We start from the raw sequence: 57,648 nt of genomic DNA, 5'->3' as shown, positions 1-57,648 counted from the left end.
AAATAAAGAAAGGATCATTGTTTATTGTTAACAGATGATATGTGCTGATGAAGTCTGAGAGTCTTTGGCGCTTGGACTCTAGGGGATCTGTAACTGAGGGCCGTCTGCCCCGATTACAACACCATGAATCCCCGTGGAGTCCAGACCTGGTGGTGATGATGATGATGAAAATGATGATGAGTTGATGAAGCTGATTGATCTGACAAAGACTAGTTGGGGTGCAGGGTGCGTAACAGCAACAAGAATTAACTGAAGTAGGGAGACAGTCATGTCTAAAGAGACAGCAGCAAGATGATTGGCGAACGACGTCATTGTTTCGTGGTGCTTATTGGTCAGAGGAGACCAGCTGATTTACAGCTGCTGTCTTGATTGACGCCCCGAGCGATGACAGCCAGTAAACACGGAGTGCGCATGCGTGATACGTGATAGCAAATGTATTATAAATAAATGGCTTGCAAGAGTTTGGTCTTCCGACTGAACGCTAGAGCTTCATTTGTGATGATTTTTATGTTTTATTTTATTCTGAAACACTGACACTGTCCGACTCAAGAAAAACGACAGAACAATATATTAATATATGTCCTAATATTGAATATTGCAGCATGAAGCACATTATTCTGAAGACCAAACCACCTCATGTGACGAAGAGTTGTGCAACAGCCTCTCCTGTCTCAAACAGGTTTTAAACACAACACATTTAAAACAGCTTTTCTACACGACAAAGTGTCTTCAATGTGAAGTTGCTAGTTGCAGTTGCCCTGTCTGTCTCCAACCAAAATATAGTATTTGAACTTTAAATTGTGATATAAATCACATGGCTTCAAAGATTTGATCAATAGCATGGGTTTAGTGCAACTACTAAATTCATTAATAATTATTTGTGACACCATCGCCGTGTACGCGTGTGCGCGCGCGCTCGTGTGTGTCTGTGTGTGCGCGCGCTCGTGTGTGTGCGTGTTAGTGCTCGTTAGCTAAGGCTAGCTTCGTTTGGAGAAGTTTTGACTTTTCATTGCTCGTACTTCACCCGTCCATGTGTGTAACTGTGTGGTTGGACCTGCTCGACCTTGAGCCTCCACTTGACCTCAAAGATGAACAGACAAAACCAACCAGCTCGCTAAACTCCAAACAGCTCAGGACCTAAACACATGCTGCTTCCTGATGTTAACTTCGACGAAACTGTTATTTTTTTTTACTAGAAATCAATTATCTGATGATATAGTTTCTCTTGATGGCATTGCTCTGACATCTCGCATCACCGTGAAGAATCCCAGAGTTATCTTTGATCTTTGTCCTTTAACTGTTACATAAAACAAGGACAGCCTTTTTTCCCCTATGTAACATTAAAAAAGCAGGCACATCTTGTGTCAAAGAGATGCTTTCTGATACTGATGCAAACTCCAGGGAGCGGCATCAGAGGATCGCCCATGATACAGGAACAAAAGAGCAACTGTCCAATAGCTTTGGGTTCATCTTATCAACACCGACAGCTAATGCTGTCATCCAAAAGAAATGAGAGAAGTTAAATGTCCTTGACAGTCTTGTGTTCTCAAGAAGATGCATGGGAAGGAACTGCAAGCCTAGTCAATGTCAGCTGCATGTGTTTGATGTCTGAGGAATGCGAATGATTGGCTAAACGACAGGGTTCTGGATTATGCATTATATTTCACTTTATGAAATGTGTTAGTCATCATATCTGGTGATGATTTGGTCAAACCCTCATCAAACATCTCCAGATCTACTTGAACTAGACCCCTGAAGCTCTCTTTGAGTCGAGGCTATACGTTTAAGTCAAAATAAATGGGACGACTCACATTCATTCTTCAGATTAGGAGTAAAAATAAAGGGTTTTTAACTTTTATCTTCCACCGAAAATTAATGAATTACATTTCCAATAAATATAGCAGCTATCCCTTTTTTTAATGTTACATCTCAAATTGATTTGCTGCAAGCTTTCACAGCTACAGTCTGGCCGGTTTGAGCCTGCATGTAGTTCCTCCTCAGAGGTAAAAGGTCAAATTAATCTACTTATAAAGGTCAAGTCAAGACTCTGTAGTAAGAATGAAAACTGGCACTGACTCAATGAATGGAAGACCCGGTAAAAATGTTCCCAGAATGTTTTTTATTAATAACTGCATCCATGTAACTGGAACAATAGGATCCATAAATATCCTCTCGAGATCCCCTTTTCAAAACTCATGGCAATTTATGTTGTATATTGCATATACATCAGATTATATAATCTCATTCTTGTCTCTGCGTCTCAGTACTTTTGACTGATTTTACAAACCGTTGCAAAGTTTTAACTGATAGTTTTTCATGAATTATATTTCAGACACTGGCCACAATCATAAGAATAGTACTGCACTGAGATTTTGTGACAGCCATAAGAGGAGAGGGAGTGGGAGGGGGGGCTGCCGTGGTGCATAGAAATACAATGTTCCATTCATTTTACTCACAAACACAGGTCTATACAATAAACTCAACTCTCTCACACTCTCAGTCTCTGCAGGGTGGAGTTGTGTTCAGAGCCCCGTCAGCCCTGGAAGGCATGGAGCTCCTCTTCACTGAAGCCCTGCTGCTTCAACAACCTGAGAGACGAAGAAAAAGAGAGAAGAGGACAAGACGAGACACGGATGAGTGCAAAGGAAGCGATCTAGAACGAGACCAAGATGCGAGTATCATCAGTGCACTCTGAGAGTGGAAGCCTCCTCCTTTCTGTTTCAGAGAAAAGCATGACATTTGCTCTGCATATAGATCATGTCCAGAGTTTTAAAAAAGCCTTTTGGAGGTATAACCGAAACTTAACAGGAATTTAGACTGCAACACTTAGCCATTCCCAGCCTCTGGACTGCTTGTTTTTAAATCACAGCCAGAGCTCCACCTACTTGGAACAGGAAGTTACTGCTGCTACACGTTGTCTTGCTACCTTGAGAAGGTGAACCAGATTCACCTCAAATGTGGCCCTTGGTCTGAATGATACAGGTTAAACAAATGATGCTCACCCTATTGTCAGCTCTGTAAAGGCAGTGGGGCCGCACACACACACGTAGCATTTGGACCCGTCGGGCCTGTTGAGGAAATCCTGCAGCATGGACTTGTCCACTCTTCCCTTCCTGCCGGTCCAGCTTTCACAGGGATCGGACAGCACGTACTCCACCTGAAACCTGAGAGACACACACACATGTGCAAAAGACCCTGGTGTAAGCAGAAGCATTTGTAAAGCTGCCTTTCACTGCCTTAATACAGATGTGGAGGTGTCCACTGCAACTCAACGTGCCCCTCAGTTCGTCAAGTCACTTACAAAGAAAAGCTTTTTTTAGTCAGTAGAGGGAATGTATTGACACACAACTCAAAGTAGAAACAATGATAAGGTATAAAGACATATTACAGATACCAGGTAATTATCAATATGCTTAAATGATGCACTGGTAACAACCGCCCCTCCTTTGTCTCCACCCTCACAGACCTCATGACACACTCCATCTACACCCTCATTGATCAGATGAGGAGTAAGTAACACACACACACACACCTCTCACTACGAGCAGCCAGTTCATCCAGGTCCTGGCGCCACAGGATGTCCTCTTCCCGTCGGTTCAGGAAGAGCAGCTTGGTTTCCCTGAGGACACACAACCACGTTGGGGGTCAGAGGGCTTGGAGGCATAAAAAAGCACACAGAACCCATTGTTGCTATTTTTGTGTTATTACCGCTATTATAAAACATCTCTATATTTCACAGCAGACATTTCTCACCTCACGTTCACTTTAAAATGTTAAAACCTCTCATTTAGACCCAGAGTAGTAATACTAAAACGGAATATTAGGCTCCTGCTATAGTGACAGGACGTCAAAAGTCGTGCGTCACGTTTAATTTAATTTAAGTTAAGTTAAGAGTTTTGCTGGATATTCTTCATTATTAAAATGTTAATGAAAACATGGGAGACTCAGATTATTGCTGTGGTTGTATGAAGGTTTTCTGAACCTCTTTTGGCCCATTTCTCTCTCTCTCTCTGCCTTTTGTGTACATGCCCAAGGTGTTGTATTCAGACCGCATGTTTAATTTCCATCAGATAAACATTAAGGAAAGGGGCTGACGTGTGACACATAGTGAAAGAGAATAAAAACAAACTATCAGTTCAGAAACAAAGAACTGCTGGTCTGAGTCTCGCCCCCACCTGATGGTTTCCATGTCCTGCAGGGCCAGCTGGATGAGGCGCGCCATGGGCGTGAACCCTGTGCCTGCTGCTAACAGGTAGAGGTGTGTGACATCACGAAGGGGGCGGAGACTGAAGGTACCCTCTGGACCACTGACGGATACACAGCCCCCTGGAGAGTTAACGACAGACAAGTGAACAAAATCATGGAAGTCGTCAGTTGGTTGACTCACTCTGGATGAGACACAGGATGAGATGTCCGGACCAGACAACTTGAACTTTAAATACAAATAAATCTTCCTGCAGCTGCTTTTATCTGGTGAATTAGTGGAGTCATTAGCCTCATCATATTGCACAGTCAATATTTCTTAAGACGCTTTATTTTATTTGTGTGCCACACATCATTACATCCTCCATTTCATTTCCTCAAGTTCATTTCATAACCTCTCTTTGCGTTAATAAAACAACACGTCTATAGTTTAGGTCATAATGAACAATAGGCCGCTTATCTGAGAGGTTAGTTTAACTGAAGCCTCAAGAAATATGATAGGCCACATGACTTCACTTAGGCTTTCTCTGCAACACCATGATATTGTTCTATTTCTGAGTTATGAAATGTGAGGCCTCACTGACAGAGCTCTCTTTCAGGGTTTGCGTCCGCTATACGAGACGAGAAAGAGTTTTTACGACAAATCAAAAACGTGAGCTGTAGTGTGTGTGGGCGGGATGCAGTAATAAGCATCTCCTGGAGGGCTTTCATAGTGCTGCTCACATGGAGCGTGAAGCCTGGCTCCACCACGCCCACACAGCTGAGAAACGACAGCGTGAGGCGTTGTGACCGTCGGTTCCTGAAAGCTATAAACAGATATAGAGACACAGCTTCCCTTCATCCAAAAGGTGGAGCTATCCGACAAACACAAGCCAAGAAGCACACTAGCAGCTCCCACAATGCTTCTGGAGTCCTGTCTCACACACTGACTGCATAGTGCTGCCTTACAGACCGGTAACCCCACGCTTCCACGCATACATCTGACCCTTAGTTTCTCCCACATGACTCTTCTTCCTTCAGATGGCGACTTACCGGCGTGCAGGCTGTTGAGATGAGGGGTGAGCACTCCGTCGGGGTAAACCTTGATCATGAGGTAGAGGTCTGACTCCTGGGAGGAGGGGTGGGAGGCAGCTGCCAGGTCCTGATCTACTGGAGTGTACGGTCTCACCACCTCCGTGTCTGTGTAGGGACACAAACGGTGATGAAGTGAAACCTCTTATCTTGGTCTCTTTTAGTTGTCAGTCTGGTACGGGATTCAGTTTTCCATCGACTAAAACATCTTGAAGTAAAGGAGACTTTCTCCAAAATAAAAGCATTCAAACGTATCGAGCTGCCCTCTCAGACACATGACTGGACTTCATTAAACTCTTGTGGAAGCACAATCCAACCTTTAGACCAGGATCGTACACAGTATCATAAATCCCCATGTTTGTGTTGTGTTTATCAAGACGTGATTAAATAGGTTGTGTACATAAACTGATTAAACCCTTTGATTTGAGTAACAGATTTCCTGAAAGGCTAGGACCATGGTTGTCATGGCACATGTGCTTAATAAAGGAGAACAGTGACATATTCTGTGGTAAGCAGCCAGTCTGTGGAGTTAGAGCCTTGGGTTTGAAGGTAGATCTATACCACAGAGACAAGATCATCAGATAACACCATGTGGACCTTAAAGCAGACCTACTGTACTAAAAGGTTCTGAGTGATGAGGAATCATGCTCACCGAGGCTGTATACACTAATTCCCCCTTTCTACCGACTCAGTTTTCCTCACTGAGGCTCTGTGTGTGTACTTGTAGAAATGTAGAAATATCATTAAAAGAGACAACAGCCACTGTATCCAACACAGTCCTTAGTTCCTTACCTTGCATGAGGGCTTTGAGGTAGACATGTTTTCCAACAGGCACATGCATGACAGTCCCACGGGGAAGTTGCAATCTGAACATATGGGTGTCGTGGTTCACCTCAGTCTTAGACACCAACACACAATCCCGATAGTGGAGCGCTGTGAGAAGGAGACTCAAGTTTAACATGTTCATCCCTTTGTCTTGGCTCCCTAACAAGTCCAGTGATGAGAGATTAAACAAACGATGCCGAGGCACTAGGAGCTCTGGTTGAAATGAGTAGACAATATATCGCGCTTTTTCAACGCGTAATCTTAAAAAACAACAAACCCACGCTGTAATCTGTTTGTAATTTCTGTCCCACAGTGAACGTGTCCTGTGTTGTCACTTCAGAGCAGCCTTCGCCATTGTCAGCTGAAGGAACTGTATTACGTTGAGTGTGTGTTTAGGATTATATTCATTAAATACTATCATTGTTTTTTGCTTATGTGGCTGAATTCAGTGTATTTTCCTTTGGTGATGACCTACATTAGTCTGCTACACAAGACTGCTGCCGCAACATTGAGGAAAGTCACTGATCAGCTTGAAGTGACTACCTGGTCCTTCACTAACATTCAAAGGCTCAAAACAAGTGCAAAGGTTTAAAGGATCTCACCTCTGTCTTTTTTGCGTAGAAATGTATTGTGAAATTCTAGAGGCTGACCCAGACTGCTCCATTTTCCTTTAGCCTGTTTGCGCAAGCTGATCTGGATCTTTCCCACGAGGAAGGCAGGGTGGACTGTTGAAGACGTGACGGTTTAAGAAGAAGAAGAACATGACAGTTATGCAGATTATGCAGATATTATCTTTATCCTCTTTTTCATCAAATCAAGATGTTGGCTCACCAGCAACGTTTTCTTCAACGTCGTCAGCCAGACCTGAAAAAGCATGAAAATGACACTGATGTCACAACCCAAAACGTTATGTAGATCTAAATACTGTGTACAGCTACTGTGCCCATGTCTAATCATACGATTGCACACAAATCCCGGCTCATGGTCATTTCTATTATTTGGTCTGCGGTCATTTGTGCACGGTAAATCCAACCAAACTAAAACGGAAAACACTCAAGGACTTCAGGATCTGTTATTGTCATTGCAATTAAATTGTAGCCCGCTTGTAGCGCGTGGCAAACAAAACAAAAACACAAGTAGTATTTTGACTCGAGTTCAGACTAGCACAACACACTTGTGGCCTGAAGACAACCCCACAAACTGTGACACAGTGCAGAACATAACTTCTATAAATGCTCAGCACTGTGGGGGATCATTTTCAAGATTGTTTGTTTTCTGTTTTTTTACAGACACTGACAACTTCCCCGAACAAGCACACTGATCCATTAAGGAAATGAGCTTGTAGCTGAAAACAAACATACCTGTTCCATCACAGCGTGTTTGTCTCAACCATGTTTAGTTTTCTGTTGCGATGAAAGACGTGTTCGTTAAGATCTGTCTAAAACGACGTAGAGAGAACAAGTGAGTGTTGCGGCACATCTTTAGAGGTGGAACCACGACAACAAGAGTGTGTTGATGAAGAGGAGACACCACAAGACTGTGATATGATCTTTTCTTAGGGGTCGTGTGATATTATTCTGTTTGCGTCTGATGTTTTTTCTATACACTTGCAGTATTGTAATGTCAACACAAAGTATACCTTATTAATCCCACATTCATTGTGAATATGTAACTAGAAGGATATTCAAAGGATACTGTGTAGGAAGCACTCTGTAGGGATGGTCGTTAAGATTGTTTTAACATTTGCTTTTTAATGTATGATTTGTTTAAATGATAAAGAACTGATGAAGGCAGAGCTCATCAATACTCCATCTTTAATAAATGAGCCCCTGTGTCGGGTCATACCAGGTTTAATTATCCACCCTTATCACTGCATTGTATTTCTTGTTTAAACAGGAAGTTACAAAGGGCTTTTGCAGGAGATAGAAAAGAAAAAAAAAGAGAGAAAGGACAGTAAACTTCTTGTCTCACTTCACAGCGCGTTCACATGCAGAAGGCCGTACTCTACTCACGTAAATGTATCATGTAGGACATCTTCCCCAGCAGCACCTCCAGGCGGAGAACACCCGCCTCCAGGTCAACAATGGTGCAGCCGGAGCTGGGGATCTGAGAGAGAGAACACGTCATCTCCCACCACTACTCCAGGAACCTCTTTGGACGGCTCACCCATCAAACTTGTATTTTAGTGAAACTTTATGCTTCACATTTTTATAAAAAAGCAGCTTCATCCTTCAAACGTTTATTCAAATAGACCAGTTGCAGGCTGTAAAGCTTTTATCAACAGTCACCAAGTGATGTTTAATAAATTAAGAGGTCCCACCATCGCTCACATGGGTTTTGGACAAAGGTGAAGATCTCGAGGGGTCATTAAGCCTCTAAGCCGGATGGCTTTGTGATTAATCCTGCACTTAGAAGGTGCAGCAGGGGACGCACATGAACACATTCTGGGTCCTTTTGTTGTGCCTGACCTCATGGAGAAAACACTCGAAACACTGATCCTCTTTGAAGCAGGCCTCTCCATTCAACCAGCCTATCGAGTAGTGGGTTCATCGGGGAAATACAGATCACCCGGAGGCTCGTTTATAAAAACTGTGTCGAATTCACGTCAGAGGGTTGGACGAAACATGGAGAAATATTCTGCTGATTCTGAACTTTTTCTCTTTGAAAATCCCAGTCATCTAACTTAAGATGTCGGGCAAACTTCTTGCAACAGTTATAGTTGCCTATTAAAAGGTTAATCGGTAAAATGCCTCTAATTAATGGATACTACATAACTCATCAGAGAAATGGGATATGAAAAGAAAATTGAAGGAGCTAGTTTACTAAAACTGTTTTGTCCAGATGTTGTGTTGCGCTTGGCAGTCGGGATCGGCTCAGATTACTTTATTATCAAAGTATTGTTCATTAATTACAGATCCATTAAAATATGATTCTCGGGCTTAAAGTAACAAAATATTTAGAATATTTTGGAGGCAGTATTTAGATTTATTTGACACAATCTAACCGTTTATCTGGCCTCCCCCTTCAGAGTTCCAGTGGCTGTGTGTCTCCATGGGTCGGCACATCCACATACTGAGGAAGTGGCGCACGCTTTATGTGTTGAAGCAGCGTTTATAAATGAGAACATCTTTGGAGACAGGGATCATTACATTTTGTAAGTAGAAGCAACAGTGTTCAAACTACAGTCCCTGTAAAGGAGTAGCTCGCACAACGCGACCGCACAATTTATTATTTGGTGTCCAAGCTTCACTAAAATCACTAAAGTCACTTTTTCTTTAAAGTAAAACAGCACATTGTAACGTCTGTAAATGTACAATGACCAAAGCATTTTGGTAAATATGTGTCGTTGCATGTCTTGTGCTCGTATAAGCTTCAGTAGGGAGCACCGGGGCTCTGAGTGGAAGAGTTAGTATGGAGGCCGGCTTTACGGTCATTTATCTTGTAGTTATATTTAATAAACTTGTTTTCAGTGTTCTTCTTTCCTTTGGCCTTGAGCCAGAACGTGAAACGCTCTATGCCTCATCAACCAGCCACCGTCCGCTCACTGCATGCAAAGAGAGCTCAGTAACTCATCGGCTGTGTGGATGCTCGATGAGCGGTTACCTTTCTTTTAGCATAAACGACCAGATGAACAGTTGCATCCGTTTGGAACCAGTCGTACCTGCACAAACAACAGACGGCAGATAATAATAATACGAATATTATTGTTCGGATACGTTTGTTAAACTTCAACAAGTCTTCATTGTTTGAGGTTTGTTTGAATGTTCCACGTTGTGTCGTACCGTGGCCGGGAGTCTTTTTCTGTTGGAGCAGCCATGGACATGGGGGGGGCGAGGCTGGTCTGTGGTGAAGATGGGATCTTACCTAAGGAGGAAAACAGAAATTAATGACAGCAACTACTGAAGCGCAGTGTGTGTCTGTGTGTGTCTTATATTAGCAACACTTTTAGAGAAATAATCTGTGAGATAGTGTCAAAGCCCTCTGAGGATAATTTCTAATTTTGGGCTCAACAAATAAATGTAATTGATTTGAAAATTATATAATTTAATACGTATGGGCATTTATTTTTCTAAGTCAAACAAGTGGCTTACAATAATCTACTTTTAGCCTCTGATACAAATAGAATATTAGTAAACAGTGTGTGTCAGGCTGCAGATCAACAGCAGTGTGTCAACACACTGATGCAGAGTTACTGTGTGTGTGTGTGTGTGTGTGTGTGTGTTTACCTTTAATTACTGTTGTGGCCATCCTCCCTACCAGGCACTCTTTTAACATGGACTCATAGTTCACCCAGCGATGGACCTGTGCACAAACACACACGTTACCACAGCAACCCATGAAAACCCATCAAGTCACCCACATTGAGGAGCTGACAGAACCACAACAAACCTTGCAGCGCTCACAAGACAGCCCACATTATATTATATTATATTATAAGCCAGTCCTCCCAAGCTCCTGGGGCTTGTTTTAACTGCTGGTGATCTTTATTTAAAGCTACTCATATTCACATCATTTAGTTTAGCCTCAATGACTTACAAAGAGCAAGCAGGGGACCAATATTTATCAGCTTGGAATAATATATTTTATCAGCAATATCAGCACCAGCTTGATACTAAAATGGGTGATGTATGAAAAAAGGATTCTAAAACAGATCAACATGAAAAAAGAACTGAAAGCAGACTTCACTTGACACGATATTTGATATACTTGCTAGCTAGTGAATTAGAAAACGACAGTCTCTTCACCTGTACACTTTGAATGTGGCCATTCATATAGACTTTTTACCTTGGATACATTTCAGACATACAAAATAATGGGATCAAAAAAAGATCACATCCTGTTGTTTTTCAAGTATAAAAAAATGATTTGATGTGTGACATTATTACCTAGGAATGCAGCGCTACACCTGTATGTTTAAAAAGTACTCCATCAGCTTCCATACCTGGTCAAACAGGTCCGTGCCATCCATCCCAGCTGCTTTCATCAGCTCCTCTTCCCCACCAGGGTGGTAGTCCATGTAGGGCGTCACATTGTAAACCATACCTGAGAACATAGAGAGAGAGAGAAAGAAAATAAGAAATTGATGTCTTGTCTTAACATTTATTGTTAAATCATTTTTGGTTTGCCAATCAAAATACTATTTAAAGAAAAGAAGAAGAAAAGAAAGAAAAGAACCCAGAACTACCACATGTGAGAACTAAGGGCAGAGATAAACAGACTTCACAGCAGTTGGAGAGTTGCAGGCAGGTTCAGAAATGGTGACATTCCCTTCCTGAACCTGAAGATCCAGGGTTTGAGGCCTTTAGAGGAAAAACCAGGACTGGGTCATGCATTCTGTTTTGCTAGTCTTGGATCTCTCGTAATGTTACATTGTTAAAAAACAAAAAAAACAGTCTGTGTTTAAATTAACATGAGGAGAGCTGGTAGGGATGGTAAGGTTCTTTTCAGCTTCACTGTGGTGCATTCAGGCTCTGTTCAGTATAAATGAGAATTGGGGTGGAGGTAAATTATAACATCATCACGATGTGTTAACATGTGATCACATAAAAAGTAGCTTTTGGTGATAAACTTGAATACAAAGTAGTTTGAAGGAGATGTGTTTACAGCAACATAAATAGATATTAGAGAGGGAATAATGACATGTTTACACCAGCTCTAGCAGCAGCTTATAATACAACTATTAATGATAGTAAACATAATACATTGTTTTGTTACAATTCTAATGATGAGAAAATTGAATTTGTGCATAAATGATCGTAACTGACCATTTTTACATCACTTGATAAACCAACTGCTTCGAATATACAGTCATGCAATAAATCAACACTTTATTTGTATGCATGTGTTATTGAAAACAAAAACACCAGTGCAATACTTATACTCGTAAGTAAAGCAAACTGGATGTTTAATGGACAGTATTTCAATGATGTGGAATTGTTAATATGAAGATGTTGGTCATTTTGCCCAGAGAATAGTTTTGTTGCTGCTGTTTACATTCCTCCTGATGCAAGTTAAAAAGAAAACAGCAAGAATGTACGACTGATTTGGTTTTGTTTGTCACATCTTCACTTGTGTAACAAATGGGCAACAACTGCATTGTGTAACCCTGTGTTGCATAATGACAATAAGTTATCCTTTCATCCAAGATTCAACGGTTTAAATACAATTATCAGAACCACAGAAACATTCAGGCTGCTATAAAATGTGGCTTAAAGGCGTGCTGCAGATGAAAGACCTTCTGCTATGTATTGAACGACCCGAATACGTTCTCCTGCGACCCACCTGTGGGTTCCGACCCTGTCTTTGAGAACGACTGATCTAGTGAGTATGTGGAAATACGAGTAAGTGAGCATTCCTGACTCGTTTTACTGTAATAGCGTCATCACATTATAGCATATTGAATAGTTAAACCAGCCATTTTGAGGAGATATACGTGAGATAAAACACAACTTTATTTCATGCACGTTCTATTGAAAACATAAACCCACAAATGAGACCAAATAGATCCATTAACAGCCTCTGGGTTGTTTCACATCAGTTAAACACACAGAATGTACCCGAGCCTTTGATATTAGATTTAATAAAGACCAAAAAAATGATAGACAAAATCTCTTGTGACCCGATCAATGGGAATGACTGATTCAGTGGACATAAGTGTCACAACTCCTGACTCTACATGATACTATTATCAAATGTAGGGTCAAGTATCATCAAGCTGACATGAAGTACTACCCAGCCTGCGGAAGTTTACTTATTCATCCACTTCATCCTGTCCCGCGTCAGACCATCACGGGTTTACCTCGTATGCAGGTCCAGCAGTCCTCTCTGGTGTTGTGTTTCTGCAGCTCTTCCTTGGTGACATCTATCAGGCGCCCCCTGAGCCCCGTCAGGTCTTTTCCGCTTTTGGAAAACCGAATCCAGTCCATCAGACTGTGACCCGGCTTCAAGGCCACCTGAGAATATAGAGAATATGAACATGACCCTTTCACTCAACACAGGGGACCCCGTTCACAAGACAACTTCTAACCGTCAGGTTTCTGAGGCAGAAACCGCTTCATGATTGAGTTTGAGGGTGTCTGTTAACGTTACCTTGTTCCTCCCGGACTGGCCGGACGAAGCGACCCGCTGCTGGGAGCGCGGCGCGGGGAACGACTGGGTCGGGATGTTCAACATGTTGGGGACGCTCCGGAGGAAGCTCCAGCTCCGAAGAAAACCTATTCGACCAACGGCACTTTAGCACAATGGCACATGAACGGACGGGTTTGGAACGCAGTCACACTGGCGGCTAGACGTCAACGCCACAAGTACAAGTTCCCCCCCTGTTGTGACACATTTCTGCTGAAACTGTGTTGAGTAATGCAGCTTAGCTAAAAGGCTGAGCTGAGCTAGGCTAAGAAGACATTACGCTCGTGAGTGCCTCGCGAGCTAAATACAGCTAACTATACATCGTCACATTACAATTTAATTAAAGTAAATATGTGTCCTGTTAATCAAGTAATTATCAAGCAAGTGCATGAGTTGACAGCTATCTATTGACAATTCCTTCCGCCATGAAAAGACTACACTGGTTAAATGTCGCACAATTCGACGACACTGTCAACAAACGGTGTCATCGAGCCGCGACGGCCCTCGGCTGCCCTCTGCTGTTCGCATCAAACGTTACAGACGGTGTCCGTGTACGTTTTGTTCGTTGGTTTTATCGTTCATTCGAAAATACGGAAATACCAATAACCCACCTGAAAGCAAACTATTGAACACCGTGGCGAAAGAGGAGCCCCTTTGTCCTCTGCCTGTTTTACTGTCACTGTCACTGTCGTCATCCTCCTCTGAGTCTCTGCAGTTCTCATAAGACATGGTGAACGCACGGTGTGGCACGCGGACATGGTATCTCTGTGTGTGTACAGTGTAATAGGCGCGCTTCGGACTTTCATCGGAGCAGCTAAAGGGTTTGCGTTTAAAAGCCTAATCTGCTTAGAGGATTCCATGACGAGGGTTCTTCGACTTCAAAATAAAGGCCCATGTGCTCGTTAAGATGTAGCAGACTGAGCAGAGACGTTACACTGTGGTTCTCAAATGGGGGTACGTGTATTAAAGTTTAAAAACTGTTTTTTTTTACTAAATATTTAATCAAATATAAGTGTAAGTTCATACGGATAATTGTATATATTCTGTTAAGTCGGAGAGTGATGTGACTGTGAATTACATCTTTTTTTCAAAAATGATTTTGCATTTTAGCGGGTACTCTGCTAAAAAAAAAAAAAAGGCTGAGAACTACTGAGTTCTTTACAGAAAAGAAACTCAGAGCATGGCTCAAACTGTATGGAAATAACAGAGAGAGAGAGTTGAGTTTATTTTCTTTTTTTTTTCAAAGTTTATTTGGATTAGAGATTAATGGTGAGAGCATGCATGTAGTTAACAAATGTAAGAAAGTGAAACAGAAAACGAAAAAAAAACAAACTCAAACATAAGGAGTACTGAGGTCATGGGACTCATCACACTCAGAAAGTTTTGAACAGAAACCAAGAACAAGGTCTCTAAATTTGAACTTGTGCTCGAGTCTCAACCGAGCACATCTGTTGACATCAAAGTTGCGTTTGAGCCTGAACTCCATTGACATTGGGGTGGAAACATCATCAAGACTTTCTTGGCCACTTTGGGACCAAAAATCTAACAACGTTGTTTCGGTCCTCAATCATTCCTAGCTGTAACCTCTCGCACTGTATATTACTAAGTCTCCTATATTCGGATAGTTTTGGACTATTTGTAGAGCGCGGGTCGCAGGTCACAGTTTGAATCCCTCAGATGGTGAATATATTTTGCTGCATCTTAAAGAAAACAATGACTGGCCACATAGCAAAATCTCCCCAGCTTTCTAAATATGCTTAATCATTTGTCAGACATCTACACTGCTAACATTTTATTAGCGTTTTGTTTTGATTAAATATATTTGCAACATTTCTTTTCAGATTACCACATATTACAGACAGTAATAAACATTTCCGGGGCCGTATTGTCGGGTCCTATGGTGGATGGAGAGGCAAGAGAGGACCAGGACAGAACAGGGTAGACTGTCAGACCCAAAATTAGACTTTTGCCAAAGACACTAATGGTGCTCAAAATCACTTTAAAATACAGTTCATTGAAAAAAAAAAAAACAGCTGCCCAACTGTGCTAATATCAAAGTACGAGCTAGTTTTTTAAAGTATGGTCACCTGCTCTTTCAATACACAGCTACTGTATCAACAGGCCACTTGTACAGAGAGCCCTGCATGGACTGTTCCAGCATTGTTTTTTCAATAATCTCATTTAGATGAGAAAGCATTTTCTTCAAGTAATATTTATAATCGTGTCTAATAGTGACTTTTTAATAGTGTATACACTGACTTCAGTTGCATGAAGGGTATTTTCTACTTGGGCATGTTTGCTTCTTCTGAAAGTCTTGCATCGTCCACAAATTGCACTTTAATTGAAAGTATTTCCTTGTGCAGGCTCCAGGCAGTCACTTTATTGCTGCAGACATTACTGAGAGGCTATTAAGTGCATGTAAACAATTTTCCTTTTCTTTAAACTATATACATTTAGCATCTAAACAAACAATCAAGATCTGCGTTAACATATTGATGAAAGTATGTGCTTTTCTTACCAGTATACCCATTTTGTTTTGACAGAGAAAGATTAATAGTTCTATTTCAACACACCACGCTCTTCATAAAAGCGTCTTAATGTGAACTGTTTCTTTAGCAAAACTGAGATAATTACAGCTCAAAATAGACTTTACAATTTAGTTATTATATAATAACATTTTTGTAATTGTTTAACTGCTTTGATATTTTTTAGAACCACACATTTAGTGTCATTTGACTCAAGCACTTCTGTAAGAATACTAAAAAAAAACTAAAATGTTAACCTGACAAATTGAATTAACACTGTTAATGACTGCAGTCGGGCAGCAGGGGGCACTGTCGCCATAGAGTAGACTTTAATCGCATTGTGTGCGGAAACAAGTTGTCTTCATTAATGTAACTAACACATCAGTCGGAGAGGCGTTTACTTTGGAAGAGCCTGTGACAGCATACATGTATTTGATATACTTCAAATAGAAGCAAGCAACTCAACTGAACTGAACATAAGAGATTTTCTAGCAGCAGGCATCTGTCAACTGCAACATCTGCCTCACTTTGGCCTCACATTCTTCCTATGATGCCTCAACAATAAATACAAACTTCTCCTGTTGCCCCTTAAAAAGCCACTCCTTAAAATGTTGTGTCAGAAGCTAAGAAAACAGCAGCATGACTTCATGAGTTTATTTAAATGTGTGTTAATGTGTGTTAAAAAGTTCATCCGGAATTATATCACCTACCGAAAAACTATATTGTTTTACTGATGAAATTGGCCGACATGGTATCTTCTAACTTTCTCTGTTTTTATTTACAGAATTCTACAGATATTGATCATTGTCTCTCTAAAAAAAAAAAAGCACTGCTCCAATCCCCCAGAGGCCACCAGGACCAGTAAGGTTTACGTGTGGCCGGACCACAGCAGGCAGAGCAACGTGCTCTTCTATGCAGTTTCCTGCAGGGGGCAGCAAAGATCAACAACACAGATTCAATGGTTTTGTTGCTTTTAATTGATGTTTTGTTGTCTCCCACAGCATGGCATCATGAGATGAGACCGCTCTGAGTGATGTTCCTGTTAGACATCACTCAGATAGAGGACTATGTCCTATTCAATCCACTCATTTGAGATAAATCCTCTGCCAGTGATGTGACTCGTGCATCTAAAAGTTTGTTTATTCCTGTTGTGCTGTATTCTACTAACATCCTCCTCCTGTCTCTTCTTCTATTCTACCTCTTTTTTTCTCTTTATTTTGTCATTCTACCCACCTCTTCCTCTCTTTGTGCAGATCCAGCACAGGGGCAGATAATTATTATTTCAAAAAACATTTGCCAGATCATTACCAGCTAATCCTGTGTTTGGTCTGATGAGTCACGCGCCTCATTTGCCACGGTGCTGAGCCGCTTGGGGCCCTTTCACAAATACTGGCCAAGGACCACCGGCCCGCCCTGTGGGGCCACCAGACTGCGAGTGAGGGGGTGGGGGTGGGGTGTTCCTTTGGGACAGGAAGGGATCACAACACCCAGAGTGGAAACTACAGTGATAAAAGTGTAGATCTACACAAGATGTTTTAAGCATTTGGATGTGTGTTTGCCTGAACGGACTGCATCCGGTAATTGTCATCATTATTTTGTAATAATGTAACAAAATAGTAACTTCTTGATGTTTTTTTCGTATATGATATATATAAAAAAAGCAGAAAGGACATTTTACATACAATCAGGCTAATATAACCTATAAGTCGCTTTTGGATGAAATGCTTTGGACAGAATAGTCACTATCCATTCCTATCAAAGCTATTAAAATAATCACATTATGAATAGAAAAACATCAATAAAATGAATTACTCCTTATTTACTTACTCATGATATTTTTGTCATACACAGATCAATAATGACTGGGTAAACATGTATGTAGATGTTGTCTAATATCAAGTTTCTGTTGAGGTGAGCCGATACGATGTGTGCTCATGCTTTATGATAGAGCACACTCGAGCCCGTCAGAGTGTACAATCATAACTATGCCACTGTTGGAAAACCGCTTATGGGTCATTCAGCAACTAAAGAGCAAGTTGTTTACCGGACACCTTCATAAAGTTTATGACCTCAAACTGTACAGATAAGCTTTGAGAATCAAAATCTGCATTCACAGGTTTATTAGCAACTTGTAGACAGCAGAAAACAAGCTGCAGAGGACATCATGTTGTCTGAACTTGACATGGCAAACTTCTAATAGCAAACTGATTCTTGTTTGCATATCCTGTAGATACAGAGCAGCGTTACAATTTATATGTTTTTCTTTTGTATCCACCTAAATCCAATAAATAATTAGAGTGTTAATTGGGTCTAACAATCAAGATGTGGTTTCAGGCACATATGAAAACTGTATCCATGTTTTCTTCTCATCTGCTCGCCCCAGATTCAGTGAAACTTCAATGTTTTGTGTGACATGGTTCCCTATAGAATGAGCAGTATGTATGGCCATCTGCGCTCAGCTTAAATTACAGCAACAAGTTGCTAGAAATGTTTCAACGTTGCAGCCAGTGCTCCAGTTTGTTTATTGTGCGCAGATTATTGTGTGTCGACAGCATAAAGTGGATTAAGATGCATTACGACACAAAATACTCATCTAATTCTTCTTCCAATAATAATTTGTGTTTAACATGTTTTTTTGTCTCAGATCTCAGTAAATTAAATGTGGTTTCCTCTGACTTCCTGCTGGACTCTCCGTCTTGGCCCGGATGTTACATTGTAGCTGTGAAGACAAGCAGCATGACAAACACTCGTGTCTTACCAAAAGCAGCCCATTAGACCTTAATGTCCATCTGTTTCCTCCTCCACGTGTTCAAGCCTTATTGCCAGAGTCTTCCCATAAACATTCACACCCAGCGGACTGTTTGCTGTTGTTGTGACAGTGGCACACTGGTTGTCAATGCACATACACACACACACACACACACACACACACACACATTGAGCGTTGCCATATGTTTGTATGTGTGGCGTTCGGGCCCGTGTTTCCTTCAATGGGTCAGTTGACCAGACGGCACGTGGTACCACAGCACAGAGAGTTTCCGTGGCAACGCATGAGGCAGAGGCGTGGGGGCAACAAATGGTTTTGGCAACCATTTTATTCACACTTGCCGTCGGCCCTCCAACACTGTGGATAATATTTGCCAAACACATGAGTTGTTACGGTTTGTGTGTTTGAATTCATCTGTCACATGAACGTCTGGATTACTGCCTGAGCCCAGACATCTTCATCTGTGTTTAGCCTCCAATCACGACGACGGAGACATGTTGGACTCCATATTATCAATGCTCCAATTTATTCAGAACCTGTGCGATGGGTTGAAAATTAAAAAAAATTAATTCATTATCAAATATAAATATGTAAACATGAAGGTTTGGGCGTGATTACGGGTCATCTATACGCTCCAAAAGACAACCTCATTAAAGCATCAATATTATGATCATTATTACGCAAACATGAAATAATTAGAAGTTTATTTTAGCTGTCATTTGCGATATTGATAAAAATAGTTTGCCATGATGAGCCTGATGCAGCTCAGTGGGAGTGTGTGTCTGCTGGGTACTTTTTATGTTTGTGAGCTTTACTTCTGCAAGATATTTAATCTTTGCTTTTGCTGAATATTGTTTTTTATCATTAGTGTAAGCTATTGTATTGTGTATTTGGGCGGCGCTCGAGGAAGCAGTGTTCGAGTGTATGTTTCTGGGGCTTTTATTCTGAAGAGGGAAAGCGGAAGAAGAGGTGTGAAGAAATGTTTGCAGTGAAAAGAAAAAGACATAAATAAAGGAGTTGCCGGCTTGGCTGAACGAACAAAACATCTTTTTGTTATTTTCTTACTATGACACAATATCGGCGCAATAAGGACCCTCGGCTACATTAGTGTCTTTGTTTGTCCACCTGGGGGCAGCAGAGCCAGCTGTAAACAAAACATCTACACATTATCTCCTTATAAAGTTGTATCATGAACAAGCTAGCAAACATTTTCTTTGTTACACATGGAGCAGCCATGAGCACCATTTATGTAGACATTTGTTTGTGTCAACCTGTTAAACTCTTCCTGTTGCTCTGTTTGGCTCTCCTCTGCCTCGAGAAACAAATATCTGACTCTTTACAGTTAAATATGCCTCTGTGTGTACCAGCTAGCTGGTAACTTTATGTCTATATAATTTAGCATCCATTCGAACATCCTTCAATTTTTTTTATTTAGTACATATTCAATAAAATGCAAGCGTAAGATCAGAAACTGAATTGTATGTGTTCTATATATCAGACACTGATGGCACAGCGCTGTGTATTACATTTTTTTTCAACCAAAAATGCTTTGCTCTGGTTAGTGGCTAACACAGTTTCACACGCTCGTTGAAAGAAGGTTGAGAGCATATAGCGGGAGACAAGATGGATTTTCATGACATTTCATGACATTTCGTGACATGGCGAGGATCCAGCTGCCGTGCAGCCTCAACTGCTTCCCGGCTTCTTCCTGGATGTCTGGCTGACCCTTTACCTCTGACCCCAGCTCCGGGCCTCGCTCGTCACCAAACCAATCGATCCTGCCCCAAAATGTTTGAAGTGATTCTGCTCAACCCGATTGGCTGTGTCTAATTCAGATCCATGCCCATAGCAGGTCAGCAACCAATAAATCACTCCGACAACTGAGAGACGCTTTCTCTTTTCCATTCACTGTGAAATGCACCTCATCAAATTCATCATTTGCTGAATGTTTTTGAGCCTGGGATGAGCTCAGTAAAATGCAATGTTTAGTTTAATTAATGATTTTAGGCAATCTTGCCAGGTGCTGCTTTATCCTTGTGAGATCGCAGCAGTTCAGCTTATGTTTCATAAATGATACATGTATATCTGGCATCACCAGTGCAATAATGTGTCCCCTGAGACTCAGAGAGACAAGCTAGCTGCCGTGGCATTCACCGTAGTGGGTCAGCAGGAAGGAGGCAAAGCAGGAATAGCCCTGTCAGTGTGAGGGCTATATGAGCGACCCTGTAGAGAAACTCTCAGCAGGACAAAAACAACTGAGAGGCCATTAGAGCATGTCTGTCAAAGCAGAAGCTGCTGCTTGGAAAAATGTCCTCGGGGTGAAAAGTGTAGTCGAACTAGTGCTCCCTTCCAACAGAGCCTGAAAGTTACAATGCAAAAAAAAATTATTTATAAGATAAAACAAGATAATCCTTTATTAGTCCCTCAGTGGGGAAATTACAGGATTACAGCAAGATTGCTCACAAGTAAATACAGATAAAAATCAAGTAGTATAAATTAATAGTAGGACAATTAAACAGTAAGAAGAATATTAAATATACAGATGGAATAAGAATAAAAATGTGGATAAAAGTACTCAAACATACTTAAACATATTGCACGTATTAGGTATTGCACCAGGTGATGACTTAAAGTGTTCACAAGGGTTCACAAGGGAATACAGCACTTCTGAAAACTTGACCCAATAATATTCTCATGAAAGCAGTGAATAGTAAATGTGGCTATATGGTTGTTTTTCTGAAGTGAAACATCCACTACTCTGATAGATATTCATACATATACAAATCTGAAAGTTATTATAGTGCCACCATGGGCTCAGCTGATGTACGTCTGCTGCCTGAGTGGGTTTACAGGAATAGAAACTGTCATTAAATCAGCACTCAGCACTTCTATGGCCTTGTTTTATCCTGGAAAATACCTTTTTAAGTTGGTCAACATAAGACTGTAAAGGCTTCCATTTCATTTCCTTTACACATTATCATATAGACGAACACACACACACACACACACACACACACACACACACACACATAAAGAAAGAGAGTCATCATTCTAATTTTCTCTGCAACATTGGGGCAGCTTGATCAACTCTTCATCTTGTAGATGAATTGTACAAGTAGTGTGTGTGAGCGTTAGTGTGTGTGTGTGTGTGTGTGTGTGTGTGTGTGTGTGTGTGTAAGCTAAGGACTTTTGTTGAATGTCATTCCACAGCTCTTTCTCTTCTGTTGACCTGGTCGTAGAAGAGTAAAATGCCCCAAACATAGTTACCCTCTAAACACACTCTGCATAGATCCTGATGAGGAGGTTTTACAGGATATTAGCTCCGACGTCAATGAGAGAAAACATCAATGTTTGTAAAACTCAGTTCATATTAACTGTCCATACAGCCCAGCGGTCTACATACACTGGACTGCAAAGTCGCTGGTTTGAATCCAGCTGAGGAGCCTTAGTGTGTGAATCCTTCTGTTCCTCTGTCTGTTCGCTCAGTATTGTGCTTTAAAAGTTGTTCAATCCATGTTTTTTTATTACCAATTGTGACTACATCTAACCCTGCTTTTTATTTTTTATTTTTTTACCACAGGTGCCCTGTTAGGTCCCTGTTTCTATGAATATCATGTATTATCTATGTTTCTGTTGACGGCCCCGTCTCTTAAACATGATTTTTTAGATGCAGCAAAAGTAAATTATGAATAATGTTTAGAGTGAAACATATTCTCTCTCTTGGAATACGTTGGTTTACGTATCACAAATATGTCAAAAGTCCACTGAAGTGGTCAAACTAACACAAGACTTTCACCCAGGAGACCAAAAGTCAATGTTTATTTGAATTCACGTCCGTAACTTAAACAACTTGTAATACTTATTGCTGGATGATGCTCACATACTAAACCTAGAACAGTACTTTGGTTCCATTTTACAACATTAACCAAATAAATTTCCCCTCGAAACGTAATTGAGAATGCAGTTTAGTTATGTGGGAAAATAATTTAGTAATTTTCATGGTTGCCTGAGAGAGTTCATTTGTCTTGAGCACCAACAATCAGCAGGAAACAATACTGTCCTCAATAATGAGTCTGACCTTTGATAGCTTCTTAAATGTTCCACACTCCTGGTAATTAATGGAAGTAGCATGCTGGTACTAATTGCTCCGTGCCTTGTCGCTGACAGGCCTCATAAAGTGGAACAGGGTTTATTAATTACTGCTTACTGGCTGCTAATGATATCACATGCAGCCCTGAGAGGTCAGGTCAGACAGACTAATCACCGCCGGGCCGGTAAAGGTCTCCTTGTGGATCAGTGGACTTACGGCCAAAGTTTCACCAGGATGTTGTGAGCTTTTTCTTTAATTAACTTACTTGTTGAACTTCATCACACGTTGAAATACGCAACACGTCCCCTGTTAACGTTTACATTCTTTTGATTATGCTGTAAATAAATGATATAGTGAATGTTTATTGATTATAATTCCCAACTATTTCTCCAGATGTAACACAAGTCTGTATTTCTTGTGAGAGTCACCTCATCCCACAGTTTTCGGAGTCGTAAATTCTCCTCCGAGTCCAGCGAGGCCCGTGTTTACCAACAAGTGACGGTGAAATTTCTCACCTCTGGAAAGGTAAATATGTACTCTCCCACACTTCACTATCACAGTGAGATAAAGAGTGACTGATAATGACTTTAAGAGAGGGAGAGAGAAAGAGAGAGCGAGGCCAGTTAAGGGGTGTAAACAGTGGTTGAATAAGCTGACAGTGTGAGCACAGCTGATAGTGTTTAAGTCTCAGTCTGTCTTCGTGGGTCCTGCATTGTTCTCTGCTGCCTCTGGTTGTGTTTTACAGCATAATTAGAGCTTATTTCACTTGAAAACACCCACGTGCTATACATTCCCATCTGGATCGCACTTATGCACAAGCTGGGAGACATGTGGTTGCTTTTCATGTAATATTATTTCCGAGATGCTCTTTCCGTAAGGAGCCGTCTCTCTGTTAGTCGATACGACCGATCACACAAGCATAGTGGTGTTTTAACCTGTCGCTCTTTCAATAATAATAATGTGAAATGCTGTTTTGAGCGTCCAGTGGTTGATTCAAAAGGAAACTCCTCCAGCTCACACATGCAATTCACACATCTGGTTTGTCTTGAATAAATAAAAGTGGGTGATTAGCGTGACAAGTGCACAATAAGAAGAGTAGCTCACAAACATCCCAGCAAGATAACAAAGACCTTTCATGCATTGTGTCCAATACTTTGGTCTCAAACCAAATACCTGCTAAACAAATGACTTTCTCATCAGTCTTAGCTGTACTTTGTGTTCACAAAGTGTTTTCTATCAGTCAGGGTTAGAGGGACTTAACATTGAAGGCACCCACTCTTGTTAAGAGATCATTTTCTGGTGATTTTAGGTGATGATTTCGCTGTATGACACGTGCATCCCAGCATATGTGTTCCTCTGGGTGGAAGTCTAATGTTAAAGACGTACATGCTATGGTTCAAGGTTTTTATTTTGCCATTTGTGCCCCGAGACCAACAGTCCAGACACATTGGATTTTTTTTGTGCAGGGCTTTCTGAGTCAGTTATGGAAATAAAAACACCATGATGAGAAAGAGAAAAAATATAAAACATTAAAAACACTATGCATACATATAAAAACACTATACATACAATATATGTAGTTTTAAAAAAAGGTGGTGGTATGTACAACAAAGCGTTAAATAACAGTAATAAATAGACTTGGTATATGACATGATTTCAGACAAAAATACATCACATATTCCACATGATAGGTAAGTGAGCTACTGTTTGGTTATTCTACTTCTATTTCAACAGTTTTGTTTTGCCATCAGTCTGACTGCAGCAGGGAAGAAGCTGTTGTAAAAGCGTGTTTTGTGGATTATAATGCTGTCTGCTCGGCTGTAACTCATCCATGAAATCATCACTATGTGCTGTGAAATTATGACAAATTGATCATTGCATTACATAATGATAACAAAACTACCATAACACACAAATACAACAGGTTTTTAAAATAACATGTCATATTATTGAGATATATGAGTTGGAGATTCAAGTCATGCTCAGTGGAAGAGTCACGGTTTTCATCCCTTGTTCCCCCCCAAAACGTCTATACAGTTCTTTGAAATAAAGTGTTTAGTGCATGCATCTCAATATAATTATTCTCAGTCTGTGCACTTGTACATTAACGTTTTAAATATTTTATTCATTTACTGTTTTGAGATTTAGTTGGCTCACCTTGCATTTATAAATGTGTATTTTCTTTCTTTTTCTTGCTCCGACGGACACGTGGAACTGTAACAGACACCAGAGCAGCCTGGATTCTGGTTGTCAGCTCATTTACTTTTTCAGCACTTCCTATCAGTTGAGATTAGGGTTGCAAACTTGGAAACTTTCCACAGGAATTCATGGGAATAAACAAGAATTAACGAATAAACTGGAAGTTTTGGGGTAATTTAACTGTATTTACCTTGTCATAAGCAGACATGCATGTAAACATTGATAATACAACTTTACAACCTTTTTGACATTTTGTGAGTCGAACTTTATTCTTTCATCGAACAACGAAAACATGAACATTGAATAAAAAAAGGTGTATTCCGTATGATCACCACCCCCCAACACAAATTTCTTTCTGTAGTGTTTTTCCCTGAATCCTTTCAGGTTTAAATGCTTTCTTCCTGGACCGACATGAACTAGTTCAGTTCATAGTTCATAATTGAACAATTTGAACCAAGTTCACAGCTCTAGAAAGAGTCTTCTTCTCAACTACATTTAAGTTCCCTGTTATATGCTTTTGCAAAAAAAACGTCACCACATTTTTTTTTTCAAAATTCCCGAGCCAAAATTCACGTGAAAACTTTCCAGAAACTTTCCGGAAATTTACCGGAAACGTTCCGCCCCTTTGCAACCTTAGTTAAGATTAACATTAAACGCACTCAAATCTTCCTTCAGGAGCGAAACACAGTAACTTTACATTTGTTCTAAATGGAGCGAAGACGAGAATCTGTTTTACCGTATGAAAACAATTATGTTGTATAATCTTGAATGATTCTGTGAACACAAAGTGTAAATGATAGAGATAGAAGAGCAGCCATTAAATCACATCTTTAAATCACGTATTTAATTCTCGGTTCATTTTTGTATATCATTATTAATATATTGACAGACACAGCAAAACAAAAACCATTGTATGCCTACTGTCTATGAAAAGAATGAAAGAAAACATGATAAATATCACAAAAGAATCTGATACAAACTAGTTCAAATGGAGAGAAGTAACACATTTATATAAAAGAAAAGCATGAGAAACAGGCAGATGCAAAGGAAGTGATATTTATTATTAATGGGTCAGTCTTTGCGTTCATTGCGTCTCATTTTGGGACACACCCAAGATCTTTGGGTTTGAGTTGGAGCTCCTCCACGGGGACACCGAGAGCCCTTTGCTTAACTTCGAAGAAATTCAGCAAATCCTTACGGACCTGCCGGATACACGCGCATAAATATATTACTACAAAAATGTATTCAACATCGTCATTAATTTGACAAATGCATGACACTTTCCAGGAAGTAAACAAACTAACCAGGAAAAGCTTAGCTCTTTCATACTCCAAAGTTTTGATGGAATAATGGCTGGAGTCCATATATGCCTACAAGCAAAAACATGGTTCCTTTGTTTTTGTGCAGAGTGCAATGTGCTTAAAATACCTAATGCTTGAAAGAAAATTCACCGCAATATCATCCAGAGCAGTTTGGTCCATGTTGGAGGCAGAAAGCATAGCCAGGAGCTGAGCGTTGGTCTTCTCCAGGCCGTCTGTGAGGCCTGTCAGCTTCTTGTTCAGCAGCACGCTCCTCCTGTCTGCTTCATTCCGCGCCTGGTAAATATTCTGAGTGGTCGTCTTCTCCAGCTCATTTCTTTTTAGCTGAAGCTGTATGACGTCACACAAATACTCAAAGTAAACACGCATTTGGTCACATCAAGTGTACATGAATTAACATTTGAGCAGTGGCGGGCCGGGGATTTTATACCTGCGCCTTCAGTCTGAGTCATAGTCTCCATCAGCTGTTCAACAGCTGGGCGCACCCTCCTTCCTACCCCCTCCCATCTAGATTCTTCTTCTTTTTTAAGTCAAATGGCATCCAATAAAAGGTGCATTACCGCCACATACCGCCGCTGCACCACTGACCAATCACAGCGCACATTAATGGTCACACAGGGCCATAATGCTACAGGCTTCTCCATGTAGTTTAAGCCACTAATCAACCAGAGAAACAGAGGTGAAATGTGATTGGATGAGCGCTCTTAACCAGATCCTGAACCAGCGGCCGCACAGCAGGCTGGGAGCTGCAGGCTGAAGGCAGAGCAGTGCAACTCAATCTTAGCATTTACCTTGCGGAATTTCTGTTCCAGCGTCTCATAGTTGCGTTTCTGTTGATCCAGCTTCTTTTTTTTAACCATTTCACTGTCATCCTGTCAAAAACACAATTTGACCTCATGACCATGTACATTATCCTACATGTCAGAGGACCAATGCAGGCAGCAATTAATATGCATAAAGTTTCAACCACAAATGAAAACGATATTCACAAATACTAAACCAACAACCTCTTCCCATTTGAAGTATTTCATTTTTCGTTCAATCTCAGCGATCTCCTCTTTGACTTTGGAGAGACGCTCGGTCAGATGTTTGTTCTCCTGCAGAATCCGGACCAGGTCCTTTTCCCTCTTCCCCCGTTCCTTTTCCATCTTTTCAAATTGTGCCTAAGAAAATAAAACATACTCATCAATAACTAAAATGAATATGTGTTGCAGGTGTAAACAAAACCTCTGGAATGTCTCTGAGCTCTTATACCTTGAGTGCCATGCTTATATGTATGTCCTGGTCTATGCCAACCATCTGCTCATCAACTTTAACGAAGGCTTCCTTGTGGTCGTCCATCAGAGTGTTGATGTGGCCGGTCCATTGATCTTTCACCTCACCGATCACCTTTTTTCTTTGGTCGTCCAGCTGTTGTTGCAGCAAATCTATCTTTCTCTCACATTTGGCTTGGGTTTCTACTCAAATAGTGACACAAAATAAGCTGTATCTTTTAGTTTTTGACAACACAAGGTGTTGAAAACAACTCAAGATGGGATTAGATCTTTACCTGCAATTTGCATCTCCCTGCTGTTATGTGTTTTAGTCATTTCTTCATTATGATTCTGTTGAGATAAAAAAAAGCAGTGCTGTTTGTAGCATTGACGCTTAATTGGTGAAACTTGAAAGTTAAGAGACACATTAAATCCACTGAGCTTTAAGTGTAGAAATAGAATAGTGTGTACTACAAACCAGTTCAAGCTCATTGACAATGTTTTCATAGTCAAGCTCCTCCTGCATGTCGACTATGATGGCCCTCGCGTCCTCAAGTAGCTCAGCCTCTAATTTGTTTTGCTCTTCCTGCACCAACTGTCTGGAGACTAAACCATGTGCTTTTAACTCAGCGATTGTGTTCTGGTGTTCATACAGGAGGTGCTTCAACTTCTGCTTGTACACCTAGTGGAAGCAGATGAATCACATGTGCAATATAACATCAATTCAGCGCTTAAATCTGTCAGAGGATCACCTTTTGCTTAAAAAATGACAAATTGGTACTCGTAGTTGAAAAAAAGAATGCAATCACATGATTTTTCCTACCATTTAATGTTGATATAAAAAGCTATTCATGCCAGTAAAGAAACTACTGATGTACGGATTGTGCATCAATAATAATGCAATGCGTGGATTGTGTAATGCATATGATGTAATGCATGGATAGTGGGAAACTGAGGATACAAATTCACTGGCTATAGATCAAAAAAACATCCTTGTTTCATTTTCTTTTTTTAGCATAATATGGCATAAAATAAAGAATCAAGCCTTTAAATGTGGGTGCAGTTTGACATTAACACAGCTGTATTAACCTCACCCTGATCTCCAGTTGGTAGCGCATCTCGTCCTCCTCGATGTCCTTATCAACGTTCTTCTTTTCAGCCCTGAGCTTCTCGAGTTCATTGTCTGTGATCTCACAACACGTGTGGAGCTTGTTCCTCTCCAGCTGGAAGTAGTTTCTCTCTTCCTTCTCTCTGTCCAGCTCGTCTTGAAGGCGCACAACGTGCTCTTCCATCTGGAATACAGACATGTATTTCAATGTGGGCATATCAGCCACACAATCTAGATGACTGTGTAGCCTCATTTATCCTAAAGGGACAACCAACCAACTCATTGTAAATTTTAAAGTCAAATGTATTGTTCGCACGACGGGGCACAAATATGAATCAGAAATATAATATCTTCTATGGCTCTGGAGGAAAGTCTGAGAATCTTTAAAGATTATGTTAACACAGCATACACATTTGCAGTCATGATTGAGAACAAAACTAGTCCTATAAAGTTAAAGCTTAGCAATGTTTCAGTAATTGCATGTTGTGGTATGATTTTAGTTACACTTCTTTTAAATCACATATTTAGGTATATTTCATTCTGATTAATTATTATACAAACATATGTCTTAATATATGAACAGACATAGAGTAAAATAAAACTAAAATACACTCCTGTCAACAAATTACAAAAAGCTAAGGGACGGACATACAACTTCAAAAATAAAGTATTTTCTGAAACAAAGTCACACTGTTTTAGGTTAAAATAATGAACAACAACATGTATTAAATAAAAGCATCACAACCTTCAACCAGACACAAGTTTGGGAAGAATAATTAAAACCGTCTTTTAGGAGTCCTCCAGCTGCATGTAAGGTCGACACATTGCTGAAATACATTTAATGTACAAATGGCTTTGAAAAGAAAACCTTTCCTTTCTCCTTTAGGCATCACAATACACAATCAAACACACGTAATCTCTCACCTGCTCCTTGGACAGCTCCTCTTTGGTGAATCCCTCTATCAGTATGGGCGTCCTGACCTTTGCAGGTTTTTTACCTTTGCGTTTGGGCGGCTGCACAGAAGTCAACAAAACATAATCAAGTTAAAACTACTTTCTATTACCGACCATATTTCTTTAACATTGTTATTGTGGAGAAGCAGCAACCCCAGTCTGCTTCTCATGAATGTCACGCGGATGACAGCATCTTCTTAAATGAACACATTAACCGTTAGTGTGTTTATAACCACGAAGTGTTAAGGTTATTTAACAGTAAACCTCTGTAAAACCTCTGTAAAAAAAGCTCTGCTATTAACGTTAGCACAACAGGAAAAGCGTGTACAGAGCAACTATGCTAATCGTGATGGTAGGCCGCTGTGTAGCAATTAGCTAATGACTTCACTGGAGTCAGCGCACCATTGCTGTGGTGAATTCATTTAATGTAGACATTACTCACCATCGTGTGCAGAGAATACTGAGTGACTGAGAGATTTGAGAAGCTAGATAGCTAGCACACCAGTTAGCCGTTAGCGGAGGAGTCTGTGTCAGGCCTCCAGTTGAAAACGTTGCCATAGCAACAGGAGCACACGTGCAGTTTTTCTAGACTTAAAGCAAGCACAAGGAAATCCTCTCTCACTAAAATTATTATAAAAGTTTAAAAGCAGATATATTAACATAATCTGATAAGTATTCTGCATACTTAAATCTTTATAATGAGTCCAGTAACACTCAGAAGTTTGTTTGCTATATTTGTGTTATTCTCCAATATTTTGCCATTAAATAAATGACCAAAAACCAGGCAGGTAAAAAGGGTTGTTTGGGGCCGTTGCTCAGTTGGTAATGAAGGGACCTGCTCCATATCTCATAAACTTTGAATTTAGGCATCTTGTGGAATATGTAGAGAACAACATATTTCTATTGTGTAATTCATTCAAAGTATTGATCGCTTTAGTTTAACAGTGTTTGGCTTATGTGCTTGTTTGTAAGAGGCATTAAAAAGTGACTACTGTCCTGCCATCAACTAGATTGAAAGTCATAGATGGTTCAAGATCCCACTGAAAAGTAGCAAATACAAAGGAGAACGATAGGGACAATACAAACAACGCTAGAGAGGAAATGACTGGATGGTGAGTTCGTTCAGATAGAAAACTGCAGATAAGCCTGAAAATAGGATGCCGGTCCAATCTTTAAACTTTACCGCTGCCTTTCAACTTTTAAAGTGCAAAGACTCCACCATTATATTATCATGATATACTCCCATTCTCAACGGGCTTTCACAGAGAAACAGAAATTTCAACTTGTGCATAAAATGAATGCACAGTAGGACATCACCGCCATGTTGGTTTCTGGATGTTTCACAGTGAGTGGGCCCACTGCAGAGAAGCAGCACACATGTTGGCGGACATGCACAGCCAACAGGTGATACCACATAATAAAAAAGCAAAATACGTCTTTTACAATTTGGGGCATCAATGAAATGTAAAAACACAACTCACAGTTTGACAGCAGCAAGTTGAACTCATAATGAAATCCAATTAAGAAAATGTCCAATTAAAGATAGAGCTCTTTTCTAAATGGTGGAATGGAGGGGACAGAGAATAAGTGACGCACAATGTTCATAAATAACACTGTTGCTTTGATTGTGTAGCTCTCCCAGCAGGATCCGCCCTACCTGGTGACCGCATGGTGTGCCAGGTGAGCCCACCACCACATTACCAGCGGTCACGCCTGACATAAAATTCTGCCATCCTTGGTCATGGACACTGAACACTCGTTTGTCAGACGCTCAACCTTAAGGCAAAAATACAAATGAATAGACAAACACAACTCAAAATCCACATGACAGTAACTTAGCAAACATTCCCACTGACAATTGCAGTAGCCTGGAGATGAAGAAACAACCCCTTTTTCTTCTTCTTAATCCTCATCAGGTCATAAGTGATTTTGCATAATAATGATGCATTATTTTGTTGTTTTCTAACCTAGAAGAACACTTAACTATAGGCTATACACACCGTAAAAAAAGGCCTGTACTGCTGAAAGGAGATTTGGTCAAATTTAAAAACAGACAGTTTTAATGCACATGTACTGAGATCGGTCGAAATAGAGCCGTACTGGCTGATGCCTGTTTGATTAGCACCTGAGTCTGAGTGTTCAAGGCTGGAAACACTGCTCTGATGTGGCACAGCGCCAACATGCCAAAGGAACCATATGGCATCTTTCAGAGAGAAGAGTTCATCTTCATCATCCAACATCCCTCTGGCTCCATCGTCTTCCCTTTGCTTCATTATTTATTATGATTATTATTCCTACCATTCACTCACCTGCACATCCCTCCACACCTCATATTTAAATACACTCTGCCACTTGACTTCATACCCGTCACTTTCACATAATCACTTTACTTTTTTTGTTACTTCACTTTTATTTACTTTTTATGTTAACTTTAATTATTCTAACATTAATTTTTATATTACAAAGTTCAAATTGGAAATACTCAGTAGACCCAATTGTAAATATGCAAACTCCCTTTTTATTGCACTCTGTGTTATGTTTATTGTTAAATGTTTAAATGTTAAACGTCATGCACCTTGTATGTGAAAACACACTCGGCAATACATGGTTCTGATTCTGATTATGTTCAATCCTGTAAATGTCCCTATCAAGGAGGGTTGACAGAGGATTTCAGCCCCCTCCACCCCCCGAAACACGCACACACACACACACGCACACACACACACAAATACACGTCAATAGCAAACCCATGCTTTACTAATCAGCTTAGCATTCTCCCGCTCTGCCTCTCACCCCACTTGTAGTGTAGGATTGATATCTGATTATGTTGTATCACTCATCCAGATGGACCCACAATCAGACACACACCAGCCCCACCCTACGCCACACCTGACCTCTGACCTCCTGTAGTGTTGCCTTGGAAACCTGCTCCGGGGAGATGAGGAGGGCTGGGATGGAGAGGTGGGGATAACCCATGAGGAGGAGGCAGGGGGAGGTATCCGTGTTTGGTATTCTGGGCCAATCTCACGGCTGGTTAAGATCCATGAATAGAGAGTGAGCTGGCCGTGAACGTCTCGACCCCCCCACCACCCTCCATCCCCACATCCCGCCCCCCACATCCCTCGCTCTCTCTTCTCCGCCTCTCTCATACTCCTCTGTCTGTTCTCTTTCTCTCCCTCTTTTCTCTGCTCTGGTGCCAGACAGATGGTTCAGCACACAAACATTTGTCTGAAGTTGGGAGAGCGTTCCTCACCAGCCTAATAAATGAACTGGAGGAAGCGAGAGATTCTGTAAACATGTTCTTTGTGAGTAGAGATGCACTTCTCCATTGCATGTATACATCATGACGGCGACTCCTTGCCAGTTTTCAGACTGGCACACTCTTACACTTTGAGCAAAAAAGTCGCTGGTTTATCACTACTTTTGTCTAATTTTTGTAGTTTTGGACACCATTCCTTTTGGTTACAATTGAGCTCACTATAGTAATTGTTTTTTTTTTTTTAAAGTTGTTAAGGCTTGTGTTTTTGTCTTTTTATAACTGGTTGTTGTCCTGTATAGTTTCCAAGTGCCAACTGTTTTTAGTCGCAGTCCATAACGTGCTCCATGCACGACATGAACGGGATTCTTACTTTGAGAACCACGAATGCCTGAAATAAATGTTTTGATGACTAAAACTACCAAAACTAGACCAAGTTATGAAACCAAAATGCCCTTTTAAGAGCCATTTACAGAAGTTGAGTCTTATTGGTCAAACAAGGAACCCTCCTCTAGCTGTGTGTAATCTAAGTCGAAGAAAAAGGACTTTTCAGATGTGTGTGTGATCTATTCCCAAACTCTATCAAACTAATGAGGTTTATTCACAAATCATTTGCACTCTTATGGGACACGGAAGCACATTGAAGTATTGAAGCCAGTAACCGCTTATCATGTGTAATCAATTACGCCCCCGCATCTCTACGCACACACACACACACACACACACACACACACACACACACACACACACACACACACACACACACACACTTTCGAATTGAAGTACTTTACCAACATGTGGTGTCCTGATAGCTACAGAATGAAGTCCTTATAAAGATGAAGAGTCTTGCATACAGTGTGAATCCAAAATGAACTTTAAGAAGAAGACAAAGGAAATCAGCTGTTTTAAATGTCCTCAAGCCAAGAACCTCCTCACATAAGCCCTCTATTTTGTCCCATGCAGTGCACACGCGGAGGCTAACAGTAACAGAGAGCTGTGTTGACAGCAGCCTCCTTGGTAAATATTTAGCCGAGCAGGCTCAGTCTAATCTCCCAGCATGCATTGGGCTGATGCTCAGGTATCCAGATGGACAGCTTTGCTGGGAGTTATTTGGTAAACAGCTCTCATATGTTCTGCTATGTTGCAATCCAGACAAACACATAAATCACTCAGCCAACAAGTGGAGCCAACAACTCCATCTTCCTCAAGTCCTATGGAAAGTATCTTGGTTGTAACGAATCAGAATAGTTAAAGACAGCACAGTTCTACTGGACATGTTCAGAGGATGACTGCTCGTCATGCTTCTGTATTAGTGCAAAGACAGACCGTACATGCAGTCAGGGAGAGCATCAGTTACCTAAAGCTATGCAGACTTTGTTATCTGACCCTGTTCTTATGTAACTGTGTTTACTGGACGTCTTTCATTGTGGTCTCACAATTATCCTGCCAGAGGAATTTATGTTTGCTTTTTTATGTATAATTCTGCTGCGTATTGTATGTTTTTGTGTGGTATCCACAGCCTGCGTATAAGAAGTGAACGAAGTTAGCGTGACGTCACACATTGTTTTTTGGATTAAAGTTAGTTGAGCATTTTGTCCGTCGCCATCTTGGTTTTTGCAACAATAGGTGACACAAGATGAAGTACAACTGAACACTGATCGAGATATTTTTGGGTTACTACAATTACCCATTTACCCAACCCAAACTTTCATTAAGTGAACAAATAAAGGGTTAAAGTTCTAAGACAAAAACATGGATGTGTCCCAGACGGACAACACCGTGGTAGAGACCTGTCAATCACCCTGTAGCCCCGCCCTGAAGCATACCCTGCTTTATGGTCTGTTTGACTCTAAATTACTATAATGTACTAAATGAACATCATGCTGTATTGAAGAAGACTTGATACTAGAGAGTGATACAAAAACTCATGTTTACTGAGGGAATACATCAAGAGAGAAGAGAATCATTTTTATAGACTTCTATACAACCAGAAGGGATTAAAGAGAATGCAGGTTTAAGACCGAGCGGTTGGCACCTGGTTGTATGTTTATTTAGTTTATTGTCTTTTTATCTCATAGCATTTTACTAACATCACTGTTCCATTCATCAGGCCTCGGAGGAGTGTGTGCCTCCAGTGGCATAATGACATCATGTTTAATGAGTTGACAATATATTCCTTATCATTATTGGATTGCAATGTCATCAACTAATTCAATAACTGTATATCATTTAAGTTGATGCGTCTAGTGGATTACATTTTGAAAATATTTCTCAGAAACGATTGCCTCTACTCAACGCGAGTTCCATCGGTGGTGCTCACAAGTCTTTCCAGGATCAATGTCCTCGTTACTCTGACTAATCCTCAAACTTTTGTCTTTTTTCAGGGTTTAAATGAAATACTTTCTTTGGAAAATTGAGGATAACAAGTAACACAACACTGTGAAAGACATATTGCTGTCGACATGATTTAAATGAAAAAACAAAGTCTGAATATTAGTCTGCAATTTAGGTGAAACTTGAGTCTGTGTCCCATCAGGAGCTGGTTGCTAGTTGTCTAGTTGACAGAATAAGAAATAAAATATCATCAACAAGACGTTTTGCAAAACAGCTTCTCTTCAATTTAATTTAATTTCTTGTAATTTAAGAAAGCATCTTGTTTGTTCCCAAACTTTTAGTCTGGAGTCCAATAAATGTGTGACAGCGGTTTAAAATAAATTAAATGGGTTTATTGTGAATTTGACAATGAAGTATAACAACCACCAAAGTTATATTTACAACTTTCTTCACGCTATATCTTTAATTTCTCCAATCTGCTGTTTTAAGTAACCTGAGAGAAGACAATGTTCACAATGAGTGAGAGAAGCAACATTCTGGATTAAGCCAAACAGTAATTATAGTCCAGTTTCTCTCACGTTGTCTTTCAGAGGAGAGAGAAAAGCAGATTTGTGCAGCAGCATTATGTACTGCTTCATTCCTGCCAAGGTTGAAATTTCCATTGCTAATATGAACTTTGCATAAGTGCTTATAATGGTAGCGTCGATTCAGCCTGGTTATTGTTTTTCCACTAAAGTAAAGCAAAGCTGAGAAGATTCCTGGGTAAATATAAACTTTGCTTAAGTACTTATATGGCTGTTTTCTCTCTCCCATATGGCGGCCAAAGGCACAAAGCCTCGGGGGGAATACCAAGCAGCTCAGCTAAGCCCCCGTCCCCATCCCCTAGACAAAGAGACAGCTCTTCAAAGCAGCGCCGGCCCTTTAACAGTTAGCAGCAGCGAGCGCTTCTAAACGTGACAGTGTTTGAGAATACTTTGCACCGCTAAACCCTTGAAGATCTCCCACACTGCTCACTGCCGCCCGTCTGAAGGGAGAGATGACGAGATGAACTCATGGCTGTACGAGCTTCATTTCTGTCTGCCTCACTCTCTCTCTCTCTCTCTTTCTCTCTCTCTCTCTCTCTCTCTCTCTTTCTCTCTCTCTCTCTCTCTCTCTCTCTCTCTCTCTCTCTCTTTCTCTCTCTAATCTGATGTCTTCCATTCTTCTTTTCCATTCTTGACCATTGCCTTTTGCTCCAAAACATTCATGTTGCATATACCATTCCAATGTGTGTGTATTACTATGGAATAGTATGCATTTGTATACATGTTCCAAATGTATCCACAGTTCATGTGTTAATCCTAAACAGATTAGCATCAGTCTTTGTAGATGTGGTCAGGCCACCTCTACACAAAGTGATCTTGTAGTTGTAAATAAGATAATATGGACAATGAGATTTTGTGAATAATATTTTTGTAGAAAAAGATGACAGTATAGTTTTCGCATACATGATATCTAGAGTGACAGATCAATGTTTTGTTTATAAAGAAGCCATGCAGAGTGCAGAGACCGCCTCAGGCAGAACACAGAAGAGGACAACAGAGCAGAAAAGCTTTACTTAATAAATCACCATTTACAAGAGCAGAATTGTGTTTTCATTTTGACGAGCTTTCAAAACGATATGAAAGCAGCTGGATTTAATGTAAATGGAGAACCACGCGTCTGTGAGTAAAATGTGTGTGTGTGTGTGTGTGTGTGTGTGTGACTCGGCCAAGCATCCGACATTGCTGTTTATGTGTAAGAATAATTGCTGTGAGCTGCAGGGAGATTTAAGAGTCTGGGCCCTGCTGTTGCACGACTTTATGGCAGTAGTGTGAAGTGTTATCATTAGTAATGTGATTAACACCTTCTCCACAGGGGCAGCAGGGGGCAGCGCTTTGTGTGAGTGAGTGTGAGTGTGTGTTTTCTGTGTAATACAGAAAAGAGACAATTATGTGGTGTGTAAGGAGGGGGATGGATCTTTTGTCACTCTCACTCAAAGCCTGTAATATCTAAGAATGATGGTGTGTAGCATTTGTTGCGGCGGGGCCGCCTCCTTCACAGCACTATAATTACCTTGTTAATATATTAGCCACCAGCATTGATTACCTGGCTAATCCGATCACAGCGCCTCCAATTGATCCTTCTGCAAGCAGCCCGACAATAAGCACTTTGAGCAAAGAGGCGCTCAATAGCTCTTCCACAATTGGCTCTCTCGCAGCTTAATTGGCTAAAATAAGCCAAACATTTTGGTTTCCCTCTCAACAGTCAGATCAATGGAGGGAATGAGGCCTGAATTCAGATGACTCTCTTAACCAGCGCAGCTGACTCCCCTCCCCCCAACTCCTCGTGTCTTTTCTTATTAATTTTTAATAGATTAGTATTTTGGGGCATTTCCACTGGACAGAAAAGAGAGACAGGAGCATCTATCCAGACGACAGGAAATGTATTGAACATTTCTGTGAACCACGGATAAGTTGAATGTTGATGCTTTTGCATTCGGTCAGATGTATATTGAGCAACTGTTTTTAAAAGTTACGTACTTTTTCATGGCGACATTTCTGCTGATTGCGTTTGGAGGACAGGAGTGAACGCACACTCTGAAACGCAGATGTTGCTTTGTGGGTATGGATTACTGCCCTCCACATACATTTATGCCACATGATCGGAATCAGAAACCGTTTATTTGCCAGGAATGTTTTCACAAACGAGGAATTTTCCATGGCGGAAGATGCAACATCACACATGAGATTAAGATTCTGTTTAATCCATTGTATTAGTTGGGTTTAGATGAGCAATGCAACTTTGTCTGGGAATTCGGGCCATGATGTTTTTCACTGCGTTTCAGAATCAAAATCAGAAACCGTTTATTTGCCAGGAATAATTTCACAAACGAGGAATTTATCTTGGCGTAAAGGTGCAACATTACACATGAAACGTTAGACAAGACAAACAACAATCAACAGTCCATGACAACACAATGCAATGTGTGTTAAATGAAGTATGAAGTGACGATAAAGTGCTCAGACAACAAATAACGTTAGAGTGTTAAAGTGTATGTTTAAGTGATGTGTGATTAAGTTAAAGTGACATGTGTGTTTAAATAAATAATAATTGTAATATTAATAATAATTGACATTCTGTTAAGCAGTAGAGTGACAAAATTGGGAGGAAAGAGATTCTTAGACTGTAATGAATAATGGACAAAACGTAGACTATGAAACCTAAAAAGTAAAAAGAAAGGTTGGTTCCATCACTTTAGGTCAAGTTCACTTATATTGCTCTTCATCACGAGCAGGTACACAGTGTTTCCTGCAGATTTCAACCGTATCCCTACGCTGAGGGAAGCGCTTGAACTCATGGACGAGATGCTTTGTGCTCATGACAGCGAGGGATGGGAACATTAATGGAGTCCTTGTCGACTGAACTGTAACCGTAGCTGTGTTAGGCAGCAGTATCGAGTATAGATGCTTCCTCCTGCAGAGCAATACGGTTGCTGGATGTAGTTCGGAAGAAAGAAAATAGTTCCTGCATGCAACTGCTCACAACGAGGTCTGTGGCTCGTCTTGAGCAAAGAGACTTTTCTACGGTTGATATCTCTACTTTGTGGATTGACAAATAGGAAGGAGGAAGCGTATGAATTCTCATTTTGGAGTGAACTGTCGCTTTGATATCTTCTGTGGTTGAACTATGGCATCATCAGAGTTATTTAGGATCTGATTTAAAACTTACAAACTGCGGACAAGTACTTTAAAGACGTGATCATTTATCCGAGGTATACAGTCTCGTTAAATACATCCAGTTGCATTATGGGAAGTATAGGATTCACCTGTGTACAGTATATGCAGTGTTTCTGGAGCATGACCCATACTAGGAACTTAAAGTCAGGATATCTCGGCACATACTGTTCATTTTTAGATACATTATTTTTTAAATATGTCTTCCTTTTTCATTTCTACAACTTTACGGACCTGCAAAATGGAACTAATTAAAAGTTCAATCTTCAATGTATCGTATGACTTACATATATATCTCATATATTAAATTGCTTGAGTGTTCCTTGAAGTTTTTCTCGACAGTTCAGCTGTTTATGAAATATGTATATTGGTGCCATTAGCTCTGCTGATGAATATGAGACCGTTTGAAACATCAGAGGTATTAAAGAGGAACTTTGCCAACTTCATACATCAGTTTCCAGAAGTTGGGGAGTTCTACTGGGAGTTTTTTTGTTATAAAACCTTTGGTGTCTCCAGTTGGAGCCGTCTGAAATCTGATACAAGTCCTCAAGTGATGTTAAGTGAGTTAGCCTCGGTTGGATCTGATGACTGATCTGTTGGTGGTAGAGTTGCATTGTGGGTAATGTAGGTGCCAGATTTGGACATGGAAGAATGAGTGCTTCCGCTGCATTCATTTAGATCCTTCTGGGTTTTCTTGAACACGTCTGACGACGTCATAGCGCAGGAGGCATTAAGCTCCATATTGACATATTGTCTTTATGCTTTGTTGTTGCTTGTGTACATTCCTATTTTCCTCTTTATGTTTGCTCCCTCTCTCTTTTCATATTGCACCTCTCTTACCCTCCTTCTCTCCATCTGTCCGTGTGTCTGCCTGCTTCCCTCTGAGGCCCATCTAAAGGCCAGCTGGTGGCTGACAGCAGCTGAGGACCATAAATCACACGTGGAGGCAGAATTCCTTACGCCGCGTTGGCATTCATTTTGTCAGCCATGAAATAAAGATGTAGCGGAGCAGGAGGTCAAAGCATACAGAACACCCCCCCCCCCTCTAAAGAAACAACAATCTAACATACACCCTTTTAAAATGGTTATCCTTCCTCTGTGACTTTCTCTCCACAGGTAGCTGCTCTCATCACCTCTTCATTTGTGTGGTCTGGCCTGTCCCCGACGTAATTTACGACCGGCTCTGACTGTGACGGTGAATAACAGCATCTCTGGAAAGATAGTGAGCGTGGTTGTGGAGAATTCTTTGTAGGCATTTAAACTCATGCTCGTTTTTAGTCATATTTGATGTGCTTAAAGATAACAACGTTATAGTAATGCTCACATTATGTTTGTTGACGTCAAACCGTTATCTCGTTCTCACACATCAGTATTCCAAGATAACACATTGTTTGTTGTTGTGTGGAGGCCTACAAACCCTTTTTCACAGTTGGTCTTTCCTCATATATGTGTCCGCACTTGACACGCCAAGTGAGTGAGTGTGCATCTCAGTGTCCGTCCACTGTTAATCTCTCATTCTGCCGCAACAAACAGCATCATATTTTGGAGCCAGTTATGGTTGTATGCTCAAGGACCTCTAGTGGTTACCCACGCTTTCTGGGTACAACTTTTATTTCCTGTTTTATACTGCCATTGACCGCCTGCCGATTGGGAACTCACCAAGTCATAACACAGCTGTGGGCATCGCCGACCCCCAGTGACCCAGTGGGGGAACCCATAGACTCTATGTCCATGGGGAAAAACAGTTTGTCCACCTTTATTGTTTGAGACGTTACGTTTGGCGAACAGCGAGTGGAAGTAGACACCCAGCAGACTGCGTCACCTCCACGGCTCCACACAGTTATTCTGTATCTTTTTATTGAGCATCAACCTCATGTTTACATATGTATTGTTCACAAAATTGTTAATTACTGCGTCCTCACATGAACGGATGAGAAGACAGAGCGCCAGCATTGAAATGACAGCATTTCTCTTGTGTGAGACATGCCAGTAAAATAAACATGTCACACCTGCATTTGATACGTTGTTCGCATTGTGCGCATGCTGTCCGCATCTCACTGACACCTAACTCATCCCGACTGATTTGACAGTTATTGGGTCCTCGCATGAATGTGCGATATCGGTACAACATTTTAGAATGTTTATCTTGAGACACATGGCCTAAAATATGTATATGACCACCATATAATGCACGATACAAATGAATATTGTCACATGGATTTAAGAAAAAAGAATCTCTAAATCTTTAAAGGCTGCACTAATCAATATTTTCCCTTGTAATGTGAATGGAGTCACTCTACCTCAGCTCTATAGCCTCTGTTAGCATCGATTAGCTCATTGTTTTAAGGTTGCTATTGTTTTGGGTCTGCACTCTCATCAACATTGGTTCCAGAGGCAGCAGCAGCTGTTTTCAGTGACAAAGCTCTGATAAACCGCTCCAGCAGCCCGAGTCAGTCAGCTGGCGAACATAGAGGAGCATTTAGCTGCTAAGAAGCAACATATGTCCAAGGAAATTTTACATATGTAAAAGGAAGTTGAACATTGGACTCTACTCCAATTCAAATTGCTTTGTAATGTCTGCTGGAAATATATAAATAGCCATCATTGTTCTACTATATTCCCCATAAACACCATACGTTGATAAATAGTCAAGGTTGTGTTTATGCTTTGTTCTGCTTTTAAGAAGACAAATTCATCCATTAAATTCTACTTTAAATATGAAAAGTATGACATACACGTGCCGACATACACTCATGTACTGACACACGCACAACTACACACACACACACACACACACACACACACTCACACACTCACACACACACACACTGCTCCCACTTGTCCATTTGAAAGAGCTCATTGTTGCAGCACACCTGCCTGGTCTCCATCATGACCGCAGCAACATAATGGAATCCCATGTAGGATTTTCACTTAATCCTTGTCCTGCTTGTTCCTGCATTAGTCTGCGTGTCAGGGTGACATGCAGCTCTGCTTCTGCCAGGCGGATTGTGTTCACGCGGTGTGTATGTCAACGTATATAACACATGTACGGCATACATCCAGCAGGAATGAACAACTGAACGAGGGAGGGATAACATTGGTTAATGTGTGAGGATGTAGAGGGCAAAGGTCTAGTGTGTGCAATTACATTTATTCCCTGTTTACGGGCCCCATCTGATATGTCTGGACTGCAGCTGATTGATATTCATAAGCACTGTAACGGCACAATTCTAAAAGTTGGCTGAAGAGAGACTTTTACCAACTAAGATGGGAACTTCTCGAGCTTCACGCATCCAGTCATTCATTGACACGTTCATCAAGAAAATCAAATTCAACTTTATCTCATATGAAAGTACTATATTTAGACTACTTACTCAATAGACTTCACCACATAACTTCTCTTTTCATAGTGATACATATCGTTCCATATAATGTTCATATTTTTACATATACTATTTTCACTGAAAAATACATGTTTGTAAGGCATTGGTACTTTTAATCACAGGCATGCTGATTTATTCTGTGGTTATTCCACGAAAACCTCGATTAGTTTCAGATGGATATATCTTTTTATTCAGGACTTTTCTCTTGAGTTTGTTCCCCATCAGTCTTGAAAAAGAAACATCTGCTCCCAGAATCCACCAGTCACTTCATAGTTAAGATAATAACTAGTTCATTTTAAAGTCATGAACGATATTTATCTTATATTGACTTCTTCCATCAGAGGTTTAACTTAATGAATATCCTCTTGAATATGATACATGACTTTTCAATAAAAAAACTAACGCTAAGCGATATTTTTTTTCATTTTTAAAGTCTTGGATTGTCATACCGTACAGAAGGTATATTACTTATTTCCTCATATAAGATGAAATTATAAAAAAGGACTATTGTGGATGTTACAATGATACTAATACTAATAACAATAGTACCAATGATAATAATATTAATAATATAAGAACAATATAAACGACAAGTCAACTTAAAAAATTGTGAATATAAGTTACTAATATTTCAGGCCCTTAAATTTAAAACAATAATCTCTACACCATTTGAACGTGCTAAACCAAATGTTTGAAAATAAGAAAGGTCAATCATTTATTTTCTGAAATTACTGAAGAGGTTAGTTACTTTGATTAAATGTGAACCCGTTTACATACAGGTTGTATAATAATATAAAACTATATTGATAAGTGCAACTTCAAGATTTAAATGAAGACATCAGTTGTAATGTGTTCGATTAGACAAATTGCAAATGTCATCAATCATATAAATCATAATGAAATGTGTGTCTGCTTGTACATGGATATTTGCAAGTTATCAATCATATTTCCCTCCTGCATCCTGAGCTCCTCAGATGTGTCGTTCCTGGTTGTAAAGACATTCTTCTGATAGCCTGTTATAGCCTTTTATAGCCTCTTATAGCCTGTTATAGACTCTGATACTCTTATAGACTCTTATAGACTCTGATACTCTTATAGACTCTTATAGTTCCTTATAGCCTCTTATAGTTCCTTATAGCCTCTTATAGACTCTGATACTCTTATAGACTCTGATACTCTTATAGACTCTGATAGCCTCTTATAGACTCTTATAGTTCCTTATAGACTCTGATACTCTTATAATTTCTGATAGCCTCTTATAGACTCTTATAGCCTTTTATAGCCTTTTATAGACTCTTATAGTCTCTTATAGCCTGTTATAGACTCTGATACTCTTATAGACTCTGATACTCTTATAGACTCTTATAGACTCTGATACTCTTATAGACTCTTATAGACTCTTATAGACCTGTCTGAGGATATCGGCTCCACAAACTTCATCTTAACTTTTCAAAACTTTTTCTTTAGAATTGCTTTTTTAATTGTATTGTTATTATTTGTTTTAATACTTACTTTGTACTGTCTATGTTGTCATGTGTTTAGTTTTTGCCATTCATTTTTTTGTATTTGTATTTTAAACGCTTTTAGTGGAAAGCACTTTGTATGTGTTTTAACAAGATGTAACATAAAAGTATAGTATTATTACTATCAGCAATAGTAGTATTATTATTGTCGTTGTTTATGTGTGTGCAGAAAGTGCAACATTTTCCAAAACAGTATTTTTTCATTTAAATTTATTGGAATTAATATTTTGATCAGAGGGTAGATTAATCCAATAAACTAGTGTTGTTTTTTAAAGATATTTTTCAGATTCAGTATTTGTCTTTTGTTCTCACTTTCAGTGCTTTTGTATCACGATGTCAATCCCTCCCCAGTGATTCCTTCTGCCCTCCGTCCATCCCTCAATCTCTCTCTGTGTTTGTGTCAGTGGTCAGGGTTGAAGGCCGGGGGCAAGGTCAAAGGTTAAAAGGATAGGTCCATGTTTGTCTAGTTGTATTGTCGTGGCCTTGATCTGTCTGACCTCCAATGTGCTGCTTTCAGATAAGAGTGAAACTATCCCTTCTGCTCGGGCATGTGTATGTGCGTGGGTGCAGACACAAAAATGTCTGAGTTCAGCTAACACATCAAACGCACAAGGAAAAAGATTTTTTTTAAAGAAGAAAAAAGTGTATCATCCGGCCATTGAGCGTCTTTAATGGACTGTGGATACTGGTCTCTGGTGAGTGGACCAGTCTGCTCTGTCTGAGGGGCTAACTCTGGTTGTAAAACCTGAGGTGGGTATTTCCTTTTCAGAGATCCTTTGAAGAGGAACAAAGGGCTGAGCCCGTCGTGGAGATTACCGCGTTAGGCCATGGCCGCCTCGCCCACCCAGGATGGCTGCAGAGCGGACGGAGAGCTGTGGTATCGGTGGCAACAACCGCCCGGTGCTGGCCGGCAGACCCTGGTCAACATCAAGGGTGTTTTTACACAGCATCGCTGTCTACGGGTTGGATCAACTTCGGATTTATCATGTTAAAAACTTCAGACGGCAATAAAATGAGGTGACAGTCCAAAGGCAAAAGCCAAGAAGAAGAGTCGAGCTGGAAATGTTCCCACAATACAAAATGTGTTAGTAAGAAAGTAAACTGATTGGAATGGAGATGAACATTTGAATAGTTCCCTTAAGGTTGAGTCACCATTTGGGAGCCTGAGCTTGCTGACAACCTTTCACGTCAATCTATCTGCTCGTTAGATATTGAGATATTAATAAGCAACGTTAACATTGCGACCTGATGGTGGCACTAAAGGAAAGCCGGCGTCTCGGCTGGTGTGAGCGGCGGGACAGGAATAGAAACCCAAATGCAGACAATGCCGACACGCTGATTCAGAGGCCTCAGTGAGGGAGACGAGGGTTGGGACCGTGAAAAGGCGGTCCAAATAGGCGAGCAAATGTAAAGAGATTCAAAAGATCTGAGGTTCAAAACTGGCTGGTAACAAGTGTCAGGTTTCAGGAGGTTAGAATGTAGAGACAGGAAGCTAAAGAGGAGGATGAGGGAAAAGAGGAACAGGTTAAAGAATAAGCAGGGAAGGTCATAGAGAGCCAATAGCGAGTGACTGGTTGTTAGTCAGGTGACCGGATGTCAGAGTCAGGTGACTGGCACAGGTAGATGGAGGGAGAAAGACAATGATGGCAAGAGAGTATGGAGTATGGAGTAAGAGAGGCGACTGAAGAGAATGAACAAAGAAAACTGAGGCACACGTGATGACAGTCAGAGTGAAATTGGCAAATAGGATTCATCTTCTGGGGACATTTTGTCAATGCAGATCAACAAAATAAAAAAAAGACATGAAACGTATTTCTTATTGGATGGTTCTATCAGCAGGACGACGTTGTACTTCCATAACTTCCAAAACCGATGTATGTTATAAAACATGTGTCACATTTCAATGAGAAGGATTGAATTGGTTTAAATAAAATACTTGATTGGGGAAAGATGGTGATCATAGCGAAATGAATGTCAGGTGTTGGAAAGAAATAGAAAATATTGCCCATAATAGACAATTGTTGACTGACGTGACGACAATGTCCAACACCGTTTAGCCTTTATGGAACAAAGTGGAACTTAAAGGTTGAAGTGAGTCTGACTTAATGTAGGAAACCAAAGTTCATGTCTGCAATCATTGTTCCGTAACCACGATCGCTCCCTAACTTGAACATTCTTGTTGTTTCTCATGCACAGATATAAGAGGAGGACTCATAAAAGGAATTTAAAAAACGTTATCACTCATAATCCAGGGTTTGAATTATGTCGACGTTCTTCCTGACTACTTCCTGCATTGTTCCTGAACGCTGGCGTTGGATGTAAACTGTAAACAGTATAATTGTCCCGGTCACGTGCTTTGTTGGCACATCCCTCCTCCCTGTGGAGAAGCGCTGTGGTGCTTTTACTGCTGCTCATATCGAGCCTTTGTTTCCATGGCAGAGGAAACATAAATGTGGTTTAAAATATTTTCTCTTGAGGAAAGTCTGAGTGTTGCTTAACAACATCAAAATACATCATCAAAGGTCAAATTCATATGAAATCACCCTCTGACATATACCCAGTATAAACAGTATATATTCAGTTATAAATATACACCTACTCATACACAGGTTGCATTTAATATATTACTTATTAAAACATGCTTATTATCATTATCGTGATCGTCATTATTAAATCTTTAAAATCATTACATGTGTTTTGTCTCTACCACCGTCTCTATTCATGTATTGTGTGTCATTCCTCTTTGTGTTTCTGTACTCGCACCAATCAAATAAAAATCATTAGCGTCTGAGAATCATCCCACCATGAAAATCCATCCCAAAAAGTCATCGTAGCGGTCGGTCTAGACACCGTCGCGCAATGCGGACGGCGAGATCTCGCTGCCGTTGGGCCCTCGACTGCAAAAAAATGACCGAACATGTCGGACAGGATTTCTTTCCAGCCCGAAGTTCTTGCCATTAATAGAGATAATGAAAGACAAGCGAGGAGTGAAATACGCGAGAGAGGACGTACAGTATGCAATTGGCAAGATGAGAACGTGTCCGTCTTGCTGCTCGTCTCATGGAAATTTAAGATGTGTGGAAATGTCCTGAGCGGGGAATGCGGATGATAAAATGTCTGTGACAGGTTTATTGTGATCCAGGAGCATCCTTAGCCAAGACATCAGTCAGCCCGACTGGACAGGCCCTCACAGCTGCTGTTATTTAGACGACAATTCATGACCACCGCACCGCCGAAGACATTTGATACGACTGGCAGGGTTTGCCGTGTGGGGGTTTTAGATGAACATAAATAACTGAGCTTAATGAGGGCCTCCGATTTTAATATCTCTGAGCTTTAAACGTCACATCTGTGCAGCCGTAGTGGGCCTGAAACAACACAGCCTGGGTTATCTGCAACTATGCAGGACGGTCCATGATGGGATGGATGTTACAGCGAGCCCTCCTGTGGGTCAGGCCCTGCTTACGGTGTCAGTTTGTTTCCCTGCAACCGAGTCTTGTTGCCATGAATAAATCATTTCCAGAACGATCTCTCACTGTTTGACTGACAAACAAGAGCTTGTTTTGTTCCCCGACATGAATGTTTCTCTGAAGCTCGGTCTCAACTCAAAAATGGTGAATACAGGAATTGGAAGGTGGAGCTTTAAACCAACATTAATCAGCATGTTTGATATTCAAGTCTGCTTACAGTTGGCGGTTGTTGGCTGTGGTTGTTGTTCCAGAAGCGTCTGATATTGTCTCCCATCCTCGAGTGGTGTCACTTGAATACACGGTAGAAGTTTCATTGAAAAAGAAGGAATCATGCAGGCGCTATGAGATTTTCATACTGATCAGTGAAGGGGCTTCAGTTGCGTCCAACAAGCCTCTGTTTGCAACGAAATCAACAAAAAATAACATACACACACAGCATACATGAATTCATTGACAGGCATTTGGTTTGTGTGAGTGTATTGATCTGACTGAATTCAAGAAGTACATCCTATCTCGACATAGCAGAAGCAGGTCAGGTTTTGCAGGTGGGTGGAATTTTTGTGCACGTTGTCTTCAAATTGGAGGATCAGCAGTTCATTGCACGGCTACTCCAGTTCAAGTAGAAGGGTTTTTGGAGCGAGACGCTCAAACCCAAATGACGGGTGTGAATGATCATGAGTGTAGTCTTTCACGTTGCACTTTACTTGGTTGCCCTCGCCATCAGGGTGAGCAGCGTGTAGTCTTCAGAGTGGTCGAAAGACCAAAAAGGCGCAATACAAATACAAGTTCATTTGCCTTCGTATTTTCTGGTGTGAGCCATTTAACAAGCTCTATCCTGTTTCTTTTTTAAGCACTCTGGCACCTTGTTTGTATTTTTTGTTAAACATGTAAGCTTAACAACTGTTCTTCACAGATGACATATGAATTGTACTATAAAAGTAGTTAGCCAGCACTCTGCCATCCACTGTAACATGTTGGCCGGCTGTCAGGTTACAAAGAGTATCTCACATTCAAGCTTCACATTGGCTTACATGTGACAAAATTATTCCGGAGCCATGTTCAGGACAAATCTCTGGGGAAATGACCTGCTGACACCAATGCACGATTGCCCGTTACCATAGTAACGCCTTGCTGCCTGAGCTCAGCGAGCGATGGAGCGAGAGACACTGCTGCCAGAAAAGATGGTTCACTATGAGCAGCTCGTTGCTAAAAGGGTCTGAGAAGTTGTTAATTCCAGCGAGAGTCGTTTGCAACTCAACGTGTGTGTGTGTGTGTGTAATATCCATTACCTTGAACAAGTTTGTCTTTGGCGACGGATGCTCGTCCAGGTGTCAGTTGGCGGACCCCCAAGGCCCGTCCATGCTGGGACTGCAGATACAGAGTGTCGAGAGTCTAGACATCTACCAGCTAGACGCCAATACGGACTTCTCCTCAGGAGTTGTTGGAGAGTCTTCCCTCTCATGTTTCTCAGTACTGAGCAATTTTCTTTTTTTTCTGAGCACACATTTTAGCACTGTGAGTAATTTGCAGCCATGCGACCTGCCGAAAATGACGACAAGCCTGTGTTAGCCTTGGGGGATTCAAACAGATGACAGCAAATGCATCAATATGTATACAAGGTTGATATTTATTCAATATCCTTTATAATGGCTGGACTTTGGGAACATTTTAATCATGGTGTTTTACCAGTCAGTTTAGTTGAACTTAAAGGATCTAACCTTGCCTTAACTTCAATAAGGGGAGATATATATATATATATATATATATATATATATATATATATATATATATATATATATATATATATATATATATATATATAAAGTATCAAAGGTGTTTTGTCATTTCTCAGCAGGTACAACACTTAAAAGTGAAACTTCATTGAAAGAAAAATGCTAATGCAGTGCTTAACAATAATTATAGGCCTATTAAATTGCCAGGGTGTCATTTTTCCTAAAGATAGTCTATATAAACAATTTAATAACTGGAGTGGTTTGCAACAAACTAGGCTACAAAACATGTAAAATTAAATATGTCTGAAAGTTTCATCCTACCTGCGTCAGTTTGGACTATTTCATCTAGCCACTCGTGTTTGATCGTTAGGCAGACCTTTTTCTGGGGCACCTGCTCTGCCTTTCTTTTCGCCATGGTAGCCTGTAACTGCTGGAGCAGGGCCCGCCAAGAGCAACCTAAACAGCGCCGGCCATAGCTCACATGTGGCGGTCTATGCTAGGCGAGCTTTACTCCTGGTGCCCGGAGGACAGCGGAGGGGGGCTAACGGAGGCAGAGCGCTAGCAGAGGTACAGAGCGCGAGCGGACGTACAGAGAGCGCGTGTCGAGAAACGGAACGCTGATTGGCCAAGAAGACCGACACGTCACATCAAAGATCTTCTATTGCGTAGATGGCTGACTCCTATCTCAGAAACACTGGCGCAAAAAGATTGTTAACCCCTGAAAAACAATCGTTGCGCGATCTGAAAAATGTGCGCGGTCTAAAAAATTCTATTGTGCGGCCACTTCAAATGGCCTGCGATTTAAAGTTTTTCAAGGCAGCCACTGGTTTCAAATATATCAATTTTTTTTGTCCAAGCAACATTGTTGTTGCACAGTGGAGACACTATGAATGTGAATTCTGGTTTGTGCAAGTCATCAGAAAAATCCAGCCACCAGTGTTAGAGTGATTGAATCTTCAGCCCCACAAATAAAGTCATCTTTAGGTCATCATAACGTACCTGAACCTACAGTTGTAAAACCCAAATGAAAATGTAAAACCAGTGATCATTTGGAAGATCGTGACCTGCTATGAGTTTATCTTAAACAAGTTGTGTTAATGAGAAGATAGTCTGCGCATGTAAACACAGCACTGATAAAATGACAGATGGCTGGGAGACTCAACGGGCCTAAAATAGACACTCAGAGCCACTAAATTAGTGCCTCCTTTCTCCGCCTGACCGTACACACACCACACGTGTCAATCCGCTCACCCTCTGGCAACTCCTGCCCTCTGGTAATCAAAGGCCAGGGAGAAATAAGCAGGCTCTGAGGTGAAATATCAGCTTACGTTTCCCGCTGCAACAGGACAAATATGAAAACTGGACATGTATGCGCTTCACCGGAATGTCAATCAATCAGAAACCAAAGCTCAATGCGGAGCTTCGGTTTCGTAGAAGAAAACTAAAACAGGCTGAGGTTATGAAACGGTGAAGGGAATAACGTGTGCAAATGACAGAGGAGTGTGATCGATCGAGTTGACCCAGAGACTGAATTAGACCGATGTGTCTGGGTCTGAGATACAAATATTAAAGAGTAATGGTCAGAGTTCTACTGTAATATCTTTTGCATATGCAAAGGTTGCAGATGCTCTGAAGTTGTTCAAGTGTCTGTTGGTGTTTGGCTACTTTGGGCTTGTATTGCATATGATTACATCAAACGGCATTATTTAATTAGGATACAAATAAGTTAACTATAATGCGTTACAGAAAAAAAGATGTAACCAGATTACGAATACATTTTGTAAGAATGGGGGATTACAATCAGGATTACAATTTCAAATACATGCAGGTTTTCACAAAACCAGATGTTCTGACTTTTCCACTTGAGTAAGATTAATCTTGCTGCCGAGCTAAAAAGACATTTTGTACGAAATTATTGTTCAGCTTAAAATTTCTGGCTTAGTGAACATAATACAGGACAAGCCGAACAATGTGTAATCAAACAACACCATGAATTGCTTGTATGCAACCATGATAACACAAAATCCTGTTTCTCATCGGACGCTTTTAATGAAATATTACAACAGATATTTAAGTTATGAGTTTTGGTTGGTCACTCAAGTACCATTTCAGTATTTCCATTTTATGCTAATTCATACTTTTACTCCTCTACATTTTAGAGGGACATAATGCTTAAAATCTTAGACTTTTTGTATGAAGATATTATTATAATACAACACCCTGCCATGGATTAAACTACCAATATATACCAATATATACTTGGGTTATAATGACTTCGTCAACCAACAACATAAAATGCAAATGAATGCGGCAACAAAAATAATCCAATGATAAAATAACTATGAATATAATAATTATAGTACTTCTGTACTTTAAATACTTAATACATTTTACAAGAATAGGATGAAAAAACTTGCTTTTGAAGAGACACAACAAATAATATAGTTTTTTAATGCACTGGTCAATTTTGAGATTTTGGGCTATTTTGCTTCTATACCATGTCTTCTTTTACACTAGATAGGAGAAAACATACAACATACACATGCAGATGTTTACTTTACTCTCTCTCTTTATATATGAAGATTGTTTCTAAATTCACAAAAAGTGATCATGAGAGAATGCCTCATTTTCATATTTAAACATCATTTTTAAACTCTTATCTTAATATTAAGTCAATGTAAGGGGTATTTCATACAAAGGATATTTTGAAAAGGTTTTCTCTAAATTGTCTCAGACTCGGAGCCAGAAGTCTCTTCATAGTATGAATTCTTACAGAAGTGTTCGTTCAGATAACATCCAGAGCCTAATTTATACAACATTATATTACTAAAAAGATTGAGAAAAGGTTTTTTGTGGCCGTTGATGCAATTTCCACACTGCGGGACTAATAAAGGATTATCTTATTTTAATGTTCAGATTTCTGTTCTGGAATTGTGTGCAAATTAGCACATCTTTAATAAGATAATGTCTTAATTATATACTAATTTGTGGAAGTTTCATGGAGTTTTATATTATTTCATTTTTACAGTATTACTTAACCTTTTCACCTGTAGTGTCTCCCCTTAAAGCAAAAGTGATTGTTTGCATGCCATCATGGTCAGAGGCGAAAAGGTAAAAATATTTCCCAATTTTTTTATATATATATTTCTTAATTGTACTATATTCCCTTTCACTTAACAGACCTACTAAATCATGAGGTTACCTAAATACAAACTCTTTCCCAGCACAGTTCATGTGGAGTCTCTAATATGAAAAGCCGCATGTTGATGTGTGCTAAAGGCCGCTCCGCTTCACGTGTTTCCGCGCCGCCGCCCGTACACGGTGAGACATTAGCGCTCGGCTCTCCGAGTGGCAAATAGACAAATTGTCAGCGGCAGCGGCAGCGGCGATGTCAAGGAGCTGAGGAGAGGCAGTTATGAGTGTGAGGACTGCTGTTGATTGTTGAAGGGCAGACGACGCCGTGACGGCCCGCTCTGATATTCCGTGAGTGCTAGATAAGTGGGGTGTCAATGACAGAGTGATGTCTCTATCCCAAGGCCAAGAATTTGCCAAGTTGGTCACCCAAAAAAAAGGAAAGTGGAGCGGCAAGCGGGCGGCCTCAGCCTTCACACGCACACACTCACACAGCTGTGTAGTCCAAGCTAGCAGAGTGGGCACAAACTAACCCAGTGCATGAATGGGATTTTCCTCCATTTCTTTATTTACTCCGAAAGTTATCGTGGTTGAAATATTTCTTTCGCACCCAAACTGCATGCTTGCCATGCTTCTCCGGAGCTACCGCATATTCATGTATGTGGATATGCTTGTTATTTTAAAATCCAACAGGTGTATAAGTGCACACTTGCATATGTGTGTGTGTTTGGGGGTCAATCCAAAAGACTCCTGGCACCGAACCCCTCCACTGGCCCCAGCAATGCAGACAGGCGGTCTAAAGGCGGCCCCTTGTCCCGTGTGAGGGTGCCAGCACCCCACGATGACCTATTTAACACCTCCAGGACCCCTGCAAGCATCCGGCCAAAAGACACTTTTTACAGCTCGCTGGAGCGCGACCCCACGGAGCGATTCACAGACGTAATGTCAAGGTCCCACATTTCTCTCCAATTACTAGACACAGCATTTTGAAAATGTGCATATAACGTGAAATGTGTGTCATATTGTAGCTGTCTATTAACCGACACGTTCAGTGTCACTGTGAACATCATCACCACCACTCTGCATGGCAAGGTAGCCGCTGTTAGCGTCTTTTCTAGTCTTCTAACCACTCTCTTTAAGACTGCTTGTCATCATTCAATCACTTACACCCGTTCATACACCGATGGGAGGGGCTACCATGCAAGGCGCCACCTGCCATCAGGGCTCCATCTAAACATCCATACCCATTCACACACCGCAGGAACAGCCTGCAGGAGCAATTTAGGGTTAAGTGTCTTGCCCGAGGGCACATCGACATGGCGAAGCCGGGGATCAAACCGCTGATCGTCTGATTATAAAATGACCCTGCTCTACCACTGAGCCACAGTTACCCCAAAGTCCTTTCAGATAACCAATGAATCTCAACACTTTTTCATTTTGATCATTTGTTTAGCCTTAATATGAACTTACAAATGATTAGTAAAAATTGGAATAAAATCATTATTATAAAGTAGTAGTTTTGGCCTTAGCTTGTATTTCTGTGACAGCAGAGACACAGACAGGAAATGCAAAGGGAGACAGAACATGACATGCAGCAAAGGCCTCCGGCCAGAAGTTAACCCGGTTGTGCCCCAAGCACTGGGCCCATGTAATTAAGCAATAAGGTATGAGAGGCAGTACTGTATCGTCAATAATGTACGGTTCAACGGTGCTGTTCGGCTCTACCTGGTATTTTGACTGGACACTGATATGGAACGCTCTGGTAAATGTAAACAGGTTGTACAGTAGTTTACGGCTGAATAAACTACACAGCAAAATCGGAAGTGTGAAATTATCTCCCATAGTGTTAAAATCTAACACTCACAGTGTTGTCTTATGACACATGAAAGTGTATTTTTTTACACTCAATAGTGTTAATATCCAACACTCACAGTGTTGTCTTATGACACTTGAAAATGTTGGGTTTTTTTACACTAAATTGTGTTTGTATCTAACACTCACAGTGTTATCTTAAGACACATGAAAGTGTATTTTTTACACTGCATATTTAACTGTGGATTTTACTGTGAACACTCTGGACACTTTCTCCACCATCACCGTCAGTTGAAAGAGAAAGACCGCGAAAAAAACGGATGTACAGATAACTCCGTCAGGAGTGCATTGCGTTAACTCGCTGAAACAACCCCGCCCCCAGAGCTTTTTCAGCACTGCCAGTGCTTTATTAACACCCAAAACAACACTGATCAACTCAAAATATTTTACACTCGAAAATTAACACTAAGTAACACTACCCATGTTGCTGTGTACACCCCATGACTCACTTTCAACCAATCAGAATGCTTGATTTGATCCACCTGTATTATTATTCAATTTAATTGATTCATACAGTGACAAAAAGAGGTAAACACACTGCAACTCATCAACACACAAGTTCATTTAAATGAGGAAATAAAAATGTGACTTGTAACAAAGCTGAAGTGATTTTACTGATAAAGACTCATGAGATATGCACTAATAATTTATAGATAATTTGAGGAATTTGAGGAATTTACATCCAGTGGACGGTTCTTTATGTAGCGAGGTGGAGGATTTGGATGTACGCCATTCTTTGAATGAAGAACGTCATCATTCACAGAATACCAACATAACTTTGTTGAGTGAATCCTACTGAACTGAAAAATAACCACCCAGGGACAGTTTTAAAACTCAGTCCGTAATGGACAATGGATCTAAATAGAACTAAAGCCAGCAGCAACATCTCAACTTTCCCCTTCTGACCATGACCCTGCAGACTCAATGAGGGTTTACGACAGAAAAACATCTGTTTTACTGGATTTTGTGTACCCAATCTAAACATGCAACATTGTCACCGTTAACAGAGTGTAGTAGGCGGGGCCACCCTCTTCAAAACTTTTACTTTTTGTATGCATGAAGATATGTCTTCAACGTAAAAGAAAAAACAAAATCTAGTCTCTTTTTTCTAACCTGTGGCCGTGCAGCCGTGTGTGCGCATGCGCGCGTGTGTGTGTGTGTGTGTGTGTGTGTGTGTGACATGCTCCCTGTGGTGTGTGGTTTTAGAGTTCTGCAGGTCGTGGAGAGGCTGCGTCCAGGGAGCCGCTGCAGGTCTTGTTAGCACAATGAGCAGCAGTCAGGACAGTGTTTGTGCAGGTGGAAGCCCCTGCTGTCAGAGCACACATAAATCTGCCAGGGGTGGGAGTCCATGTGTAACCTGCACCTCAGCCAGGACAGACATGTTTACTGCCACCGAATTGCTCCGCTACTGACCACACTGCGGCTGAGGTCGGCCTCAGGTTAAACTGTTTGCATGGGCCTGATTGACCTGTTACATTCTCCACTAATTAACTAGTCACCAGATTATTCTCTCGCCTTCATTTACTGTGCCGTTAAAGCTTCCGTCTAATTCATTCGGTTCAAACATTGGTACATCGTCAGTTCTACTGATGGAGTGATTTGAAAAAAAAATAAGGGGCCTGGGATGACCTCGGTCACCTTTCTATCATGATGTTACCATGTATCAATCAGGCGGCAACCTCCGGTTTTGTGGAGTGAAGCCAATGCTGAAGTGTCTTAAAGCTGCATTATCTCTGATGTCCACCAGGAGGCGACTCCTCTGGTTGTATAGAAGTCTTTATAAATGACTCATTAAACATTGTAAACATGAGTTTATGGTATCAATCTCTAGTTTCAAGTCTTCTTCATTACAGCCTGAGGTTCATTTCTCAAAGTATGCTCTGTTTAAAGTAAAATAGACCATAAAGGAGGGTGTGCATTAGGGCGGGGCTACCTTATGATTGACAGGTCACTACTACAGTGTTGTCCAGTCTGGGAGTCGATGTTTTCATTTTAAATCGAGCTAACACGTGTCTTTTAAACCAAACTTTTGTTGTCTGATCATACCCAGAAACAATAACCGTTCAGTCCGTCCTTTCAGATCTCGCTCGCGTTGGGATCCTCATGACGAGGACCGAACCACGTTGAGGGATCTCAGGTATGGACTGCAAGAGGGCACAATCCAGCAAATGTATCAAACGCAGATCTCCATCATCTCTCTGTTAACTTTTTGCTGATGAAAATCGATAAAGATTTCATTTTTTTCTGCTTTAATATAAAAGTTGTTGTGTGCAGTATATTTATTTTTTCCAAAACACTTTAAAACTACATTTAGTCAAATTGCAACTTTTTCATTGTTTAGTATCTTATGTGTATGGGTCAGCGTACGGGTCAGTTTCAGCTGAGTCAGTAGATTTAAATATTACATTTAGAGACCTACCTGCTGCCATTGTGGCTCAGAGGATCGGCGGTTTGATTTCTGGCTCCGCTAGTCAATATCGATGTTACTTTGGGCAAGACGTTTAAACCGATATAGCTGTGCCTACGGTGAATGATGACATGTAGTGGTAAAGCACTTTGAGTGGTCGGAAGAATAGAAAATAACTATATATATATATATATATATATATATATATATATATATATATATATATATATATATATATATATATATATAAGTTTAAAAAAAAAGTTTTGCAAAACATTTGCAAGAATTTATCTGATTGAATATAAATAATTGTATACATTCTTTGAACAGCTATTCATACAACACATTAGCACCCAGTTTCCTGTAAGCTCTTTCTTACAGTGTATCATTGTCGTGTTTTGTACAGCAACACTCATTGTAAATGTCCACAACAATGTTTGACAATGTGCAGACTGTAATTACTGAGACACACATTCAAGCTGTGTTTTAAAACCTATTAACACAGCTCCTGTTCTCCAAAATGCTTAACTGACTACTAATGATTATGTTAAGTGCTGGCTTCTGTGAACAGTTTACCATTTAACTGTTTGTGTGTAACGGTTGTTCTTTATTCAGGTTTAGTGAGTGTTTCCATTATTTACCACACAGCCTAAGGGAATAACTTCAGAGTGTGTGTTCAAGCATTTCTGTTATTGTAGGAAGTGGCTTCAGTTTGACTCCGACATTTACAAAATATACGAAACAATTTACAACTAAGACTGATGATGATGTCATCAACCTGATGATGGTGCTCGAGGGAAGGTTAAGGGATCAACAAAGTTGTTGCAATAATAAGTGTCCAAACATGGTGGAGTGTCCTCTCGGCCTAGGGTGCCCTTTAAGTGGAGAAAATATATTAAAGTGTGATCTAGGGTGCTCTTTTAGTGGAGAAAAGATAATAAAATGCCCTTTAGGGTGCCTTTCAAGTGAAGAAAAGATTAAAAAAACTGCAATCTCGGCAGCCCTTCCAGTGGAGAAAACAGAATAAAGTGCCCTCTAGGGTGCCCTTCCAATGGAGAAGATGTGATATCTTGTCCTGTAGAGTGAAACTAAAATAGAGGAGGTGTGATGCAATGCCTCATAGGCTGCCCGACATGCTAGAAAATGTTCTGCACCATGGTGCAAAATGCCATCATATTGATGGCACAAGAGGAAATGTCTGTGTATCAGCATAGTCATTTGGAGTCCTCCATTAGGAAACATGAGTATCTTCACAAACTTTCAGAGCATTCAATACATTATTTGTTGAGATACATTTCAGCGAGCCTGCATAGTAAACAACACAATGGCATTAATTTCTAGTTG

The 57,648-nt window shown here is 40.5% G+C and overlaps 2 protein-coding genes across 6 annotated transcripts; both read right to left on the bottom strand.

Annotated features, from left to right (window-relative positions):
- Window positions 1-2,096: 2,096 nt before the first annotated feature.
- On the bottom strand, window positions 2,097-14,006 carry cyb5r4 (cytochrome b5 reductase 4). The gene is made up of 16 exons (XM_068570795.1): window positions 13,836-14,006; window positions 13,189-13,313; window positions 12,899-13,052; window positions 11,042-11,142; window positions 10,326-10,401; window positions 9,882-9,963; window positions 9,703-9,760; window positions 8,112-8,205; window positions 6,931-6,963; window positions 6,702-6,824; window positions 6,067-6,207; window positions 5,236-5,382; window positions 4,176-4,326; window positions 3,533-3,619; window positions 3,003-3,164; window positions 2,097-2,588 (listed from the first exon to the last, which is right to left on the bottom strand). Exons 1-16 carry the CDS (start codon window positions 13,951-13,953, stop codon window positions 2,534-2,536), a joined length of 1,707 nt encoding a protein of 568 aa, XP_068426896.1. The 5' UTR covers window positions 13,954-14,006; the 3' UTR covers window positions 2,097-2,533.
- An 11,841-nt stretch (window positions 14,007-25,847) lies between these two features.
- On the bottom strand, window positions 25,848-49,435 carry LOC137781562 (dynein regulatory complex subunit 4-like). Of its 5 annotated transcripts, XM_068570405.1 has the most exons (12): window positions 49,215-49,435; window positions 48,450-48,699; window positions 29,410-29,499; window positions 28,472-28,669; window positions 27,856-28,059; window positions 27,674-27,728; window positions 27,379-27,581; window positions 27,132-27,287; window positions 26,916-26,996; window positions 26,257-26,454; window positions 26,110-26,175; window positions 25,848-26,007 (listed from the first exon to the last, which is right to left on the bottom strand). In XM_068570405.1, exons 4-12 carry the CDS (start codon window positions 28,667-28,669, stop codon window positions 25,900-25,902), a joined length of 1,269 nt encoding a protein of 422 aa, XP_068426506.1. In that variant the 5' UTR covers window positions 29,410-29,499; window positions 48,450-48,699; window positions 49,215-49,435; the 3' UTR covers window positions 25,848-25,899. The 5 variants fall into 5 exon arrangements, with proteins under 5 accessions (XP_068426506.1, XP_068426502.1, XP_068426503.1 ...); XM_068570401.1 differs by lacking the exons at window positions 48,450-48,699; window positions 49,215-49,435 and adding an exon at window positions 29,882-29,993; XM_068570402.1 differs by lacking the exons at window positions 48,450-48,699; window positions 49,215-49,435 and adding an exon at window positions 29,882-29,993 and having other exon boundaries at window positions 26,257-26,400.
- Between the last annotated feature and the right edge of the window lie 8,213 nt (window positions 49,436-57,648).

The sequence above is a fragment of the Clinocottus analis genome, unplaced genomic scaffold (assembly GCF_023055335.1).
Source record: "Clinocottus analis isolate CAN_PGR_092001 unplaced genomic scaffold, fCliAna1.0.p SCAF_9, whole genome shotgun sequence".
Taxonomy (NCBI): Eukaryota; Metazoa; Chordata; class Actinopteri; order Perciformes; family Cottidae; genus Clinocottus; species Clinocottus analis.
The sequence above is the reverse complement of the archived record's forward strand: the minus strand, read 5'-3'. Positions and strand labels throughout refer to the sequence as shown.

Coding starts and splice junctions, on each gene's coding strand:
- cyb5r4 (XM_068570795.1), bottom strand. CDS start 13,953: ATGTCTTATGAGAACTGCAGAGACTCAGAGGAGGATGACGACAGTGAC. Junction 11,143..12,898: donor CTGCTGGACCTGCATACGAG/GTAAACCCGTGA, acceptor CTATGTTCTCAG/GTATGGTTTACAATGTGACG. Junction 6,825..6,930: donor CGTTGAAGAAAACGTTGCTG/GTGAGCCAACAT, acceptor CGTCTTCAACAG/TCCACCCTGCCTTCCTCGTG.
- LOC137781562 (XM_068570401.1), bottom strand. Junction 26,455..26,915: donor TGGAACAGAAATTCCGCAAG/GTAAATGCTAAG, acceptor GACGTCATACAG/CTTCAGCTAAAAAGAAATGA. Junction 26,008..26,109: donor AAAGAGCTAAGCTTTTCCTG/GTTAGTTTGTTT, acceptor TGTATCCGGCAG/GTCCGTAAGGATTTGCTGAA.